Source organism: Haliotis rufescens, unplaced genomic scaffold (genome assembly GCF_023055435.1).
Source record: "Haliotis rufescens isolate VD_foot unplaced genomic scaffold, xgHalRufe1.0.p SCAF_15, whole genome shotgun sequence".
Lineage (NCBI taxonomy): Eukaryota > Metazoa > Mollusca > Gastropoda > Lepetellida > Haliotidae > Haliotis > Haliotis rufescens.
In genome coordinates, this window is record NW_025963835.1 from 16,149,787 (window position 1) to 16,221,875 (window position 72,089).

Below are 72,089 nucleotides of genomic sequence, written 5' to 3' on the forward strand. Positions count from 1 at the left end.
AAAATATGTAATCTAATCATTTGAAAGCAATGGATATTGGTTGTAGCCAGGCTGTATTTAGAAATATAAGCCTTTTTATGTAAATTGTGCCTGTCATCAATGTATCCATGCATGCACTGAAGTCAGAAGTTCCATGCTTCGAAAAAAGATGCTGACAGAAATGTTATACTTCAGCATGGAAGTATTACAAAGCATTGTGTGTTTTTGAATTGTCTCAAGTACAAAGGGTATCTGTAGAAATTTAGATTCTATCCTCAATAAAAATGTTAGTAAATCCTTTTGAAAACATGTAAGCTTCAGATTTTGTATATGTAAAGAATACGATTTCTTCTAATGAGTGGACAGAACATTTTAGGATTTACCTTAAGGGAACATGACAGTCGCAAGATTGTGATGATTGTTAAGCAACATTTAGAACGTTTATTGAATTCTTTTCATAACTTGAGCAATAAAACAACCAATATTTACCAGACAAAAGAAATTAGGAGTTGATGGGAGTGTCACATGCTGTCAACAGGCTCCAGGTTAAAGCAGTGTTTCTGTAGTTTTTTTAACCACGCTTCACATTTTTTTATTGACATGTTGTATTCTTTGTATAATCATATACCTGAGTGATAGTTCCGATCTACAAGAAGGGAACTGTAAATGATCCATCACATTTCAGACCTGTTACCTCATTAGCAGTGCCGAGAAAGAAGTCTTAAAAAGTAGTATGTAACAGACTTACTTTATGGGCTGTTGTTAAAGATGAAAATTGGTAAAAGAACAAGCAGTCTGTACGCATGGATTTCAACCTGTGGATAATATTTTCATTCTTAACAAAATTATAAATAAATATATAGCTTATCCGCCTGTTTTGTCTGAAATTATAAATAAATATATAGGTCTCCATAAGGGTAGATTATACTGTGGAATTTCTAGACTATTGACTGTAAATCAGCATTTTGTTACTAAAAAAATGCATAAGAAAATGGTAGGAAATGTTAGAGAAAAAACATTTTGCTTTGTTATGAATATTTTTGAAAATGTTAAAGCTTGTGTTAGGGTACAGGAGAAAACAACCGTACCTTTATTGTTTATGTGGGCATGGAGTCAATCGGGAATGTAAGATCTCGCCATTTTGCCCTCATTCTTCATAGTAATATTGTAGAATTTTCAGTGTGTGTGTGTGTGTGTGTGTGTCTCTGTGTCTGTGCGTGGCTGCTTGTACTAGCTCTGACTAATGCCGTGTGTGTGTGTGTGTGTGTGTGTGTGTGTGTGTTCGTGTGTGTGTCTCTGTGTCTGTGCGTGGCAGCTTGTACTAGCTCTGACTAATGCCGTGTGTGTGTGTGTGTGTGTGTGTGTGTGTGTGTGTGTGTCTGTGTCTGTGCGTTTTTGAATTTTCTGTCCTGAGCTTATGATGAGCATTTTGACAGCTTGAAGACGACGTAATCGCGTCCAGAATTGTCGCCCTTTTATTACAATTGGACATGCACTGTTAATTTCGCTAAACTGCTTTTGATAGGTTTTCAGATTCGAGACAACCTAATCATATCATTGTATTCGTATTGGTAACTAAAGACTTCGGCAATTCCCAGCGGGGCATATGCAAGTTGTACCTTATCTGTCAGCAATGTACATGGGAAAGAAGTGACCATGCAAGGTAAGATAACAAAGCAGGCCGACAATATACACATACCTATGGGAATTGATTCTTTGAATAGGCAGTACTTGAATAATTTAAGAACAATGAACATGAAGTCTAATACTTCTCTGGCAGATAGCCAGAGATTCATGATTGGCATTATGCACTCTGTACAGCTTGCAAAGTACCCTCATAGACTAATCCTCTGTGTAATTAAGATTTAAAATAAAGACGTTAGAAGGTGATGTGTAATATATGTGATCTACTGATTTAAATAGTTGGTACAATAGGATTACATATTGTTTTATTTTCTACCCGTATTGATTAATCTAATGAACAATTTGATCGTGGCAGGTTTGCAGAGGGTTAACGTTGTGACATTGCAGAGAGGTGGACCCCAGGTATCATCTCCACAGCAATGACAAGATTGGGTTATTCTCGCAAACATGGCAATATTGACACCTGCTTTCATCACATGTGTTTCTTTTCGGAAGATTATTGTAACATATGTTAATTAACGTTTATAAAAAAATATTTAGCGAGGTTTGCACGATATTAATTTATAAAAAAAATTGGGAAGAGGTTAAGAAATCAAGTTTAAATGCCATTACCACAGATCTTATTCTGGAAAATCAAATATAGCATGACAACGTCAGTATCCTGGATAATACTATAAAGTTTCATGGATAATATTTGAACATGATTATTGATATTTGATCCAGAAATGAACACCACAACCCTTCCGGTGTTTAAGTTACGCTCTGGTAATGAAAGTTACCTGTATTTGGGTTAAATCCAACCTGTTGCCAAGGAAACAGCAAAAGGCACCAGTTCAGCATGTGTTTGATACATATGCAAAGTTTCCTTATAAAATATTTAGCAGTTTCCGAGTTATGCGCTGGAAACGAATGCTACGGGTATTTGAGTTTAAGTCCAGTTTGTTGCCAAGGAAACACAATATATATATTAGAAATACCAAACATCAAATGGCACCAGTACAGCATGTGTGTTGATGCATATGCAAAGTTTCACAATGAAATATCAAACGACTCCGGAAACGAAACGCGAAGGTCGCACGGATAACACCCATTCCTATATGCCCCTTTCACTTCGCTGCGGGGGGTAAAAATGTCTTTTTATTATTTAATATACCCCACTGGTAATGTTGAAACACAGAAGAGAAAATTGATTTCATAAAAAAGACAAGAGAATAGCATGTTTGTTAGTTAGTTACAATATTTTACCATTTTCTGCTAAATAACCCGATTATGAGATTATGTGTTCACTGGGGATTAAGACGCACTATATATTACGTTTTATAAGTCTTATATTCTCATGAGGGGGCAAGGGTGGCCCAGTCGTCTAAGGCGCCGCCATTCGCTGTGAAGAGTTGCGTCCCTTGAGCACGCCAGAAACCTTTGTTTGTGGGCTCGAACCCCGGTTCGCCCCGATTATGTTTATACGTTTGTCAAAACCATACCGGTGCTCGTGGGTTTCACCGAACTGGTAAACGTCCGAGACCTGCATCACTTTGGGCTTTCCTCCCACAGTAAGCTGACACGCCGTGATATAACTGGAATACTGTTAAAAGCGGCGTTAAACCCAACTCACTCACTCACTATATTCTCATGAGGTGTCTGACGAATAGAATATGATAGGGACTAATCCATTTGGTAACAAGCATTGGATAGTTGGAGAACTCAACCGTGGCATATGTGAGTGAGTGAGTGAGTATGGTTTTACGCCGCTTTTAGCAATATTCCAGCCATATCACGGCGGGGGACACCAGAAATGGGCTTCACACATTGTACCCATGTCGGGAATCGAACCCGGGTCTTTGGCGTGACGAGCGAACGCTTGAACCACTAGGCTACCCGACCGCCCCCGTGGCATTTGTGACAAAGGTATCTGACAAATGGGGTATCTGACAAATGGGGTATCTGACAAATGGGGTGAGACTACTTCACAGAGGCATATTCTCCGATTCACACGGCATTAATTACAGTGTCTTCGGCGTCTAGGGTTGGAAATGACCATCAGGTCGTGGCCCACAATCTGTCTTTAAGTTCATACTCACTCTGGCACACACGTATACCCGTCTTCATGCATGATCTATATCATTTTCTCGTTCATTGCTTTACCTCGCCATGTGGCATCGCATTCAGTAATATTCCAGCTGTGCAGTGGCTCATCCCCGTCACAACAACGCCTTTGCCAGACACATGAACAACTACACAACATTCCTCTCAACGTTCTTGACCTCCTTCATAAGTTCAGACCGCCTCCGTGGTCTTGTGGTAGAGCGTCCGCCCGGAGAGCGGAAGGTCCAGGGTTCGATCCCGGGCCGCGTCATACAAAAAGACGTTAAAAGATTGTACTTGTTGTTACCCTGTCTGGCGCTCGGCATTAAGGGGCTAAAACAAGGACTGGTCGGCTCGGAGTCAGTATACTGTGTCTGAGTGGGGTATTCATGTTAAACTGCGGCATGGTATCTCAGTGAGCTAGCACTATAAATCGGCATCAGTCCGGACTAGTACAAGCAGCCACACACACACATACACGTGCATGCACGTCGCTATATAAGTGCAATAATCTTGGACGCGACGTTAAACCCAATTTCACCTCACCTCATAAGTTCAAATAACCCAGACAGCTCTATTATTCTTCTACCAGTTCGGGTGTCTGTCACGTGACACTGTCAACCATGAAGCATTCTGACCTTGACGTCTACGGTGATCTCGTCGATACACAAGATCTCGTCGATATAGACAAGCCTGTCTCTAGGTAAGATGTGAATATGTTCTTACCTTGGTGTATATTCAAACAAGTTACAATAATATATTTTTTACGTTTTGATACCTCATCTGAGTAAATAGTCCATATTTCCAAGTAACAGTCCAGTTGATTGATGTACCGATGTTGAATTAACATACATTTACAGGCAGCGGTATTGATACCGGCGGGAGTATTAATACCGGCCTGTGTGTTCGGTCTGATGGACGTGTTGGGTTACCGCTCTGATTGAGTGTCTCCGTTCTAAGTTATGAATGTGCACACACGTGTTATAGACATATGTGTTACACTATTATCCCTTGAATTCTTAATCGGTTATTTCTAGAAAAGTAGCCTTGTCTCGTAAGATCATTTGGAACCATCAGAACTTGTAACTTGACATTGTGAGTTGTGTGTTGAACTCACGACATTGCCAATGTCAATAGGGTCGGCCAACTGACAGCGGATATGTTGGGTCATAAACTTGGCTTCGTAGGCCCAGCATGACAACAAACTCCTGTCTGTCGACACATTAGGTGCCAAGCAACGTCATAACAAAAACAACTTAACTCGGCGTGTAGAAAAACTAACCAGATAATGTCAGGAGCAAATTATTTTTTTAACATACACATAATCATATTTAAGTATTTTGTTAACTGTTTGATTGGATTGGCAATCTAGAAGTTGGGAGTAAAGTAAGAAAACGTACAGCTTTATGGATAACGACTTCTGGTTTATTGCATTTAGCGACGTTTCGAGAGTGACATTATCTGTGTGCTATTTGCTAATCTGACTGTTCATCTGGCTTCCCTACCCGTGTGCTATTTGCTAATCCCACGGTACATTTTGCTTCATCCAATTATCTGTATGCTACTTGTTACCTATTACCTGTTGTTGTCAATGTTAATCTGCTTCTTGTCACAACGTATCATGCATATATACCATATATAAGGGTGGGCGAATTTACTCAAAACGTCACTATATGCAAGAAATCAGTGGTTATTATCCAGAAGTTGTACGTTTCAAGTATTTTGTTATCAAACTTGACAACACTCGATCACAGAAGCCATCCCGGTGGCTACCCAAGGTGTGCTACTGATATCGGCGAGTGTTGAAAGACACGCGGGGAGGGTATATTTTGTTTAATGTGATTCTGAATTCCTTATTAAAATAACAATGTATTTATTTGAAGATGACGTTGATTTTAAGACCATTTGGAATTTCTTTAGCTACGTCAGTTGCATAAATATATCAAAGTGGACAAAATCGAATGGAATATTTTCACTAAAACTATTGCCTGTATCATTGGGACATCTGTATGAAAGCACTGCCTAAATATTGTCATTATGAGTGTTCAATTCAAACAGCAATGGTGGACGCAATGTCTTTTTTTGTTTTGAAAAATATTTATATTGATCTTGAGTCTAATCGAGAATGTCGACAGTCTGAATAAGAGTGGAACGTCATTCCACATTTAAAGGTTACCATGCTAGCACTGATACGGAACGTCACTTAGCATTATCTCGTCTCAAAGTAAATATAATCAGAACGTTAAAGTAGAGTTAACATGCATTTAAAAGAATGACTGAGTTAAACGCTTAAGTCACTCAAACAACAGATGATCAGCAAAGCGGTTTCTTCAGGGATATCGTTTAAGCTCACACACGCGTAACCTCATTGACTTTTTATACTAACCAGGTGATCGTAGCAGGGTGAAATATGAGAGTTATGCCACCTAGAGATATGATCTTTTGTGTCCCGATTATTTGAAATATGTACAAAATGTGAGCAAATTGGTGTACTAGATATCAGTTCATATTGTAAAAGCAGTAGAACTACATATTAATAACACTATAGAATACGTCCTCATTGAATGTCTGTCACACACGCTTTGCTCTAATAAATCACCAGCCCGTGCCTGAACATTGCCGAATATACAAGGGATCAATGGCAATCAATGATAAATCAAGATCGATTCGCTGGTGTGCTTGATTTATGAGATAGTAATAAAACGTGTACACGCTGCGGGAGTCGTCAACTCAGAGTGGTGGGAAAACTCCCTCAGAGGTTATATTCTATTCTGATTTGAAAATGTGCCCCACTCAAAGCATATGCCAGTTGAGTGGGTACAAGAATGTGCAACTTTAATACTGATGGTACTTGGTGCGTATTTATCTAAATGTCTGTGGAGTGTTAGGTCACGATGTTCTTTTTTATTTATTGACTCGAAGGTTGAGTATACAAGCCAACGTTGACATAATTTCTGTTATTTTCTAGATCAGACATTGAAATGTACATTTGTTGGACGCAAAAGTGGTGAGTCATATAGCAGTGCGTGAATGACAATATGTCGTCACATCGGCAATATTTCAGCCTTATCGTGACTGAGTCAGAGTAACACACTTGAAACAGTTTAGTGGTGTCAGATTGAGGACAGTAGGGCCAACAGTCCGAAAATAGTGTGTGTTTTCAAATGTCCGTGTTGTTATTGAATATTTGATGGCCGAAAGTCCCTATAAATCCGACTGGAGTGAGTAAGTGAGTGAGTATGGTTTTACGCCGCTTTTAGCAATATTCCAACAATATCACGGCGGGGAACACCTGGAATGGGCTTCAGAAATTGCACGAATCCGAGTCTTTACGAAAGTCCTAATTCGACATTCTTATAAGTACAGAAAACATTATTTCACACGTGTCCGGCAAGTGCGGATCCAGGATTGAAAAAAGAGGGGTAGCTAGTGTTCATGTCATACTATATTAAGGCCACTCGTGTCGTACAAATAGAATAACATGAACACGAATATAATGTTCGATTTATTACCGAAGATGTCTACATACAGAGACGGATTTTAGTGTTTACTATTAAGGACAGCAAGTCGCAACAACATCTTCAGCTATGACGTTGTTTCTAGTGTGACGTCATTCCGATCTCAGGTCACACTATGATTCGAATTACGTCAACAATGACGCCCAGATGACGGAAACAATACATTGTTGTCTCGTGACGTGATATGACCCTAGGTCACATATGATTTTTATGAACCCCGATATGATTGCCCTCGTAGTTCACAAATAAGGCGGGGTATCAGTGTTAAACTGCGGCATGGTATCTCAGATGGCCCACGCTATGAAACCAGCATGAGTAAGGACTAATACAAGCAGTCATACACACATACTCGCACGCACACGCACACACACACACACACGTGCATGTACGTCGCTATATAAGTGCAATAATCTTAAACGCAACATTAAATCCCATTTCACCTCAACTCACCTGTGCGTTTCTTTTTTTGAAGAGTGTACATTCGTCCATGAATACCCAGTGTTGACATATTAGTTCAATATATACATTTTCGAAAGGTACTCTGGAGTACATTTTGTGTGGTGATGAACATAAAGGTGTTGTTGACAAAACACAAGTAACAACTCTATTTCCGTCGACAGTAATACTTACTGTAGTTTTGTCTTTTGTTATGGACCCAGGTCTACTTCTGTCCTTGTGTGTTTGCCTGTTTTTCCTAACAAAGACTGAGTAATATCGTTCTTCATTTTAAAGGCACTGAAGTGAGATGCACAGCATCAGGAGAGAAGTGCGAAACTGTCCCCCTAGTGAGTTGAGCACCATACCCGGAGAAAGCAGGTACTCTACATACATAATCTACATACCTTAATAGACGTACATAGAGGATATTATATGAGTGTTCATGTCATACTATATCAAGGCCACTCGTGTCGTACAAATAGTATTACATGAACACGAATATAATGTTCTATTACGTACCAATGATATCTACATACAGAGACGAATTTTAGTGTTTACCTATAATGACAGCAAGTCGCAACAACAGCGAAACCACAATTTGTCGAAGACGTCAACAATCTTCAGCTATGACGTCGTTTCTAGTGTGACGTCATTCCGATCTCACGTCACAGTAGGATTCGAATGACGTCAACAATGACGCCCGGATGACGGAAACAATACACTGTTGTCTCGTGACGTGATATGACCCTAGGGCACATATGATTTATGAATCCCGATATGTTTGCCCTCTTAGTTCATAAATAAGGCTAGGTATCAGTGTTAAACTGCCGCATGGCATCTCAGATGGCTCACGCTATGAAACCAGCATGAGTAAGGACTAATACAAGCAGTCACACACACATACTCGCACGCACACACACACACATACTCGCACGCACACGCACACACGTGCATGCACGTCGCTATATGAGCGCAATAATCTTAAACGCAACATTAAATCCCATTTCACCTCAACTCACCTCATCCTACCTCACCTCACCTCACCCTAGCCAACCTCACCCTATCCCAATCTCACCTCACCCTACCTCACCCTACCCATCATCACCCTACCCAACCTCACCTCACCCTACCTAACCACACTTCATTTCACCTCACCTCACCTCACCCTACCCAAACCTCACCTCACCCTACCCCAATCTTACCTCATCTCACCTCACCTCAACCTACCTCACCCTACCCAACCACACTTCACCTCACCTCACCCGAACTCAACCTAACCTCACCTCACCTCACCCTACCCCAATCTCACCTCACCTCACTCTACCCAACCTCACTTCACTTCACCTCACCTCACCATACCCAAACCTCATCTCACCCCAATTTCACCTCACCTCACCTCACCTCAACCTACCTCACCCTACCCAACCACACTTCACCTCACCTCACCTCACCCTACCCTAACCTCACCTCACCTGATGTAGTAGAAATTATTTCGGTTCACATTTTGTTTCAGTTTGGGGTCCAGTTGGAGAGATGACATTGGAGGAGACGCTGTTAAATATGAAGAGTAATTATCAATTCTTGTAACAGTTCCTGTTGTTCAGGTCGGTGGTTCCGACGTGCATGCGTGCGCATGTTCGCTATATGAGTGAAATAATCTTTAAAGCGGCGTTAATCCCCATTTCACCTTTTGCACTTTTTGTTCATGTTCTAAAACTATTGTTTTTAGCAAACATGTGGTTTATAAACAATGATTACGTGTTTCAATTATCTGTTGAAGAGGACGTATTAACATTTTCACAGGGAGGTTGATGATGATGATAGTGAGTATCAATACGACGACAGTTTTGAGGAATATACCAGCGAAGAAGAAAAAGAAGAAGAAGAAGAAGAAGAGGGGGGGAAAGAGGAAGAGTGTTTGGAGAGAGCAGAGGTCCAACCAGTGTATGTTTGTCGTTTTTAAAAATATATATAATTTTCAGTTACCTTATAACTGACATATTCTGTCCTTAAAGAAAAAGCGATAAAATACCTTTCTATAATCGTAAGAATTCTCTGCTAAAAGCAGTTCACTGTATGATTCCGACTATATCATGAGCATGTATTTATGAACAACTAACCAATAGTGATAATACCAGGCGTAGGTCAGCGTATCAAGCCCCCCGGGTGGCACCCGTCACAAACACACGCGAAGGCAAGTCAAATTGTTTGCCTAAAAAAACACAAAGGAAACATATAGTACAGGTAATATTAGGGACTTTTATCGAACATACTCTTTACAAGATATGCGTTAGATGCATATGTCACGTGCCCATACATTACGCGCCGTCGCATGGCAAGAGTACTATCGTGTGTTATTAAACAACAAAAACCTCCTCCTTATGCAAATTGTGTCAGTTGCGGGTGCTATCGGTAGAGCAGGACAGGTCTACCCTTTCCGCGAACACCCGGTGTCATCACAGAATTTCAGTGATCCATTCATATAATTTTCTCCGCTATTTTACCTATTACGCTCAATGGTATCTGTTTGGGCAGATAATCGTGACTGATTATCCATTCACGTTTTATATTTGTAGACAAGACTACATGTCAGCTGTTATTTGCGACAGGTTTATCACAAAATACACTCATGAAACCATTGATCTTTGGTGAGAAATTAGAAAACCTCAGATTTCCAGTTTTTACTGACATCCTTTTATCAGGATTATTTCCTGAAATTCCCAGTACAGAGTGGAAATTATTTCGTTGCCTATACGCGCCCAATACCAGAGTTCAAGAGAATTTGAAACGTTGCATGTTTTAACATTCACAGAACTGGATCCTTGTTTCTGGACGTCTCTGATATTTTAACAGTTATATATCATTTTTCAGTGAGTGGACAGCTATAGACCTCCAAAATGGTGTCAAGCTTCTTGTTCCCGAAGTCGTATCAGAATTCAAGTGCCAAGCCGTCCCACTATCAGCTGAATCACGCACGGAGATGCTGACACTGTTTCCACACTATCATGACGAGACCATGGTCAGCGATGTTTACAGCTTGGAAGGCGAGGAAATAAAATCTTTGAACTGCAATCCAAAGTTCCTACAGATCCCGCTCGTATTGCCAACCACGAGACTCGATGTTAATGTCCTCTTCCGGTTCCACGTCATGGTATGTGGGGATGATGGTTGGACGCCAGTGCCGGCACAGTACGAGGTACAAAACTATGATTTTTCTTACAATTTTTGTATAAGCCTAATACTGATGACATCCCTTAGGGAGCGTCTGTCCGTAGAACTGAAAGGTCGATGGTTCGATTCCCGGGCGCGTCACACGAAAAGACGTCAGATGGTACTGGATACCCTGTCTTGCTTGCTAGCCTTTAAAGGATTGGTCGGTTCCGAGTCAGTTTTGTGTGTGTGGGGTGGGTGGGGTGGGGGGTGGGGTGGGTGGGGGGTGGGGGGTTTGGGTGGGTGGGGGGTGGGGGGGTGGCTGGTGTGTGTGTGTGTGTGTGTGTGTGTGTGTGTGTGTGTGTGTGTGTGTGTGTGTGCTGTTTAACGCCACACTTAGCAATATTCCTGTTATCTAACGGCGGTCTGTAAATCATCGAGGCCAGACAATCAAGTGATTCACATCATGAGCATAGATCCACGCAAATGGGATACGATGACATGCATCAACCAAGTCAGCGATCCTGACCACCCGATCCCGTTAGTCGCCTCTTACGAGCCAGTAAACCGTGTCTGAGTTGGGTATCCATGTTAAACTGCGGCATGGTATCTTGGAGGGTTATCACTATCAAACCGGCATCAGTCCGCACTAGTACAGGCAGCCACACAAGCATGCACACACACACACGCACGCACGCACGCACGCACGCACATATGCACGGACACACACACGTCGCCAAATAAGTGCAATAATCTTTAACACGACGTTAAAAACCTATTTCTACTCACCTTAATACAAAATCATACTTCAAAATCTTATTACAAAATCATAATTCAAAATCTTAATACAAAATCAAATAGAAATTGCAACCTCGAGCCAGTGTTTCGGATATCAGGACAATCAAAACGGTGTTGAGGGAGGGAACAAAGAACTTAAAGGAAAATGTTATGTTGTACATCTCTGCATCAAATTTGGTGCAGCAGTTTCTTTGTAAGATGTCAAAATATTCAGCTGGGCAAAGTCCATTGTACGATAAACGTGTATACCATTGACATTTGTTGAGATATTAGAAACCTCAGATGTCCAGTTTTTCATGACATCCTTTTTTCAGGATTATCTTCTGAAATTCCCAGTACAGAGTGGAAAGTATTTCGTTGCCTATGCGCGCCCAATACCAGAGTTTAAGAGAATTTCTAGGAATGCGTTTACATTCGTCTCTGCCAAGGACAAATGCATCAAAGTGCACATCCCAGAAGGTGCTGTGGACACCGAGATGACTATCTCAGTTAAGGTAAATGCTGATAGGATGACAATGAATTATAATGGTGGTTGTAAATAAAAATACAATTGACGCTCACCTCAGATTGAGCTCAGTCATATCACGAATATTTTATGTAATTATTGCTATTCTAAATATTCACATTCAGTTAAATGCTATTCTTAGTATTCAGTTACATTCGTGTAAGAACCGCTGATTGGGTAGTATTTATACCGAAAAGCGCACATCCTTTGTATATCAAAGGGAATACAATGTTGTTTCCCTATATATCCTTGCAATCCCATAGATATAATTATATGCCCCAATTCACATCCCTGATGTGGACATCAGATATACCATGTTGAACTTCACCCGCTTTCAGGTACAGCCCGTGGACACAGACAGACTGAAATGGTACAGAGCTTATGACCCAACAGCATTTGAGGGGATCTATGCTCTGTCTGATATTCTGAGTGTACGACACAAAATGGAAAATGTATTCAGAATAGACACATCTGTCCAGCTACCAATTGCAGATTTGTCAGAAGAGGATTATGAATTAAAAGGCATAAGTATTGAAAATAATAATTACGTCATCAGAGACATTGAGAAAGAGAGTTCCTTCAAAGGATTTGCGGTGATGACTCACACCGTGAACAATACTACAAGGTGAGGTATACGAACATGAAACACTTACTTGATGTAATGTCAGTGTTGAATGTTTCATTCGTCATATTGAGTACCAGACAGCCATGAATATTTAACGTTAAAATAATATACACGTGACACTGATGTTAACATACACTTTACCAGCCACATAGAATCATATAAAGTTGTTTTTATTGCAACCATATAGCTTCAGGTTAAATTAGTTGATGCACTTTTCCAGGACTTATTATTGTCTTTCAGTTGCCAAGTGGCCTGTGTTCGGCAAGGCGTAGCTTCATCAGCCCTGAGAGAGGCAGCTATGTTCCAGGCCAGAAAGATGGACATGTGTACTGTTCTAATGTACATCTCAAAAGAGAACCGTGACAGATGGCTCACTGTTGAGCTTGTAGAATCCCCTTCTGCAAACCAGGTAGCTGAAGCCAGGCAGCAAAGGAACTATTTTGAGATCATTGGAAGTAGGTCAGGGAACTTTCCGATACATCTAAAGGACAGGATACGAGTGCATCTGTCAGGAAATATGAGGAGTGCAGACCAAGTAAAGAAAACTAAGTACACATTTGCATACAAATCTCAGTTGAGGAATAACTGCATACAGTTCAGGACACAGAAGGCATCAGCTGGAACTGTTTACAGTGTTGTGGAGGTTTCCATTGGTGCACAACGGGTTCACGAAGTCCACTTCAACTATCCTGAACCTGGATATAACATAAAGGAAATCAAAAACTTATGCCAATATAGAATTGAGTCAGTCCCGACCACAGAACAAACCAAGAACTCCCCTTCAAGGACACCTCAAGAACCACCTAGGATTAGTGACAGCGAGACAACGTCTTCATCCGGTGGGTCAAGCGATACTGGTTATAATACTGAAGGATCTGAGAGACACAGTGATGCACCACCACGAATGAGAAGGAGTGAATCATTAACTGTGCCAGAAGCAAATGAGGGAGTATCTGGTTCCACTGCATCAAGACTATCAAGGAGTGTGTCCGTGCCTGAGTCAGACACTGGTGCATCGTCTGCCCCTGAACACGGTAAACCTGAATACTTCTTTCTCAAGTAGGAGCGGTTTGGTAGCCTAGTGGTTAAAGCGTTCGCTCGTCATGCCGAAGCCCCGGGTTCGATACCCCACATGTGTGATTGCTGTATCACCGCCGTGATATTGCTGGAATATTGCTAAAAGCGGCGAAAAAACATTTCTCTCTCTCAGAAATCAAAGTACAGCCTGACTTGCTCGTGGCGGGGTATAAGAGATAATTCTGATTAATTCCCCCTCTGGGAAATTTATTTCCCTAAGGCTTAAAGGCGGGATACATAATATTTTATCAAGTTCAGGTGAACCGATCAGATCTCATCATTCTGACATGGAGGTATGATAATCTCTTCTATTTGCTGCTCTGAATATGTTATAATGTCATCCAAACAGCGTCTGGTTTGATCATAAGTTGACCTAATAAACATTCTAGTTTCAAACACCTAACATGTACACCAATAGCAAAGTATACAATCATGCCAAAAGTAGCTTCTTATCATTCATCTTTTATTAAGATAATGTGTTGGGGGTTTCTGTTCTAGAACATCAAATTCTGACCGAAAAGAGTTTCCTTGTGTTGGGAAGGCACGTGACTTTACGAGACTGCCAGAATGTCCTCATCACCCTCGGTATGAACTTTGACACAATATCCAAGATCAAGCAGGATGCAAGAGATGAGGATGTCAGTGCCGTGTTCCTCCTCTTGTTGAGGTGGTACCAGAGCATGAAAGCAACCAAGAAGAGTGTTGATCTTATCAAGGACCTGGAGCGTGCCCTTGTCAAGAATGGTCGTGCTGACCTATCAAGAAAACTTAAAAAAGTTAGGAAAAAGGGTAGAGGGCTCACCAATAAAGACTTTGAGTGAGACCACGTAACTCGCATGCACACGTGATATGGCAATGACCAAATGTGCAGTTAAGCCAAAGATCTGGTACTTTCAACATGCGGAGGCTGCACCAAGATGAGGCGGTAGTGAGTTTGGTTTTACGCCGCTTTTAGCATTTTCCAGCAACATCATGGCGGGGGACACCAGGAATGGGCTTCACACATTGTACCCATGTTGGGAATCGAACCGGGGTCTTCGACGTGACGAGCGAAAGCTTTAACTACTATGCTCAACGACAGCCCCCGATCAGGCAGTAATAAACTTTAGCCTTCAATAATACATTGGACTTAATTAGATCCCCTTCATTAAATTCAGTGACACCATTCTTACATTAGTACGATTACAACACTATGTATTGTAATCTCTCATTGGGGGCCGTGGGATAGCCTAGTGGTTAAAGCGTTCGCTCGTCACGCCGAAGACCCGGGTTCGATTCCCCATATGGCTCCAATATGTTAAGCCCATTTCTGGTGTCCCCCGCCGTGATATTGCTTGAATATTGCTAAAAGCGGTGTAAAACCATACTCACTCACTGTTCTGTCGTTAAAGCAAACATTCTTAAAAACAGCATGAGGAAATAAAGCTAGTTTATATTTCTCACCCCACTGCTATGATATGAAATAGCATAGTTATTACCGATCACTATGGGTGAATATAGTAAACCAGGTTTTTTACTCCGATACTCTCTGTGGACACTAAGGACACCTCCATAGACCGGTCAAATCAATCCATAAAACGTCAAACGAACCACGTATGTCTTCATAAGATATATACTCTGCAAAAATCAAAACACATAAGTGATATTAGATTATAGTTTATATATCATATAAATAATCCAGTGATGGTAATGGATTATTCAAAATTGGCACACATCATTGTCATTGGCCCAGGTTCCACATGGCACACATGGAACAGTTTTCAAAGTGAAGGTCATCTATTCTCAATATCTGGTATGGCCTCAATTAGAGTCCAAAACTGACTGGCATCGTCGTACCTTGGAGGCAATCAGATCCCGATTTTGTGGCCTGGGGAATGTTCACCCACTCTGCCTGCAATGCTTGTGCCAACTGTGGTTTGGCGGTTCTGTGGTGGTTGCTGACGTAAACGCAGTCGTTGATCCTGTGCATCCCACAAATGCTCGACTGGGGTCAAGTCTGGAGACCTGGTGGGCCATGGCAGTACCTGGATGTTGTGATTCCTGAGAGAAGACTGTTGTGAGTCTTGCCGTGTGAGGTCGGGCGTTGTCTTGTTGGAAAATGGCGTTCGCTTGTTGAAATGACCAATTCATTTTTGGTATTAACTTTATATGGATGTCGGCAACACTAAGATATTTACTACTTTTGAGGGGTTATTTTTGTAGAGCATATCAGAACTGCTTATTTCTAGATGCACTTTTGTAGGCGGACAGCTCTAGAAAACTACACTGTAGGCAATCTGCACTATCTTAATTCCTTCAGACGAAAACTTAAAATACCTTACATTTCACATGTCAAGCGAACTGGGTTTTCACCTGTATTTTCCATGACTTTTTAGTTGCAAAAATATGTGGATAACAATTTCTTTATTATACACTATACTTTGTCATCCGTCAGCTTCAAAGAAATGCCTCTCAAACTAACGACATTGTAGGCCAACTGCACTATCAGGCAATAAAAGGTGGAACCAGCCGAGGAAGTATTTTAAGATTAGGACATGTTTAAGTGTGGTCACTCCCTGGGGTAAACTAAGGAGAGACAGTACTTTATTGAACAGGCTGGCAATGTTATTTGAACACTGTAGTTGTTCAACCCGTGTTGACCCTTAAGTCACATGCTTTTCTCAGAAAACTGTCCAAGGAAAGCTTTAATAAAGGCATATTTCTCCATCACAAGAATTCATGCCAGAGGCCGCTAGCTATCATATTTATCACAGATCCTTCAAGTTTGAAGATTATTTAACATGTTCTATCATTGCTAAAATATTTGTTTCAACAGCGTGTCAAATATAAAAACTATATAAGTATGCTAAAAGATTGTCAATTTACAGTACATCTTGTCCTGTCTCTCTATTGTGGTGTGTGTCTAGTATATTCATTGTAACATATCACTATATATGCTATCATTTTCTTGCAAACTGACCCGTGAAGATCCGGGTTAGAACAGGTCTCCAGCAACCCATACTTGCTGTAACAGGCGACTATGCTTGTAAGAGGCGACTAACGGGATCGGGTGGTCAGGCTCGCTGACTTGTTCGGTGCATATCATCGTATCCCAATTGCGTAGATCGATGCTTGTGATCTGGTCCAGACTCGATTATTTACAAACTGCCGTCATATGGCTGAAATATTGCTGAGTGCGGCGTTAAACAACAAACGAACAAAACTTGCAACCCGGTTGGAATCTGGCCAACAATAGGTCCCCATGCAGCAATCATTGCTAGTTTTATGAAGGGACGGAAGAGAACAGAGTGGTAATATTGCTTGGATGTTGCTGACTGCGGTGTAAAACAACATGCACTTATATATTTGCAACTCAGTTCTTGAGCTGAATCATGTCATTTGCACTTTGTCAATGTTTCATTAAATACTTTCAACACTAGCACATATGTAGCTCGTTGTGTCCGGCTTTTACAGGCGAGGACAATAGACAAGTACGATCAGTTTGAAAACACGGGCGTTACTTGTTTTGAGTATTTATAAAATATTTACAAAGAGGAAATAAAACTTATCAACGTTCAGATATACATCTCATGGTGTTCATGTTTTCTCTGATTGCTTATCCCCCTTTGGTTGTGACATCATCGCGTCATGTTTCCGTTTGAATATCCGTTAGGTACCTCTTCCCACAGAAGTGAGTGAGTGAGTGAGTTGGGTTTACCTCCGCTTTTAACATTATTCCAGTAATATCACGGCGTGTCAGCCCAATGTGGGAGGAAAGCCCGAAGTGATGCAGGTGTCAGACGTTTACCACTTCGGTGAAACCTACGAGCACGGGTATGGTGCTGACAAACCTAGAAACATAATCGGGGTGAACCGGGATTCGAACCCACAATCAGGTTCTGGCGTGCCAAAGGGACTCAACTCTGCACAGCGAATCGCGGCGCCTTAGACGACTGGGCCACCCGTGCCCCCCTCTTCCCACAGTAATAGCAACGACGAGTGGCTTAAAAGTTCTGAGCCTATTAGTAATTAAGATTGAGTTGGCTGCTAATTATTTTTCAACAAAATCCTCTCCGAGGTCCACACACTTCTGCCGACGATGGTGGAGTGCCTAGAACCTACTGGTGTCCACTTCCTCCTGGTGGTTTAAAACGTCCTCTACAAAGGAAATGACGTCATCATCATTTGCCACAATCCTTTCCACATAGTTCTTTCTTCAAGTATGATGAGAAATCTGACAGTGTCAAATCTGGTGAACACGGAAGCTCTTCAATGAATTCATATCCACATGCATTGCAAAAATGACTTCAACACGCTTTTGCACAGGTATACATATTCTCACGCAGTTATTTGCGCAGGTTAGCACAATATTGGCTAGTAATGGCATGACCTTGTGGGAGGTAGGAATCCCTTTGCAATCTCAGAAAGCCGAAGCCATCACTTTGCCAGCTGATGGAACATACTTTGCCTTCTCCAGAGGAGGAGATGTTGGATGTTTCCACTGCCTTGACCGTTGAGTCAGAAGCCTTGGAACTCAGCGTCATGAAATCTGTGTCATGCTCAGGGCCCCGTTCCACAAAGCGATTGTAGCGCTAAGACGATCGTAACTCCAATACTTTAACATTGACTTACGACTGTCGTAGCGCTATGATTGCTTTGTGGAACGGGGCCCCATGTCATTCTTCAGAGTGTTCTCAACGTCTACGTGGTGAGCCGTCGATCATCCAGATATCATCGTGTATTTGATAAACATTTCCCTTTGTGCTGACAGTTGAAGGCCTGTCTGATCTTCTGGGCTCTCTCTTCCCCTTTTGAAATCCGGCGCCCACCTCTTTAGAGTGGCAAGGGAAGGAGCATCATCCCCGAAAGATGACACCATGTCCGCATGGATGGCTGTTGGAGATGACAGCGCGGAAACATTTTTTTTATCCGTTTACGTCAACAGAGAACATCTCATCACTTTCATGCCTGTGTTTTTGGTGCTAGCGCGTGTGTATTTCTTACACTTAAAAAGGTGGAACAATAGAACTCACTATTAATATTTCCAAGGTAAGATGAAATGGGGTTTAAATCGCGTTCAAGATTATAGCACAAAGCGTCTTATATAGCGACGTGCATGTGTAAACAAGTCGGGACAAATACCGATTTTATAGTATTTATAGTAACTGAGACTCGTACCATGCCGCAGTTTAACACGAATACCCCACTCAGACACAGTTTACTCCGAGCCGACCAGTCCTTGTTTTAGCATCTTCATGCCGAGGACCGGACAGGGAAACAACAAATACTATCTTTAACGTTTTTTGGTATGACGCAGCCAGGAATCAAGCCCCTTCTTCATCGGTGGCATCAAACTACTTGTTTGTTTGTTTGTCGTTTAACGCCGTACACAGCAATAGTCCAGCTATATGACGGCAGTCTGTAAAGAACTGAGTCTGGACCAGACAGTCCAGTGATTGACATCATGAGCACCGATCCACACAATAGGGATACGATGACAGGCATCAACTAAGTACGCAAGACTGACCACCAGATCGCAATGACAATGAATATGGACAGATATGGATGCCACCTCTCGAGATTTGTTGGCGTTGACACACTGCTCAGACATATTATTGTGCTTGGTGACATTTTTTATGTTATTGGTGTTTTGACATCCTCTTGAGAACATTTCCAAAGAATGGAATGCAGTTTGACGTCAGGTGTTAATCATAAACTAGCATCTGGCAAAAACCAAATGCCAACCCCTCTTAGAATTGGGAATAAACCCTAAATCAAACTACGCACTTGCCACTGTGGAATACTGGTTTCTTTCATAGGCCAAATCATACTAATATGAAATATGTTCACTCACTCATTTATATATCTTTTAAAAGTTTTCACTCAGTACAGTGTCTGTGAATACCGTTCACCTGCTGTGTTGTGATATTTTGTGAAATATTCACCAATGTTAATCCCCTAATTTCTTACCAATCACCAACGTGAAGATCCAGTTTAGAATAGGACTTCAGCAACCAATGTTTGCCCTAATAGGTGAATATGCTTGTCGTAAGAGGCGACAATCTTCCAGCTATATGATGACAGCCAGTAAAAAAAAAATAGAGTCTGAACCAGATAATACAGTGACTGACATGAGCAGCGATCCATACACGAGCAGCACATCAGCCAAGTCACCGAGACAGATTACACAGATCCAGATCCGGGGTAGAATAGGTCTTCAGCAACCCATGCTTGCCATAAAGGGCAACTATGCTTGTCGGGTGGTCAGGCTCACTGACTTGGTTGAGGCATTAAACAAACCTACAAACAAATCATAAAGTCGCCTCATACGACCAGCATTGGTTCCTGGCTACCTACACCAACACTGAAGTGCTAAATTATCTTGGGCCTTCTTCGCCAACACAATGACCATTACCATGTACCAAACTAGCTTCAATTCATGTGGTACTGACTGACGAGAGTGGATGTTATTTTACGCCACAGCCTGCAATGTACCAGCTGTATCAGAGTGGCATGGTAAAGGGCCAAGCAAACCAGTGACTGAAAGCATGAGCTCAATGTATGAAGCAACAATCAGCAAGGTCACCCACTGCAGCCATCCAATAAGCAAGGGGTATTGGCCATGTTGGGAACCCATTCTGCTCGGAAAACCCACACAGTGGTGTCAGAAAGTTAACATACTGAAGACATTCTGCTCGACATAACAAAGAAATTTTTCTCAACACAACTTTTAATCTCTATTCATACAGTATTTAGTCAACAGAAGATAAATATGTTTCTTGTTTCATTGAAATACAGTAGTGACGTTCAACTCCAAAACTCTCTTCAACACAAAGCTACTCCGTCCACAGGCAGCCATCTTGCTGTCAAGTCATAAGCCTCAACAGACCTCATAATGGAACTCATTACTCTTCAAATCCATCTGGCAAGGGGTTCATGTGCTTGTTGTGGAACAGGGTGTGGTTACCGTCACCCCAAGGGAAACGCTGAAACAAAAATCAATCAGAATCTTATATTAAGTCAGTGATTGTTTGATAGAAACAAAGTGAGTGACTGAATGTTGTTTGACACAGCAGGTGGCAAATTCCATCCGGATCACGGTGGTCTGGAACATAATCGTGTGAGTAGAAGCAAGAGCAATGATTTTAAGTGCATGAGCATGAAAGGTCAAGGACATATATACTACTCCACTTTTGATAGGGATAATTTAATCACACCATGATACACAAAACTGATTCTTAATATGTCAAGTGTATATTTCAAGAGATCTGACATATCTGATTATCTCTATCAAAAATGGAGTATTATATCATGAATCCAGAGAACTTTCCTGAAAATAAGACATTCAGTGTCTGAGATAGAGGCTTGTCTTACTCCAGTAACCTTTTTTCAAAGACTAGTGAAATGAATTAAATGAGGATCTGATGGTCTAGCATTATTTTGAGAGGTTAATTTCTTCAATTTTAAGTGGAAATCTGGTGCAAGCTCAAACATGCCAAAGCACAATAAGCCACCAAATCAACCCTCCACGGTAAAAATGGTGTAATATTTTCTTTCAATGCTGTTTAGCATTAACAGTATTATACCAGGACCACTAGAGATACAACAAGACCATAGCTTTGTTCTTTCTAAAGCCCAAAGTGGCTTGGTGGAACAAGTACCGGTAGTCATGCTTCTGACAAACCTTAACAAGGCCAAATCTGGGATTCAAACTCACAACCATGGACATCTGGCACCTCTAAGCAACACTACCCTGTAGAGCAGTTTAAGGGTCCTTAGTTGCCAGGTCCCTCCTCCCTTCAAACTTTTCTCATGTTCACTTTTCAGGTATTCATGGCATTTGTCCAGTTTTTCTGTCTGAAAGTACATTTATCAAAGGTTGCATATGATAAACAGTGCCACAAGGTGCTTTGGTCTTAAACATGATTTCAAAGTGTGCTCTTGGGCACTTTGAACTTTTTTTTATCATGCCATTACCATTTTATCTAAATCATGCCCATCTCACTCTGACAGAGGTAATTCTGAGCCCTGCATGCAGTCAGCAGGTATGCAAATGAACCTGAATTTCTACTATTGTTCAGTAGAATGTTAACATAAGACAAACTGGCTGGGGCTAGCTAGCTAGTGCCATGTTGCATCTCTGAACAGTAATATGTCAAAGTATCTGCACTGGTTGTCACCATCAATACTTTCTATAGTCATGAATGTGCCATTGTGACCATTCCACACACATTTTAGACACCTGTAGGGTTAGAAACATAATTATTTTCACAATCCTTCAAACGTGATCTGCTTCAAATTTGCTACCTACCTATAGTGGATGTTCATAACAAAATGTCACCAGTCCTTCCTGATTTGTACTTGTCTTGGACTAATGTTAACTTCAAACCCTGTTGTACCCCTACTATGAGAAGCAAGAGGTAATAGGATCTTTCTGTTGTGCAAGGATCCCAACAGGTTATTACAATGTGGAAAAGTCTTTGTATCTTCGTTGTTCAACGCCGCACTCCACAATCTTCCAGTAACATGACGGCGGCCTGTAAACAATTGTCTGGACAGACAATCCAGTGATTGACATGAGCAACGATCCATGACATCAACCAAGTCACCGAGTCTGACCACCCGATTCAGTAAATTGCCTCTAACGACCAGCATAGGTCACTGGGGACCTACACAAACCCAGATTCCCCACAGGCAACATGTAGCTGAAGGCACAGTGTGACACAACTGGGAGTAAGCAGTATGACTTACAGCACACATCAAACCTACAATACATTCCGATCATGCTTCCAAAACAGGGAACTTCTCCATATGACCAACAACACAGTGTTGACACATCCAAACACAGGATACATACCATGACAATGATGACATGTTGTGAAAAGCTTGCTTAACAAAGTCCACCAAAGTGGATGGTTAATCCGTGGAGTTCTGCAATATGTTCAACAAAGACAGGATTAGGCTGTCACATTACACCTCAGTCTGCAATATACCAGCTAAATCACAGCAGCATGGCAATGGGCCAGGTAAACCGATGACTGAAAGCATGAGCTCGATGTATGAAGCCACAATCAGCAAGGTCCCTCACTGCAGCCATCCAATCAGCATTTATGACAAGCAAAGGGTACTTGGGACCAATTCTACTCGAAAACCCACACAGTGGTGTCGGAAAGTCAACCATGCTTAAAAAATTCTGCTCTACAAAAATCAAACAAAGAAATGTTTTCTAACACAGCTTTTAATCTTCATTCACACAGTTTTCAGTTGACAGAAGATAAATATGTTTCTTGTTGAAATGAAATACAGTAATGACAATCAACTCCAATATTCTGTTCCAACCCGCAGCTATCCTGATGTAAAGTCATAAGCCTCAACAGATTTCATAATTCAACTAATTATTCTTCATATCCTTCCGGCAGGGGGTTCAGGTGCTTGTTGTGGAACAGGGTGTGGTTACCGTCACCCCAAGGGAAACCCTGAAACAAAAGTCAATCAGAATCTTACATCAAGTCAATAATTATCCTATGGAAGCATAAAGTGAGTGACTGAATGTTGTTTGACACAGCAGGTGGCAACTTCCATCCTTATCACGGTGGTCTGTAACATAATCAAGTGAGGTCCAGGCAAAGGGGGATAAGCATGAAGGGTCAAGGACAAATATTCTACCCCGCTTCTGATTGGGATATTTTTATCTTGCCATGATCTGATGATACACAAAACAGATTCTCATAATGCCAAGTGTATATTTACATAGATCTGACATATCTGATTATCCCTATCAAAAGTGGAGTAGTATATCATGAATCCAGAGAACTTTCCTGAAAATAAGACATTCAGTGTCTGAGATAGAGACTTGTCTATTGGGCAGAATGCAGTGAATTTTCTCAAAGACTTGTGGAATGAATTAAATGAGAGTCTAATGGTCTAGTGTCATTTTGAGGTGAAGATTATTTCTTTAATTGAAAGTGGAAATCTGGTGCAAGCTCAAACATGCCAAAGCAGAATAAGCCACCAAAACAACCCTCCACGGTAATTATACTTTATAGTGTAATGTCTTCTTTCATATTTATTAGTTCTAACATTATTATACCAGGACCAACAGCATCTTCCGGAGGCAAGGGTTGGTTGGTTGGCTGTTTTGTTGTTTTACTCCACTCAGCAATATTCCAGCTATATGACGGTGGTCTGTAAATAGTCTGGACCAGACAATCCAGTGATTGATATCATGAGCATCGATCTACGCAATTGGGATAGATGACATGCTTCAACCAAGTAACCGAGCCTGACCACCCGATCATGTTAGTCGCCTCTTACGACAAACATAGTCGCCTTTTACAACAAGCATTGGTAGCTGAAGACCTTTCTACCCCGAATCTTCACGGGTCCTGAGGCAAGGGAGTCAACTGACCATAAAAGTCCAGTTTCCACCCTTGTCGAACTGGGCTGGAATTTCTGGGCTTGATTGTTGCAACACTAGTGGACTTATGACTTATGACCGTTTTATGTCCCTCCTATTGACCAATCAGATTCCACCTCTCATATCACTTGCATTTGCTTCAAACAAAGTGGCGGTCCATAGTCAAGACAATCTTATCGATGATCTAGATCTTTATTATAATATAATGGGTCTTTCCTCGCGAAGTGCATCAAATCATTTGCGCATCTTGAATTAAAAGCATAAAAAGATTTGGAAAATATCTGTTGACGCCAAGCTGTCGGTACATATGCTTTGCAAAGCGAGGCAGTTATTAGTCATTTTAAGCATGCCATTATGATTTTATTCATTTTAACCATGCTATACAGTTTTATTCATTTAAACCATTCCATTATTTTTTATTCATTTAAACCATGCTATTGCAGTTTTATTCATTTTCACCATTTCATTACAGTTTTATTCATTTCAACCATGCTATTACAATCTTATTAATTTTAAGCATGCCATTATGATTTTATTCATTTTAACCATGCTATACAGTTTTATTCATTTAAACCATTCAATTATTTTTTTATTCATTTAAACCATGCTATTACAGTTTTATTCATTTTCACCATTTCATTACAGTTTTATTCACCTTAACCATGCCATTATGATTTTTTTCATTTTAACCAAACCCTTTACATTTTAATTAAAGGAAGTTAGAACCCTGTATGCAGTCAAAGGGGATGCAACTGTACCTGAAAATTTATGAGGGCATCCCCAATAGAGTCTGAAATTCTACTCGCCCTCAGTAGAACTTTAACATAAGAGGTTGGTGTGGTGAAATGGGGTCTAACATCGTGTTCAAGATTATTTCACTTACATACTGTGATATGCATGCACCTGTATATATGTGTGGCCATTGTACTTGTCCTAACTAAAGCTGGTTTTATAGTGCTAGCCCATTGAAATACCATGCCGCAGTTTAACATGGTTACCCCACTCAGATACGGTATGCAGACTCCCTTGTTTCACCCCTGTTATACTGAGCTCCAGACAGGGTAACAACAAGTACATCATTTAACATCTTTTGGTATGACACGGCCAGGTATCGGACCACAGACCTTCCATTCTCCAGGCAGATGTTCAATCCACTAGACCATTGAGATGGTCCTTAACATGACAAACTGACTGGGGCTAGTGAACTAGAAACATATCAAAGTATCTGCACTGGTTGTCACCCAAATACTTTCCATCGTCTTAAATCAGCCACTGTCACCATTCCATAAACATTTTAGACACCCAGAGGGTTAGAAATTTATTGTTGTTTTCAGTATTCTGTAAACATGATCTGCTTCAAATTTGCTACCTACCTAAAATGTTTGTTCAAAAGAAATCGCTGGTCATTATTGATTTGTACTAGTCATTTTATATTTGTACTTGTCCTGGCTAAATGGACAAAGGTTAATTTCTAACTCTGCTGGACCCCTCTTACCTGAGAAGCATGAGGTACTTAGATCTTTCTGTACCACAGGTTCTAGGGTCCCCACAGGTAATCAAGACTTTGAAACGTAGTTGCAATGTCCCAAAGACACCAAGTAGTGGTGTGGGGAGGCATGCAGCAGTCAAGATACAATTTGTTTGTTTGTTGTTTAACACTGCCCTCAGCAATATGCCAGCTATATGACAGCGGTCTGTAAATAATTGAGTCTGGACCAGACAATCCAGTGATTGATATCATGAGCATCGATCCACATAATTGGGATATGATGACATGCATCAACCAAGTCAGTGAGCCTGACCGACCGATCCTGTTAGACGTCTCTTACGACAAGCATAGTTGCCTCTTACGACAAGCATAGTTGCCTCTTACGACAAGCTTATTCTAACCTGGATCTTCAAGGATCATGTTTCATGTAATAAGTGATGCTATATTAATTGCTATTTCAGATATTGTCTACTGTACCCAATATACAAGACAGTAGCTTCAGTGAAGAATTTTCAAATTTAGGGTTATTCCCACATCAAGCCAGGGTATATCTTAGGGATAGATTTGCTGCGGATGTCATTGTATATCACTATACCCACGTACCGATAACATTGTAATATCAACGGTGTATCGATACAAATTTATGAATATCAATACTAAATTAATAATTCACTGCCACAGATATTTTTATACTGATTAAGATTACCATGATCAACATTGACAAAGAAAAGGCAAAAAATATAATTTTAAACATTGTAATTAATTGATCAGCCTAGTTCATATTCAGCACTGAACCTATTTATTGCAGGTCTATTAGATAATAGGTATTAGATAAATACATAATACAACTTTTTATCCATAAACATGATAAACAGAATAATTAATTTCATTTTTGACACCCAAAGTGTTTACATGTGTATGCCAACATAATTACCTTTGATCGGAGACGGAGATGTTCATATGGAACAAATTCATCTGGCTTCATATGGTGATCTTGCAAGAGGAACGCATTGGCGTAACAGACAAGAACACCGGGTACTGCCACAAGGAAAGACAGGATCTTCCACTTTTTTGCACCCCCTGAAAGAGTCAAATAAAAATCAATAGCATAATTGCACAATTGTATGCTACTCAAAAGAAAGTAAGGAGTCTGGACAACCTTAGTACAGTTAATCTGTCATGGTAAGATTACCATGAACTCAGTGCTTACATGCTAAGTGGCTAAACTGAATCATTTAAAACAAAATAAAACATATCAGGTAAGACTGCACAGTATTGGTACACCAGTATACACAACACACTTTTCCATCAATATTGCAATATTCTTTCTGTGTACTGGTATACTGGGTAAAAAATATGTAACAAGTTTCCTTATTACTTGTATCGTTTAACCTAAAATCAACACAGAAATTGTATCGTTTAACCTAAAATCAACACAGAAATTGTATCGTTTAACTTAAAATCAACACAGAAATTGTATCGTTTAACCTAAAATCAACACAGAAGTTCAAGCATAAATGTTTCCCTTTTGAAATTGGTTGACAAAATGGCTGAAATGATTCTTCTCTCACATTGGTATCTCCCGTCCTTGACTACAAAAAGGAAGCAACTGACGGTGACCATGCTGAGAAATATTTACTTTGGTATGTGGGAAAATAAGCTCCTTATCATTAAGTCACTAGTCATGATGCTTTATCTTTTGCCGTTTAGGACATTATTATTTATTCTATGGATCACAGATTTCATTTGTCAAAGTCAGAAGTTTGACATGTTGGAGAAGGGAATGTTTGCTAAAAAGCTGACATCAGGTTCTTTTATAAAACTGGAACAATGAAGGTTTTTTAGAAACACTACCTTAAGAAAGTAGAAAAAAGAAAAATTAAAATAAATGATTTCGTATTCTTAAGCACCATCGTCTCCTGGACAGATGAATTTTTGTTGTTTTTCTCAGAAGACAAAGGGAGTTAATTTCGGCAAAGTCCGCTTATCAAAGACAAGGGACATAAATAGAGAATACTCCACTCATTCTCCTTAGATACCATTTTTATGAAACGAGTAGACTTTCTAAAGCGAGGTCAGATAACATAGAAAGTTCACGAGTTTCGTAAAAATGGTATCTAACAAGAATGAGTGTGGTATTTCATTGATTACCCACGTTAAATATATATTTATAGAAAATACATTACAACTTTCTTTCATTGACAGACCAAACTGAAACCGGTTGCAAAATCTTATTGCGCATGAATTCTGATATATGCCCAAATATGGGCATTGTTGACATTTCTATGCATACACATTAACAACATGCGCCTGCAGTTGTGTTTGCAAACATAACAGCACCAACGCTCAAGGTCCTTGGAAGAATTGGAAGAATTGGAAGAATTTCTTTAACTTATGATAATTCAATTCATGTTATTAGTACGCAGGACACCTATAAGAAAATATGAAAACTCACATTAGCGCCGAGCTTTGAATAGCGGACTAAAAGCTGAATTAATATCATGTCCATACCATTTAGGAAGTGGGAAATCAGAGTGTTCGAAAAAGACATTCATGATAATTGTACCATCTTATACTGAAGACATGAAAATCAACAATTTCAAGTCTGCTTGCATGTCAGTGACAGCTTCGAAAGAGTGAGTGAGTGAGTTGGGTTTAACGCCGCTTTTAACAGTATTCCAGTTATATCGCGGCGTGTCAGCTTATGTGCCCTAATGTGGGAGGAAAGCCCGAAGTGATGCAGGTCTCAGACGTTTACCACTTCGGTGAAACCCACGAGCACGGGTATGGTGCTGACAAACCTAGAAACATAATCGGGGCCAACCGGGATTCGAACCCACAATCATAGGTTTCTGGCGTGCCCAAGGGATGCAACTCTGCACAGCGGATCGCGGCACCTATGGCGACCATGATCTATTCACAGCGTTTTACGCTAGAGATAGGGAATGTTATCGTTAATATTTGGGATATTCTCGGCCACATAATCAGAAGTCAGGCACACTTCTACAGAGTTTTCGAAAGGATTTGTATCGGAAATATTCACTTTGGGTGATCTGGTCCTGCAGTCATGAACAAACAACTCCTGAAATAGTGCAACAAAATACGCCTCGAAGTGGACACTGATGGCACAACCGGATCATCCCAAGTACGTCTAGATATCTGTCCACATAGTTCGAACTGACTTCATTTCACCACGCTTATTTATGTTTAACCAAAAAGAAAGTTTGTTAAGTGGTCGGGTGCGTCACGCTCATGGGGACCCTCGATCTATTGATCGGTAATTGTACATTGTAAATGAGGTGAAATGGGGTTTAACAGTGCATCCAAGATTATTACACTTATATAGCGACATGCATGCACGTGTGTGTGTTTGTGTGGCTGCTTGTACTAGTCCGGATTGATGCCGATTTATAGTGCTAGCCCACTGAGATACCATGCCGCAGTTTAACATGAATACCCCAATCAGACACAGTATACTGACTCCGAGCCGACCAGTCCCTGCTTCAGCCCCTTAATGCCGAGCGCCAGACAGGGTAACAACAAGTACCATCTTTTAACGTCTTTTGGTATGACGCTGATTGGGATCGAACACTGGACCTTCCGTTCTCCGGGCGGACGCTCTACCACTAGACCACGGAGGCAGTCAGTCGCACATTGTGAATGGATATGGCTCGATTGTAGGCTTGTAGAAGCTCCATGCATAACTTATATAGAATGCAAACCAAATTTGATGAGTGTGACTATCTTGTTTAGTTTAATAAAGTGTTTCTAAATATCTCTCGCTCTCATGAGACAGCTTCAGTTCGGCCTTGTAGTTGCAAAATGAATGACGTCTCGCGATTTTTTATGAATGAAAAAAGTAGTCCCGATGTAACAGAGGTCACGGTTATCCAATCAAAACGAATAAAACAAGGTCACGGTTATCCAATCAAAACGAATAAAACAAGGTCAACATTGTACAACACGTGTGTGACGTACGGATTTAGTATCTTACCACCTGTATCTTCACCGCGTGGGTAATAACTCTAGATATTATGCAAGGATATTACAAAAAGAATTTCAGTACTCATTATAGTCTTGGATACACCAGCCAGTGATTGAGTTTATTGGCAAAGTACAATAGCCATCATGGCCATAGTGACACAATCCATCACGTCTCTGTGACTGACCACCTGATCCATTAAAGTCATTTTGAAGACAAGCAGTCCCAGCTGAACTCTGCTGCATAATTATCAAAATCCGTTATTATGCTGCTAAAATTACAAAATTCTGCTGTAAAAACAAAATAAATTCCTCTCAAACATTAATACAAACCCATTTTGTTTCTTCAAGGGTTTTTTATCTATTTTATTTATGGTTAGATGTGTACATAGTTTATGTAGTCATAATACCAACAACAAAAAAGTTAAAAAGAGAGAATACTTATTTCAAACTTTGTTTTATTGTAAGATTCTTATCTTGTATATTTGAATCACATGTTAAATGTTTTGGCATCATTCGACCGCTAAATCCGATAGAAAAGCTTGAAATTAATGACCATTGGTGACAGATAAAAAACAGGCAAATTTTGCAATTTCCCTGCAATTCAGGGTTGTTACATTTTCTGCAAATTATTCCGCATTCACAGAACTGGACAAGCATGGTTGCTTGCAGAGCTGTATAGCCTAGATTGTTTTTTATATTGTGACACTATCGTGGCAGGTATTGCAAATATACCATTAACATTTTTCTGAGCAATGTCATCAGTGATGAACAATTGTGTTCTGAACTAAACACATGACAAATTCATTGAATTTTAGATTCTATGGCCTCAATCCTTTCACTATGAATCAAGCAACCTTGTCATTGAGTTGTTGAGTTATTTGGGCAGATTTATAGAAGACATTTAAACAAAGAGAGATTGTTGGTTGCTGGAGATAAGAACTGTGTTGATGAAACAGGGCTCCAGATAAAGGCTATATCAGCATATGTACAGATGAAAATATGCATGATACGGTGGGGGTTATTTTAGAAAACATCAGATATACATCACAGCATACGTGTCCGGTGTAACATTCATTTACAGACGTATTTCCCAAAATTGATATTCTGATTTCCAGCAGTGTATTTCCTTGAGTACAGTGCACACTTTTTTTCCAAAAAACACAGCCGTCTAAAGGGGGTGCCCATTATACACGCCATAATGAGTTTTCATGTTTTTTTACCCCCAGGCAAAGAATTGACGGTGAGCATGTAACACCAGCAATACCATGTCAACAAACATAAATAAAACATGTAATTACACTGTCTGGTTACAAAAAGTGTTCATTGTATATCTAGCCTTGTTTGTAACCTATTTTAATAATATTATTCAAAGTTTCATTCAATATCGTTTACATCAATTTTGGCAAAATCATGTGTGAAGTGATCGGTAGATCGCACAACTTACCATGATTTACAGCAACCACGGTCAGATTACCATTATTGACACCTTCATATGAAAAAATGTGCTAAAACGGGAATTCAGGGGTGCACACTGTACAACATGGTACAAGAGACATAAATGTACAACAACAAAAAGTATTATTTAAGGACCTGTTTACATGAGCATGATGAGAGTAGAAATGCTGTGGTGCATATCTAAATTGAAATACAAGATTAAATTCCATTCAGTACTCAAAGTGTACTCTTTAGTTTTGCCAGTACTCCTATAGGCCCTAATATTGAAATAATAAGGAGTACAAACTCCTGATGCTGAAAACTCATCCTTTGGATCATGTGGATCGAAGCGCTGTAGCCTAGAAATTTGCGGTCGGTATTGCATTGTTACCCAAATATTATTTTTATAACGTTTGTTACCTTCCGAAATCAAACCTATTCATTCGTATTGAACTCACAGACTTATCAACCACCCGATGCATTCTGCGGAAATTTGTGAAGGTCATATGAAGTTCATTGTCATACACCTAGTAAACCGATCAAAAGACTACAAGTATCCAAACTCTAATGGGGAAATTATTAATTAACCTGTTGTTTCACAGACGGTTGTTAAATACTGTCTAGCTTCTTTGCACTAGCTCTCCTTCGAACTTTCAAAACATGCTCAGCAGAGCAACCATTTACACACCACACCATTGCACGTACGTTATTTATCAACAAACTTCGACAAAAAAAAGTAACCGTTACTCCAGATTAAAAAAAGGGATATTGACAATTGCATTTGTACTCAATTTACCAGAATGTTCCCCTGCTACAGCAGAGGATCCCTGGACAGATGAAAGTCTCCTTGCAATCACACTCCCGAGTCTCGACGCCATTTTGACTGCTTTGATGTATGTAAAAGGTGGAATGGCTATGTATACAAATGAATCCGGAATTGCGTTGTTTCTCCTACTTTCTTTTAAATATCTTGTCTGTAAACGTGACCCAAGCAGTGGGTTGGTATATTTTCTGTAACTTTACATCTACATTTACATAATAATAAGAATCTGGTTGCATCGGATTCTAGAGGAGATGAAGACTGTTGATATTCATCTATTTCTGTAAAGAGGTGTCATTGTCACCATGGTGATTGATCAGATGTTGAATTAAACGAGTCCTTCTCTCCAAATGTTCAGTTTTTTTCATTAGAGAAGAAATTAAAAATTAAAATTCTGTGATCTTTCAAAGGATGAACTGGGCACGTCATGCGTGCATATGTTGTAAAACATCACCAGCATGATCATTATAACCACATCACAATCTGAATGTAAGTGATTGATATTATAGTTCTATGAAATGGAAAGAAAACGGTTTTGAAAAGTCTAACACGCATATAACCGAAATTGAAGCGGACAACACTTTTTTTCTAGTCTCCGTGTCCAGACCCTAGATCATCAATGTTTTGAAACCATCACACCATGCAGTCCCATCCTCATCCCCATCACGGCAGTAACATAATTAACATCCTCATCCCTTTTCCAACGGGTGTTTGCAAGTGACGATGTGAGGTTTATTACTTTTATTTCGTCAGGCAATAGTAACCGTTTTCGCTTTAGGCGAGGTGACGTTTTCGCCGAACGGTGCCGTTTTGTTGAATTGCCGTTTTAGCTATAACCCCTTTCCAACTATGGGTCTGAGATTATGAGTGTATCTTTTGACTCGGGGTGTTTCTATTTAGATCCGCGCGTAAGAAATATACAGGCGACAATAAGGATCGAGTGGTCCGGCTCGCTGACTGGGTTCATTGTGCATGTCATCACATCCCAAATGGCTGGATCGATTTGTTTGACGTCACTTGTTACTTAATTTTCTGGTCCAGTCTCAATTACATGCAGACCATCGGCAAGTATAGATGGAATATTGTCGAGTGAGTCGTAGTCTGTCATACAGACCCTGAAACACACATATCCTATACAGCCCAGGCACGTCTATAATGTTTGGAAAGTCTAGATTACTGCAGTGAAGAAAGTCTCTGGGCTCCTTTTTATTATATTTTATAACTATAATTTAACAACTGTTTTTTTCTGTACAATATGTTCATTTCAGAGACTAGATGTAAGTCTAAGTGTGTCGTAAAACAACAAACAATGAGTCACAATAGAATTATATTGTAAAACCTGATCAATACATAATTATATTTTTGGGACTATATGTTAATCTAAACGACTCCGTGACATTCCAGTAATTTACAACAATGTCACCACGCCAAAAACCTATGATTGTGGGTTCGAATCCCTGTTCGCCCTGATTATGTTTCTAGGTTTGTCAGCACTATACCCGTGCTTGTAGGTTTCACCGGTGGTAAGGTCTGAGACCTGAATCACTTCGGACTTTCCTTCCACATAAAGCTGACACGCCGCGTTAAGATGGAATACTGTTAAAAACGGCGTTACACCCAACTCACTACCTCGTTCGCCTCGCATTTTCCCGTGGCAAGGGAGTCTTTTACAGTCAGTTAACTCCCTTGCCTCGGGAGGATGCTCGACTCGCCGAGGACCCGAGTTCGATTCCTTCCGCATAAAGCTCATTTGTGGTGTCTCCAGCTGTGATGTAACTGGAATGTTGTGGTAACCGACATAAAACAGTATCCAAACTTGGTATTTACATCTGAGTTTTCAAATTCAGGAGCTGGAATATTAATTGAAGCGTTGTAAAATTCACTTAATTCTTTAAAGTCGTCATGTTAAATATAGCACCGTGTAACGAAAAGTTTGTCACACAATCAGCCTCGTTCCATAGTACATTGTTGCTGGGCCTTTTTTTAATCGAATGAACCATTTTGTAAGCATTTTGGCCTTTGTAGGGCTTGCATTTTGTGTTCATTTACATAGCCGGAACATATCTCATCCATCTTTTGCAAACACCCAATAACATGTTTCCGAGTGAAACATTCAGACCTTATCGGGCGTTTACGGAAATATACTTAAACGGGAACTTGCGATAACATTCGAGGCAAACTTGATCCCACAGGCATGTCCGACTTACAAAGTTACTGTACATTCACACCGATAACCACAATATGTTGAAATATTATTTTCTTTAAAAAAAGATATATACACCTAAATTAGGCACTTCTGGGTCATTCTGATAAGATGTATGTCTATATGAAACTAATTATCTAAATCCGTTCTGGATAAATATCTCAAGTTGATGTATTTTGTTTATCGAGTAGTATGACCTTCCGGAACAGGAAAAGCGGCAATATCAATGGATGACATGAAATTTGATCATAAAGACCTTTCATGTCAACAAAATGGATATTGTCATCTAAATCTCGTGTAGATGTTTACAAAGGCATTTTGTGAAAAATGCCACATTGGATATGGGAAACAGTCACGATAAAGCGCCGCTAAGGAAAGCTGTATCCGTACCGGACACCCAGGTAAATGTCAACATTTTCTGTCACCGGTTGATATTTGGGGGATTGTCACAATGTGTATCCTGTTATGTTTTAACAGAATATGTGTTTTTTGTTCTGTTTAATGTATCAAGAGATTATCACACTTTAACCTGGAAGGGTAACGTTTTGCACATTGTCTAATTCAGGGTAGAAATAGTTTGTATAAATTCACGGACCTACACCTACCCGTGGTCTCAACCACACCTTCGAGCTTTACAATGGAACATACACTTTGTAGAGTTAGGTTTTCCTACATACATGTATCATACTCTATAACAGTATGTGAAAATAAACTTGTGAATCCTGCAAGAAATCTTTGTTCTGGCATTAAGATGAAAATTTAGCAAAAACTGCTGTTGGCCATGCAATGAACAGGTCGTCTCGGAGTCAGTATACTTTGTCTGAGTGGGGTATTCATGTTAAACTGTGGCATGGCATCTCAGTGGGCTAGCACTATAAAATCACCATAAGTACAAGCACAAGCAGCCAGACACTTACACGTCCCTGAACTTTGGTGTATAAGTGCAACAATCTTGAACACTACGTTAAACCCCATTGTATCTTAGACAATGTGAGATTCAGGTTAGAATTTATCTTCAGCAATCCATAGAAATTAGCAAATGCTCGTCCTTCTGTGCGAGTAAATATTTCAGTTGTATAAATTCATCTCTAATCATTTTGAATAAGTTGTGCAGGATAATTGCAAACCTTATATACGATTTTTCATATCTTGTGTGTTATCAGTGATACAAACAATATACAAGTCACTCACATCATCATGATTATCAAGCATACGTTGCAACTGTCTGTAAAATAACAGAAAGTGTGCTTGTGCAGCACATCTCGAAACAAGAGTTTTAAAGGAAGGTAATAATATTTATTCTTTTTGTTGTGAGCAATGTAAGCAACTCATTACTGTTGCTCTAATGTCAAAGTTACTCAATATATAAGTCAGAAAATGATATATTTGTAAAAAAAAATATTTCACAAAATTTATTTACAGAAAATGGCAATAATAGCTGGGAACATAAAACTTTCTAAAATTTAAAAGGGCAAGTGAAAGTAATGCAGGATGAGTACAAAATGATATCTGCACAAATATAATGTACTTACAGGACAAGTTAGGTTAAAGATTTTTTTCAAGACCTTCCATGATCCATAGTCTATAGAATGTGGGGTGAAGAGATATGCTGACATCTGTCGTAAGATATAGACATATACTCCTTGTATTAGAGGGTAAGTCAACAGTATCCATACGTTTTTGTTGTCCATTTTGGTCCTCATTATTTTCTATTCTACAATTCTACAGAGCTTATCAGCCAATGCATCATTTGTGAGAGAGAAGTCCCGTAGTTCCAACCGCCTGTTTCGCATTGGTTCATCTCGAGACGTACGGCGGGTTCATGCACCACGCCGAGAAGAGCCCCCTCACCTGTGGGGGGTGCCCCTGACTGAAGCCCTTTTCTTGCCAGACTTCCCCGTCAGAAGAGACCTGGAAGAACAAGAATTTGAGGTAAAATTATTAAAAGAGAAACCATTAATTCATTGTCTGAGTGACGGTTGTTAGTTTGGTGTTTAATGCCCCAATCGGTAATATTCCAACTGTGTGATGACGGCCTGTAAATAATCAAGTGTGGACCAGACAATCCAGTGATTGACATCATCTATGCAATTGGCAACCATGTTGAAAATAATATTTATGAGCAGTACATGGCAAAATGTTTTCAAAATGGTGTGAAATTTGGTTTTTCGTTCATTAGTTTTGGGATTAACACATTTCCTTTTTGCACTATCTTACCTATTTTCAAGCCTCCCCTGAAGGTGCAAGATTGAGGAAACTGAACTTTGGCATATATATGTATATTTCTCCTTTTTGTGACATGTTTCGTTCAGATCTAGAGAATTTAGTGTTGTCCTTTGTATTATTTGGGGGCACGGGTGGCTCAGTCATCTAAGGCGCCGCGATTTGCTGTGCAGAGTTGTGTTCCTTGGGCACGCCAGAAACCTATCATATGATTGTGGTTTGGAATCCTGGTTCACCCCGATTATGTTTTTAGGTTTGTCAGCACCATGCTCGTGGGTTTCAGCGAAGTGGTAACGTCTAAGACCTGCATCACTTAGGGCTTTTCTCCCACATTAAGCTGACACGCTGTGATATAACTGGAATACTGTTAAAAGCGGCGTTAAACCCAACTCACTCGCTCCTTGGTATTATTTAATGTATTGTTGCAGAAAATATTTGAATATTAATGTGCTTGTTGACATTTGAAACCGTTGACTTCATGTCCAGGTAAGCTACAGTGCTTGTGCTTGTGTCTAGGTGATAGACATCATTGCGAGGGGAGCCTATGGCAATGTCCTCAAGGCACAGCGAGAAGATGAGAAGAAATTTTATGCAGTCAAGGTACGTAGATTTAAGGTTGACAAAGATGGCATGTGTCTGATTAAATCTTTCTCAAAATATATGAAACAATTGAGGCTTAAAAATTCTTCTTGCTTTGTGCTTTTTTGTGTATATTTTATAAATGTTGGTATGTTCAGGTACACAAGACTAATGTGATGGCCACATAGGTCTCTTTAATAGGATGAAATGTTAGCAAGTAAGCAGCTTCAGATGGCAAATTGACTCCAGTTGATGGTGCTGTGTAGCTCATGATGTGTAGCTCTTGATGTGATGTGTAGCTCATGATGTAGTGACGTGTAGCTCATGACGCAGTGACGTGTAGCTAATGTAGTGATGTGTAGCTCATGATGTAGTGATGTGTAGCTAATGTAGTGATGTGTAGCTCATGATGTAGTGATGTGTAGCTCATGACGCAGTGATGTGTAGCTCATGATGTATTGACGTGTAGCTCATGATGTAGTGACATGTAGCTCATGATGTAGTGACATGTAGCTCATGATGCAGTGATGTGTAGCTCGTGATGTAGTGACATGAAGCTCATGACGCAGTGATGTGTAGCTTATGATGTAGTGACATGTAGCTCATGATGTAGTGATGTGTAGCTCATGATGCAGTGATGTGTAGCTCATCATGTAGTGATGTGTAGCTCATGACGAAGTGACATGAAGCTCATGACGCAGTGATGTGTAGCTCATGATGTAGTGATGTGTAGCTCATGATGCACTGACATGAAGCTCATGACGCAGTGATGTGTAGCTCATGATGTAGTGATGTGTAGCTTATGATGTAGTGACATGTAGCTCATGATGTAGTGACGAGTAGCTCATGATGTAGTGACATGAAGCTCATGAGGCAGTGATGTGTAGCTCATGATGTAGTGATGTGTAGCTCATGATGCACTGACATGTAGCTCATGATGCAGTGAAGTGTAGCTCATGATGTAGTGATGTGTAGCTTATGATGTAGTGACATGTAGCTCATGACGCAGTGATGTGTAGCTCATGATGTAGTGATGTGTAGCTCATGATGTAGTGAAGTGTAGCTCATGATGATGTAGACGTGTAGCTCATGATGTAGTGACGTGTAGCTCATGATGCAGTGAAGTGTAGCTCATGATGTAGTGATGTGTAGCTCATGATGTAGTGACGTGTAGCTCATAATGCAGTGACATGTAGCTTATGATGGAACTTGGTGCTCCAGGTGCTAGAGAAGAAGCAGATCATCGGGGAGAGTGCAATACAGCAGTGTAAAGATGAGGCAGCAATACAGGTGGGCGATTTACAGCCACTGGTGGCAGCCAGGGTTTAAAAAAATATTGTTTGTACCCAAATAAAAAGAGATTGCTATGTTTTTGTAAAAAAGAAATCCGTTAAAGTTTTTGATATGATACTGACATTTAAGTTTGCATATTTACAGAAATGTTGTCAGTTTCTACCGGGGTCAATGTGTTTGTGACCTGTGAAGATCTGGTGTAGAATAGGTCTTCAGCAACCCATGTTTGCCGTAAGAGGCGACTTACAGGATCGGGTGGTCAGACTCGCTGATTTGATTGATGCATCCCAATTGTGTAGATTGATGCTCAAGATGTCAATCACTGGGTTGTCTGGTCCAGACTTGGTTATTTACAGACTGCTGTTGACAAGAAAAATAAAACAAAAAAAGTTATGGTGAGGAAGAATCATAAGTACCTTAAAGCCAAAATAACAAACCAATTCGAAACAAGAACCACTTATTTTTGAAGAACTAAAAAATGTTTCTCTTGCCGTAAGAGGCGACTAACGGGATCGGGTGGTCAGGCTCGCTAGTTGAACCATGTCATCGATCCCAATTGCGTGGATCGATGCTCATGATATCAATTACTGGATTGTCTGGTCTAGACTCGAATATTTACAGACTGCGTCATATAGCTGGAATATTGCTGAGTGCAACACAAAACCAACCAACCAACTTTTCTTTTCTGTGGCCAGGGTCCTTTGAACGTAGATATCTGCCGCAACACTGTTTGGATGTTGCCAGATATGCACAAAGGCATTAAAGAAAATCCTATTTTTCACTTGACTATAATTACTCGGTTGGTGGGTATTGCAGCACACAGAAGTCCAAATGCGGGTGTTCTTTGACTCGATTTGAGTAGTATATATAGCAGTAGAAGGGACAAGTGCAGTTATTCTTGAGATAACCATGTGTGACATTCTTGTTTCAGTCCATGCTCGGTGATCATCCATTCATCGTTAAACTTAATGAATACTGGCAATCCAAGAAATACTTGTATATAGGTAAGACAACATTCAGCCTTTAAATTTCATTTTTTAAAGACTAGTCCAGAGGAAATGTCATTTTACTAACCCTAAGTGTTTGTAGCTAGTCCTGCATGAACAAGACAAAACATTTGATACGTTTATATTTTCTGTCAGTTTTAGGTAGTTCCGAGTTGTTGATAAAGTGAAGCATTGAGAACAAGTTCAGAATTATAGCCCTCAATTGCTACAAATCTATGAGGACTACCGTCATTGGATGGGTTTTTTGTCCTCTGCGAAGTTTAGTTGTCGGAAGCCAGCAGACTCAGTGTTCCCGCTGGCGTTTGAAACTGCCAGTCCACCACGACTGGCAACTCTAAAAATTACCAGTCACCCCTAATTTTTGTCAGTTCCAACTTTCAACAAATGAAAAAACGCATGAAAATCACCTGGTTTTAATTCTTTCCACTCTCTTTTTGTATAATATTTCAAGACTAAATCACTGCAAATATATATTTAACCTTGAAGCAAAGCGAAATGCTATTTAATAGCACTAAAAACAGACAAGGGGAACCAAGAAGTCAACTGACAACTTGACTTTGTTCGAAATATATACTTATTTGAGTAACGTCAATGTTTTGTTCAACAACACAGATTTCTAAGATGCTATTTTGCCGGTCCACAGGGACGGGCAGTAACGTGAATTACCGGTCCAAGCTTAATTTTACCGGTAAAAAACTGGTAATTACCGGTAAATGGGAACACTGAGACTAGCATGAATTTTGAATATTGCATGAACATTGAAGATTCTTTAAGATGCATGTTCTATGGCCAAGAACAAGATTCTAGACGCCCAGCTTTTCCATACTAGGAAGATAGAGGGGCCCTGCCTACTTCTGTTTTCAGAATACTTAATGCCATTGTGGATTCGGGATTTTCAGAATTGGGCCTAAGTAACCTGTGATTACACTGAGAGCCAACTAACCTAGGGTTTAGGGGATCTTACAGGTGGTCTGTGACTTACATGGTTTGTAGCCAGACATCTTCCCTAGGCAAGGGAGTTGACTGACTCTAAAAGTCCAGTTTCCACCCTTGCTGAAATAGGCTGGAATTTCTGGGCTCGATTGTGACGCAGTCAGTGACTATTACGATATATGTCCCTCCTATTCCCCTCTTGTTAGCCAATCAGATTCCACCTCTCATATCACTTCATGTGTTTCAAACTAAATGGCGGCACCCAGTCAAGACAATCTGATCGATGATCAAGATCTGTATTGTAATAAAGTGTAAAGTGTTTCAAGTCACTTGAGCACCTTGATTAAAACATGAAAAGATTCGGAAAACATCTGTCGACACCCAGTTGATGGTACACATCTTTTTTAAATCCTTCGGTCGACTCTAATCTGCACTTTGAAATCCATGTTGTTTACGTACCGGATTACTCCAAAATTCCAGCCAAGGTCGGCAAGGGTGGAAACTGGACTTTTTAGTCAGTTAACACCCTTGCCTGGGAAGATGTCCTTAGATGGCTTAGACCCTCACCTATGTATTTAGTAGTTTTTTTTGTATTGTCTCACTTCTTTACAAGCCAGTGACAAGCCACAGACCGTCGTCATATAGCTGGAATATTGCTGATTGGTCTTCAAAAACACTCACTCACTCAACTTTTGTTTGTGTGTTGTTTAACACCGCACACAATATTCCAGCTATAGGACAGTAGTCTGAAAGTAATCATAAGTGTCAGTCTATGCAATTGGGATACGATGACATTCATCAACCATGTCAGCGACCCTGACCACCCGATCCCGTTTGTCACTGCTTATAACAAGCTTAAGCTTGTACCCCGATCATGCCGATGGCATGGATAGTTGCTCACAATATCGGTCACTGGATTGTCTGGTCCAGACTTGATTATTTACAGGTTGCCGTCATATTGTTGCGTGTGGCATTAAACAACAAACACACAATATTGAAGCAGGGAGGGTCTTATTCTCAAATCAATTTGACCAAGTGTTCTTGTAAATTGCAGAAAGAGAAATTAGTCCAGTACATTATCTCACCATTTATGTGATGACCAAACCCATTTGACCAACAAGCTCTCTTTCAGCCATGTCAACAGTGGGACTTTTTCACCAATTTTGTCATGTAATGTCTGTTACCAATACAAGACTAATATATATTGTTTCCTTTCCAGTGCTAGATTACGTCCCTCATGGTGACCTGTTCTCTCTGTGGACGTTCCACACCATGTTTCCAGAGAGGCTGGTCAGAGTGTACATTGCCGAGATGTCCATGGTACTGGGTGAGTACAGCTTTGGAATCCTTTCTGAAAATATGGATTGTTGATTTTATAAGAGATAGATATGTTGAAATTAAAAACAGTTGGTCTTATTGGCATTTTTCTCAAGCTTGTCATTCTAACATGTTCTTGTCTGTGCTGTCCTCAAGCTTGTTGTTCCAACATGTTCTTGTCTGTGCTGTCCTCAAGCTTGTTGTTCCAACATGTTCTTGTCCGTGCTGTCCTCAAGCTTGTCATTCTAACATATTCTTGTCCGTGCTGTCCTCAAGCTTGTCGTTCTAACATGTTCTTGTCTGTGCTGTCCTCAAGCTTGTCATTCTAACATGTTCTTGTCTGTGCTGTCCTCAACCTTGTTGTTCCAACATGTTCTTGTCTGTGCTGTCCTCAAGCTTGTCGTTCTAACAAATTCTTGTCTATACTGTCCTCAAGCTTGTCGTTATAACGTGTTCTTGTCTATTCTGTCCTCAAGCTTGTCGTTCTAACATGTTATTGTCTATACTGTCCTCAAGCTTGTCGTTCCAACATGTTCTTGTCCGTGCTGTCCTCAAGCTTGCAGTTCTAACATGTTATTGTCTATACTGTCCTAAGGCTTGCAGTTCTAACATGTTATTGTCTATACTGTCCTAAGGCTTGCAGTTCTAACATGTTCTTGTCTGTGCTGTCCTCAAGCTTGTCATTCTAACATGTTCTTGTCTATACTGTCCTCAAGCTTGTCATTCCAACATGTTCTTGTCTATACTGTCCTCAAGCTTGTCATTCTAACATGTTCTTGTCTATACTGTCTTCAAGCTTGTCATTCTAACATGTTCTTGTCTATACTGTCCTCAAGCTTGTCATTCCAACATGTTCTTGTCCGTGCTGTCCTCAAGCTTGTCATTCCAACATGTTCTTGTCCGTGCTGTCCTCAAGCTTGTCATTCCAACATTTTCTTGTCTATGCTGTCCTTAAGCTTGTCGTTATAACATGTTCTTGTCTGTGCTGTCCTCAAGCTTGTCGTTCCAACATGTTCTTGCCTGTGCTGTCCTCAAGCTTGTCGTTCCAACATGTTCTTGTCTATACTGTCCTCAAGCTTGTCGTTCCAACATGTTCTTGTCTATACTGTCTTCAAGCTTGTCGTTCCAACATGTTCTTGTCTGTGCTGTCATCAAGCTTGTGGTTATAACATGTTCTTGTCTATACTGTCCTCAAGCTTGTCATTCCAACATGTTCTTGTCCGTGCTGTCCTCAAGCTTGTCATTCCAACATGTTCTTGTCCGTGCTGTCCTCAAGCTTGTCGTTCCAACATTTTCTTGTCTATACTGTCCTCAAGCTTGTCGTTCCAACATGTTCTTGTCTGTGCTGTCCTCAAGCTTGTCGTTCCAACATGTTCTTGTCTGTGCTGTCCTCAAGCTTGTCGTTCCAAGCTGTTCTTGTCTATACTGTCTTCAAGCTTGTCGTTCCAACATGTTCTTGTCCGTGCTGTCCTCAAGCTTGTCATTCTAACATATTCTTGTCTGTGCTGTCCTCAAGCTTGTCGTTCCAACATGTTCTTGTCCGTGCTGTCCTTAAGCTTGTCATTCTAACATATTCTTGTCTGTGCTGTCCTCAAGCTTGTCGTTCCAACATGTTCTTGTCTGTGCTGTTCTCAAGCTTGTCATTCTAACATGTTCTTGTCTATACTGTCCTCAAGCTTGTCATTCCAACATGTTCTTGTCCGTGCTGTCCTCAAACTTGTCATTCCAACATATTCTTGTCCGTGCTGTCCTCAAGCTTGTCATTCCAACATGTTCTTGTCCGTGCTGTCCTCAAGCTTGTCGTTCCAACATTTTCTTGTCTATACTGTCCTCAAGCTTGTCGTTATAACATGTTCTTGTCTGTGCTGTCCTCAAGCTTGTCATTCTACCATATTCTTGTCTGTGCTGTCCTCAAGCTTGTCGTTCCAACATGTTCTTGTCTGTGCTGTTCTCAAGCTTGTCATTCTAACATGTTCTTATCTATACTGTCCTCAAGCTTGTCATTCCAACATGTTCTTGTCCGTGCTGTCCTCAAGCTTGTCGTTCCAACATGTTCTTGTCTATACTGTCCTCAAGCTTGTCGTTCCAACATGTTCTTGTCCGTGCTGTCCTCAAGCTTGTCATTCTAACATATTCTTGTCTGTGCTGTCCTCAAGCTTGTCGTTCCAACATGTTCTTGTCCGTGCTGTCCTCAAGCTTGTTGTTCCAACATGTTCTTGTCTGTGCTGTCCTCAAGCTTGTCATTCTAACATATTCTTGTCTGTGCTGTCCTCAAGCTTGTCGTTCCAACATGTTCTTGTCCGTGCTGTCCTCAAGCTTGTCGTTCCAACATATTCTTGTCTGTGCTGTCCTCAAGCTTGTCGTTCCAACATGTTCTTGTCCGTGCTGTCCTCAAGCTTGTCATTCTAACATATTCTTGTCTGTGCTGTCCTCAAGCTTGTCGTTCCAACATGTTCTTGTCTATACTGTCCTCAAGCTTGTCGTTCCAACATGTTCTTGTCCGTGCTGTCCTCAAGCTTGTCATTCTAACATATTCTTGTCTGTGCTGTCCTCAAGCTTGTCGTTCCAACATGTTCTTGTCCGTGCTGTCCTCAAGCTTGTCATTCCAACATGTTCTTGTCCGTGCTGTCCTCAAGCTTGTCGTTCCAACATGTTCTTATCTATACTGTCCTCAAGCTTGTCATTCCAACATGTTCTTGTCCGTGCTGTCCTCAAGCTTGTCGTTCCAACATGTTCTTGTCTATACTGTCCTCAAGCTTGTCGTTCCAACATGTTCTTGTCCGTGCTGTCCTCAAGCTTGTCGTTCCAACATGTTCTTGTCCGTGCTGTCCTCAAGCTTGTCGTTCCAACATGTTCTTGTCTGTGCTGTCCTCAAGCTTGTCATTCTAACATATTCTTGTCTGTGCTGTCCTCAAGCTTGTCGTTCCAACATGTTCTTGTCCGTGCTGTCCTCAAGCTTGTGGTTCTAACATGTTCTTGTCCGTGCTGTCCTCAAGCTTGTGGTTCTAACATGTTCCATAAGCATGTGCAATCTTACATCACTTGTGTTAGAATACTGTGTTCAATATTTCTTTACATTTCATTGACCCACACGTGGTAGCCGGGGACCTCCATTTTTTATCCCCTGATCCCCTGATGAATGAGTGAGTGAGTTGGGTTAACGTCACTTTGAACAATATTCCAGTTATATCACGGCATTTCAGTTTGATGTGGGAGGAAAGCCCGAAATGATGCAGGTCTTAGACGTTTACCACTTTGAAACCCACGAGCACGGGTATGGTGCTGAAAAACCTCAAAACATAATTGGGGCAAACAGGGTTTCGAATCCACAATCATAGGTTTCTGGCAACTCCACACAGCAAATTGCAGCGCATTAGACGACAGAGCCATCCATGCCCCCTGGCCAGACCGGAGTAATAGATTTTTATAAGATTGTATGAAAACTTATTGTCCTGATATGACTAAAACACTGTTCAATGTGATATTACCACCTAAAACAATATGACCACTTGACCATCCTCTTCATAACACTAAACAATCTTCTTTTTTCAGACTACCTTCATAATTCAGGTGTTATTTTTAGGGATTTAAAGGTGAGATCCTTTCTGTTTTATTACAGTATGTAAATAGTTCTTGAAAATATTTATGTTAATGACTTTATGGTCAGACATTTTGCCTAAAATATACTAGAAAAATATTTCCAAAATGATTTTTGTGAAATAACCATTATTCATCCAATAAATTATCTTATCTTTGTTGATGACCATGTGTTGATGGTATCACTTCAGTGCATTTTTTTATATCCAATACCATTTACAACTTGTATTTGTGTTATTTACAGATGGAAAATATCCTTTTTGATCCCAAAGGTAGGAATTAAGCTATCAGTCATTGAAGATTTATTTCTTGTTCAGGGCCCTGTTCCACAAAGCAATTGTAAAGCTAAGACGATCCTAACTCCCATACTTCTATATGGACTTACGATAGTTGTAGCACTAAGGTCGCTATGCTTGTTCAGGGCCCTGTTCCAAAACTGGAATTGTAGAGCTAAGACGATCATATCTCCCTTACTTCTATATAGACTTACACGTGTCGTAGCACTAAGGTCGCTATGCTTGTTCAGGGCCCTGTCCCACAGAGCAATTGTAGAGCTAAGACGATCATATCTCTCTTACTTCTATATAGACTTACGATAGTCGTAGCACTAAGGTCGCTATGTGGAACGGGGCCCTGACCATGTCTCTTGCATGTCATAGGACATAGTTGGCCACGAAGAGATGCTATCTTGAGTGACCTGTATGTTTTGTCCATATTTGGGTCCTTATCTTAATCATTTTCAAAAAAGAAATTAAGAAATAAGGAACGATTTCCTGATCGAGTACTAGTTTCCATTTCTGTATCTTAACAATCAGCAAAAAATAGCCTTCCTCTATGCTGCCACACGTATTACAAGCCCAGGAGCGAGCAGTGGCAGTGGACAAATAACTCATCTGTTGAGGGATTCTGTTTAAATAAAATCATTTTACTCTCCTGAATTGTGATTACACAGAATGACATTATTTGAATAGTTTGAATTCTACTAGTACTAGCCCCTGTATACCTTTAACTTAAGAAACATTGTCAATGCAATCTGTATGCTCTGTTTCAGGCCACATACAGCTCATAGATTTTGGGCTATCCAAATGGCTGCAGAAAGGTGACAGAACGAGAACGATATGTGGGACTCTGCAATATATGGGTGAGAATCTGTATACTGTATAGCCGAATAGGGGTCACTCTTGTACAGTCTGAGTCTGTGCAGAACATCATTGTCTTCCAGGGTCCAAACGGGGGCTCAGTTGGTCCAGTCATCTTAGGTGCCACAAACCGCTGTGCAGAGATGTGTTTCTTGTGCATGCCAGAAAAATATGATTGTGGGTTTGAATCCTGGTTAGCTCTGAAGATGTTTCTAGGTTTGTCAGCACCACGCCCGTGCTTGTGGGTTTCACCAAAGTGGTAAACATGGTTAGTGTCCAGTGTTAAAGCCTCATGACACTAAACATGTTTACAGTGTTGAAGTCTCATGACACTTAACATGCTTACAGTGTTGAAGTCTCATGACACTTAACATTTTTACAGTGTTGAAGTCTCCTGGCACTTAACATGTTTACAGTGTTGAAGTCTCATGACACTAAACATGTTTACAGTGTTGAAGTCTCATGACACTTAACAAGTTTACAGTGTTGAAGTCGCATGACACTAAACATGTTTACAGTGTTGAAGTCTCATGACACTTAACATGTTTATAGTGTTGAAGTCTCATGACACTAAACATGTTTACAGTGTTGAAGTCTCATGACACTAAACATGTTTACAGTGTTGAAGTCTCATGACACTAAACACGTTTATAGTGTTGAAGTCTCATGATACTTAACACATTTACAGTGTTGAAGTCTCATGACACTTAACATGTTTACAGTGTTGAAGTCTCATGACACTAAACATGTTTACAGTGTTGAAGTCTCATGACACTAAACATGTTTACAGTGTTGAAGTCTCATGACACTAAGCATGTTTATAGTGTTGAAGTCTTATGACACTAAACATGTTTATAGTGTTGAAGTCTCATGACATTTAACATGTTTATAGTGTTGAAGTCTCATGACACTAAACATGTTTACAGTGTTGAAGTCTCATGACACTAAACACGTTTACAGTGTTGAAGTCTCATGACACTAAACATGTTTACAGTGTTGAAGTCTCATGACACTAAACATGTTTATAGTGTTGAAGTCTTATGACACTAAACATGTTTATAGTGTTGAAGTCTAATGACACTAAACATGTTTATAGTGTTGAAGTCTCATGACACGTACTATGTTTACAGTGTTGAAGTCTCATGACACTGAACATGTTTATAGTGTTGAAGTCTCATGACACTTAACATGTTTACAGCTATAGAAACAGTTTAAGCCCTTGTAATGATAACATATAGCAAAACCCTTAAAAATGGCAGACTTCTACTAGTCCTTATGGTACCGTAACTATTGGGGTTTGGCAAGGACTATAGGACTAGTGCCAATTTTTAATGCTGGTTTACAGTGTCCAGTGTTGAAGTATCATGACACTATGGAAAACATTAATAATTTAAATACAGTGTATAAGATACATACTGACTTTCTGTTCTTATTGTTTCCCCAGCACCTGAAGTGTTGAGTGCCTACCCATACGGGCACCAGGCTGACTGGTGGTCTATGGGGATCCTCATGTACGTCATGATGACAGGCAAGGTAGGTAACTCTGTTTCTCTTGACTCGATGCTACTTGCCCAACAACACATTGGATGACATGGAGTCCATTGTTATTTTATGAAAGGTATCTTAGCTAGAAGGTTGCCTGGGGATCCTCATGTGTGTCATGATGACAGGCAAGGTAGGTAACTCTGTAGCTCCTGACTCGATGCTACTTGCCCAACAACACATTGGATGAAATAGAGTCCATTGTTATTTTATGAGAGGTTTCTCGGCTAGAAGGTTGCCTGGGGATCCTCATGTGCGTCATGATGACAGGCAAGGTAGGTAACTCTGTAGCTGTTGACTCGATGCTACTTTCCCAACAACAACTTGGATGAAATGGAGTCCATTGTTATTTTATGAGAGGTTTCTCGGCTAGAAGGTTGCCTGGGGATCCTCATGTGCGTCATGATGACAGGCAAGGTAGGTAACTCTTTAGCTCTTGAGTCGATGCTACTTGCCCATCAACACATTGGATGACATGGAGTCCATTGTTATTTTATGAAAGGTATCTTAGCTAGAAGGTTGCCTGGGGATCCTCATGTGTGTCATGATGACAGGCAAGGTAGGTAACTCTGTAGCTCCTGACTCGATGCTACTTGCCCAACAACACATTGGATGACATGGTTGTTATTTTATGAGAGGTTTCTCAGCTAGAAGGTTGCCTGGGGATCCTCATGTGCGTCATGATGACAGGCAAGGTAGGTAACTCTTTAGCTCTTGACTCGATGCTACTTGCCCAACAACACATTGGATGAAATGGAGTCCATTGTTATTTTATGAGAGGTTTCTCGGCTAGAAGGTTGCCTGGGGATCCTCATGTGCGTCATGATGACAGGCAAGGTAGGTAACTCTGTAGCTGTTGACTTGATGCTACTTTCCCAACAACAACTTGGATGACATGGAGTCCATTGTTATTTTATGAAAGGTATCTTAGCTAGAAGGTTGCCTGGGGATTCTCATGTGTGTCATGATGACAGGCAAGGTAGGTAACTCTTTAGCTCTTGACTCGATGCTACTTGCCCAACAGCACATTGGATGAAATGGAGTCCATTGTTATTTTATGAGAGGTTTCTCAGCTAGAAGGTTGCCTGGGGATCCTCATGTGCGTCATGATGACAGGCAAGGTAGGTAACTCTGTAGCTGTTGACTCGATGCTACTTTCCCAACAACAACTTGGATGACATGGAGTCCATTGTTATTTTATGAAAGGTATCTTACCTAGAAGGTTGCCTGGGGATTCTCATGTGTGTCATGATGACAGGCAAGGTAGGTAACTCTATAGCTCTTGACTCGATGCTACTTGCCCAACAACACATTGGATGACATGGAGTCCATTGTTATTTTATGAGAGGTTTCTCGGCTAGAAGGTTGCCTGGGGATCCTCATGTGTGTCATGATGACAGGCAAGGTAGGTAACTCTGTAGCTCTTGACTCTCTCATTGGATGTAGATATTTAGAGTGAAACACAAAAGTAGCTGGTGATGGCTTGGGCAGATTCACACCAGTGTTCACTTTTCACACTGACATGATGGATATCCTGTTGTTTAGGTAAGTGGTTCTATCCCCTGACCTCGTCATACCAAAAGACCCATAGAAGGTACTTGTTGTTACTGGAATTCGGCATTAAGGGGCTAAAACAAGGTCTGGTCAACAGCAATGTAATGGATCTGAGTGGGGTATCCATGTACAACTGTAGCTAGTATCTCACTGGGCTAGCACTATAAAGCCTACATAAGTCCTATACAAGCAGACATATGCACACGTGCATGCACGTCGCAATATAAGTGCAATCATCTTGACTTAAACCCCATTTCACCTAACCTCACCAACCTGTGATGATCTGGGGTAGAACAGGTCTTCAGCTACCCATCCTTGCCGTAAAAGGCAACTAACGGGATTGGGAGGTCAGACTCGCTGACTTGGTTGATGCATGTCATCGTATCCCAATTGCGTGGACCGATGCTCATGATGTCAATCACTGGATTATCTGGTCCAGATTCGCTTTTTTACAGTTTGCCATCATATAGCTGGAATATTGCTGAGTGTGGCGTTAAACAACAAATAAACAAAACAAACAACCTAGCCTCACCATTGTTGTCCATCTACATGAATGACTGCACTTTTGCCAGTATCCAGTGGAGGCGGCCAGGGACCACAGGAGGATGGCGGAGAAGGTCTACGAGTGTGACTTCCTCATGCCGGAGAGTATCGGGAATGATGCTCAGGACATCGTACATAGAGTAGGTTTACTTTGTAGCAGGGATGCAGATGGCCCAGTCTTCTTAGGCTCCGTAATTTGCTGTGCAGAGTTGCGCCCTTAGGCATGCCAGTAACCAATGATCTTGGGTTTGAATCCCGGTTCATTGTTTCTTGGTTTGGTACCCATACCCTGGTGTGTTGTTGGTTTCAAGGGGTCATTGTGGAATATGTGGCTCTGATCCATTAAAACAGGTGTTGACATCATAATCTATAATGGTTTTATGTAATAATATAGACACAAGGCAAATTGAACATGTCAAACTATGTTAGCTACAATAATGTTGGGAGGTTGATGCATGTCATCGATCTCAATTACGTGGATCGATGCCCATGATATTAATCACTGGATTGTCTGGTCCAGACTCGATTATTTTACAGACCGCCGTCATATAGCTGGAATATTGCTGAGTGCGGCGTTAAACAACAACCAACCAACCAACCATCCAACAAAAGGAGACATCTGATTAGGTTTGGATGAACCAATTCCGGGTTTTCCCATTCTATTTTTAGTAACTCAAGTCAATACTGTAACTTATCAGACCTGAGTCAATATTGGTTTCTGTCGAATGACATGTGACCGCTTGTCGGCCAATGGACATGGTAGAAATCTTTGCATGATATAATAATGGTGATTGTTGCAGCTGTTGACAAAGGCACCGCAGCGGAGAATAGTAGCTCTGTCAACTTTACAGGAGATGGACTTCTTTAAAAATATCAACTTTACTGATCTTATTGAGAAGAAAGTAAGTGAATGTGTTGGATTGTGACAGTGCTTGTGATGGAAATGTTTTTTCATGGGTTTCAGAAGTAGGCGTGGTTTATTGATTAACACTAAGTTAATTAGTTGAAGGTTGACATGGCACAACGGGGAGGGGTAGCCTTGTGGTTAAAGTGTTTGCTTGTCATGTCAAAGACCTAGGTTCAATTCCTGGATGCAATGTGTCAAGCCTATTTTGGGTCTACCCAGCCACAATGCATCTTCCCGAGGCAAGGGAGTTAACTGTAAAAGTCCAGTTTCCACCCTTGCTGAACCTGGCTGGAAATATGGAGTTATATTTTGGCTGGACTAACGAAAATGTTGTAACGAAATCGACATTCGGTACATTTATGAAAATTTCGGTCGATTGCAAGATTTGCAGAGCATGTGTTCCTTTAACTGGGCGTAAACAGATGTTTTCCAAATATTTTCATGTTTTTAATACATGCTCAATTGATTTGATGTCCTTCGCGAGGTAAGACCAGATTTTATTACAAAAAAACCTTGATTATCGATGAGATTGTCTTGACTGGGTGCTGCCATTTTGTTTGAAACAAATGCAAGTGTTAGAAGAGGTGGAATCTGATTGGTCAATAGGAGAAACATAGAAGGAACACAATATGGACATAACTTGTAATAACCACTGGTGGTGCTACGAATGAGCCACGAAATTCCAGCCTAGTTTGGCAAGGGTGGAAACTGGACTTTTACAGTCAGTTAACTCCCTTGCCTCAGGAAGATGGCCCAATGTGACTGGAATAATGATCTGCAGGGGTCTACCCACAAACGATTGATCTTTGTGACTATTTGTTTTGGCACACCAACCCTATTGCGTTTGACAGTACATTTAGTCGCATTCCATGTCACACATCTGCAAGAAACTTTCCCAAACCACTCTGTCCAAGTGGTGGATAAATCTGCTGGCTTTGTAATGTTGGCCATGTGTTATGATATGCATCAGTAGTCTAAGAAAGAGGGAAATATCTCCACGCCACAACCAAATCTATGATTTCATATATGTCGCAAGTCTTTCGTATTGTTTTATGGTATTAAAGTTTTCATTCTGAAACATTACAGACTACCTCCCTTAACAGAAATAGGATACCGTATTTGCCATGATAAGTGCCCTGTATGCAAATGGTATGATAAAAAATTGACAAACGGGGGCCCACCATGAGTTAAATCTGTTTTAAGAGATCGAACTATGGTATAATGGCAATTATATACTCCTTCTGTAAAAGATAATCTGCAATATATTGACTGTAACATCAATTTTCGGTTCTATATTTGGCGCTGTTACAGAATAGTCTAGACGTTGGTCAGGAGGCGCTTATTGGAGTAGGGCACTTAGTACAATGTGTGTTTTTCTATGTTACATTGGTTTGGTACAAGCATTGCCTGTTGCAGCTCTCCCCTATGGATGTAGTCCCGCCGGAGTTTTTCCCTATGACAGGGATGAGCTGGGCACCCCACTTAGCTGAGAAGGAGATGGAGGAGGAATTTACAGGGGTAAGTTTGGGAGGAGTTTGTTGGATATGTTGAAAGAGTTAGCTGGGATATGTGGGAGAAACAAGCTGGGATATGTGGGAGGAGTTGGCTGTGTATGTGGGAGGAGTTGGGTGGAGCAAGCTGGGATATGTGGGAGGAGTTTGCTGTGTATGTGGGAGGAGTTGGGTGGAGCAAGCTGGGGTATGTGGGAGGAGTTGGGTGGAGCAAGCTTGGATATGTGGGAGGAGTTGGTTGTGTATGTGGGAGGAGTTGGGTGGAGCAAGCTGGGATATGTGGGAGGAGTTGGATGTGTATGTGGGAGGAGTTGGGTGGTGCAAGCTGGGATATGTGGGAGGAGTTGGCTGTGTATGTGGGAGGAGTTAGACGGAGCAAGCTGGGATATGTGGGAGGAGTTGGTTGTGTATGTGGGAGGAGTTGGGTGGAGCAAGCTTGGGTATGTGGGAGGAGTTGGTTGGGCATGTGGGTTGAGCAAGCTGGGATATGTGGGAGGAGTTGGTAAGGTATGTGGGAGGAGTTAGTTGGGTATGTGGGAGGAGTTAGCAGGGCTGTGTGGGGTGAGCTGTCTTGGATATTCTGAAAGTTAGCTGGGATATGTGGGTGGAATGGGTTTTTGGGAGGATCAAGGTGGGCAAAGTGGCTTAGGATATGTGGGAGGAGCGAGCTTGGATATGTGGGAGGAGCTAGCTGGTATATGCAGGTTAAGCAGGATGAAATATGTGGGTGGTGTGGGCTTGGATATGTAGGAGGAGGTACCTTAGATGTGTGGGAGCTGGTTAGAATATGTGGGAGTAGCTTTCTGGGACATGTTGGATGAAGTATCTGAGGATATGTAGGAGGAGCTACCTTAGAGGTAGTTAGAGGAGTTAGCTTGGATATGTGGGAGGAGTTAGTATGGATATGTGGGAGGAGTGGGTTGGGCATGTGGAAGGAGCTAGCTAGTATATGTGGGTGGAGTTAGCTGGGAGGAGTGGGTTTGGGTATGTGGAAGGAGCTAGCTAGTATATGTGGGTGGAATTAGCTTGGATATGTGGGTGGAGTTAGCTGGGATATGTGGGTGGAGTTAGCTGGGATATGTGGGTGAGTTAGCTGGGATATGTGAGTGGAATTAGCTGGGATATGTGGGTGGAGTTAGCTGGGATATGTGGGAAGAGTTAGCTGGGATATGTGGGTGGAGTTAGCTGGGATATGTGGGAGGAGTTTGTTGGGTATGTGAGAGGAGTTAGCTGGGATATGTGGGTGGAGTTAGCTGGGATATGTGGGAGGAGTTTGTTGGGTTTGTGAGAGGAGTTAGCTAGGATATGTTGGAGGAGTGGGATAGATATGTGGAAGGGGCTAGCTAGTATATGTGGGTGGAGTGGGTTGTGTATTTGGGTGGAGTTACCTAGTATATGTGGAGTGTCTGAACAGCTTGACTGTCATGTCAACCATGTTGAAATAATTTTCTCTTCCAGTTTGATGGCCAGAATGTCCAATGGAATCTCCCAGAAGGAGCGACGCCAGTGTTTGTATGAGACAGTCAGTTTAGTCCAGATGTGTGTGAGTGAGTGAGTGTGTGGCTGTGTTTAATTCAACCCGGGACTTCTAAGTATTATTCATCTGTTACCTGTGTGCGAAACAATTCAACTGGGAAGGAAGCACACAGATGTAAATAAGTGTATTTACAGAAAGACAGCATTGTCAAGTCATATTGTGTGCTGCATGTTACAGTTTTCATGGGAATGCAGTTGTTTCATTTCTGCTGGAGATTCCATGGTAAGGATGGCGACTCATCATGTGTATGTCAGCACTTCTATTTCTGCCTGGACACCCAGAGAAACTGACCATACTGTAGATCCATGGTCAAGGTGGTCACCGACATTCTGAACTTCACCTGGCACATGGTGCCTCTGTGTACTGCTCATTTGTGACTTCTCTGACCTGGATGTGATCTTGGGGCAGCGTGGACGAAACACCAAGAGAAACTGACCTTGCTGTAGATCCATGGTCAAGGTGGTCACAGACAGTCTGAACTTTGCCTGGCACAAGGTGCCTCTGTGTACTGCTAATATGTGATCTGGATGTGATTTCTGGGAGGACAGACAACAGTGAACCCGACCAACTACAAAACACTGCAGAGGACACTCAGTCTGACAAGGAAGCTTTAACACTGATCGATAAATCTCATCCGTAATCTTCATCAATCCCCTATATGTAGAGTAAGATGGTGACTTCAACAGGGAGCCCACATGGGTCAGAGTCGGAGTCATACCAACTCGTGCATGTTGAGGGAATTATGATTCCATTGTCATTCAAATACAAATCTACATGTATATTTTTATCCTCTTCCAGAGTCACCTGGCATTACCATTCAACCAAAATGTATATAAAGTTGACCTTGTATCACCAGATTAATCTGCCTCAATGACTTACTGTTACGGTTGTTATCTACAGCACCTGGCATTATCTGCTTCTTGGTTAGTTAGTGTGTTCATGACATGTATAATGGTTGCAGCTGATTGGTGTAAAAGGCTTGTTAATGACTATCGTAAATAATCGCATAAAATTGAGATCCTTTATTCTAATATGATACCTCTCTGCATGAAGATCTGAAGACGCCTCCATTGAAGGTGAACTTTCTTATCAACCCATCAGCATCAAGGCTTATAAATTCTTGGTTACAAATGTGTAAAGCATTTAGACAAGCGTATCAATTTTCAGTACCGGTATCTAAAACTTACACATATTCTTGGGTCGCCTAGTAATTAAAGGGTTCCCTCATCACCCGAACTCCCAGGTTCGATTCTCTACATGGGTACAGTGTGTGAAGCCCATTTTGGGTGTCACCCACCATGATATTGGCGGAATATTGCTAAATGCGGCATAAAATCATACTCACTCTCTCACTCACATATCAAGGGACTTCCGATTGCCAAGAAACAAACAAATGTTATACACTGGCACCAGGGCATCCACATCCTAAAGGCAGAGCGAACAAAGGAATATATGTAGTCTCTTTTCATTTGTAACAGCTGACATTTCCAAATTGAGGTGGTAGAGAATTGAAGACAAATTGTTTTGAAAAGCTGACATCTGACTGACTCAAGAACCCACACATCCTTCATTTGGTTGGACGGTCAAAGTTAAGGGTTGATCTGATGCTTGGTGTAAACAGATCTTGCTGCAGACAGGTATCATAATGTAAGAGCCCTGACACGTTTAACAATTATATATACTGATGGAAACAAGAAAGGGACCCATTTGTTGGACATGATTTCTGTGTTAGACCAAAGATGACCAAAGAATTTTTGACAGCTCTGTGACACACCAGGGCCCACTTGCACAAAGCGATCTTAGCGCTAAGACTAGCGTAAGCCTATGTTAAAGTATGGGAGTTACAATCATCTTAGCACTAAGATCGCTTTGTGCAAGTGGGCCCTGATACACACATTCCATTGTGTGTCATGTTGATATTGTGCTGTGTTTATTCACAACAGTAAACTCTGCCAAAATTATATATGTAACTTTATTTCTTTCCTTCAGTTTAATTTCAATTAATGACTAATGATAATGTTTCATTTATTCCTCGTATTGTCCGTAATTGTAACGTTTTTTACCTCAAATATATCAAGCTTGGATGTTATGTCATTGTATAAAAGAAGGAACACATTTGAACTGACACAGCTTGAGTGTCTTGTTACGAGGAGAAATCTTGGATACCGTATAGCATCAATGGTAATACGACCCCTGCCTACAAGGCTTAAGAAAATAAAAGAATTGGTTCACAGGCTATGACTTTTGAAAATATAGTGCGGGTGGGCAGTGTTTTTTTGCTTGTTCAAACTAGTATGTAACCAAATAAACAGTTGTGTACCATCAACCTGGGAAAGGGCCTCTCTACATAAACAAGCATGCAAACTCCTATTGCTGCCATGACCCTCACACAAGATGTGCAGTAAAGCAGTGCGCATGTGAAGGGAAGTAACTGCATGCCCCATTGGATCACCTTGTTTTTGAGAATTAGAAATTTGATTTATTTTTTAAAATTGAAATAAAACAAAACGCGCACCAGACTTCATGATGATGCAGGCGGTGCCTGAGAACCAAGACTATTATTTTTTTCAGCCTAGTGCGACCCCCCTGTAGATTATTTTACACCTCTTCATCCTTGGTACCAAAAAGTACATTGCAGGCAGAGATATTAGGTACCTACCTGTCTTCTGATATGTTTGGGGGCATGGGTACCTCGGTCATCTATGGCAATGGGGACACAATTTGCTGTGCAGAGTTGCCTCCCTTAGATTTGCAAGGATCCTAATGTGTTTGAATTCCAGACTTGCCCAAATTATATTCTTGGAATGGTCAGACCAGTAAGTCAATACTTGGCTCCGTGATGTAACCAACTGCATTGAATGGCACAGTTCAACATCCTTTTTGTCAGAATGGAGCGTTGTTTGTAATGGTGGGATGTCAGGTGTTATGTTTTGTTGATTCTTCATTGGATGAGCTCAGGCATGTGTAGTTTGTTTGTTCATGGAGGTAAAATACCCAGGGATAATTGAAATACCTAGGCAGCATTATACATATCCTGCTCGGATTGAAACATGGGGCATTGTGTTGTCAGTTGATTCATCATTCACATGTGGGGCAGTCGGGTAGCCTAGTGGTTAAAGCGTTCGCTCATCATGCCAAAGACCTGGGTTCGATTCCCCTAAAGGGTGCAATGTGTGAAGCTCATTTCTGGTGTCCCCGCCATGATATTGCTGGAATACTGCTAAAAGCGGCGTAAAACCATACACACTCACTCACTCATTCACATGTAAAATAATTATGTTTAGTCAGTTCCTAGTCTCTGAATGTGACGAGTACAAGTTTTTGTTTTTAAGCTTTTCGAAGAAAATGAACAGCCGCAAGATGATTAGTTGACATTTGTGAATGACTTTGAAAATCTTCAGACAAGAAGATTAGAAATCAACACGATATTAATTATGGAGTTATTTAATTACGTGGTTAAATTGGTACATTACAAGGGTAATAACCAGTATATCATGTGTGGGTTCAGTAGGGCAGGGGATAGTGTGGTGGCTTGCCATGGATGCGATCTGAGTTCCATTCTGACCTTCGTTTGTGACGTCCTTGTCAATCTCATTAAAATCAGATCTTAGTTCTCGCTACCGCTAAACAAAGATCTGAGGACATCCCATGAGGGGTCACGTCAGAATGACCTTTCATCCGACCAATCAGAGCATCGCTTACCAGATTATGAAAGTGACAGTCGGAATGTGATGCAACCTCGAAAACTTTAACTCAGAACGATAGTTACGGGTTTAACGACTGAATCCATACAATCTAGACCATCTATTAGCCATTCCAGAATGTTCTTTTGTTCAGGTTTCAAATTTGTAATCGAGAATTTGTCAAAATATGTTTCTAAGCGTAGTCGCCAATTTGAAATTAGTGCCGTAAAGCACGAGAAAGCTGCCTTCTGATTGGTTATTCCATTGGTCGGTCAAAGTTCGCGCAAGGTCGGTCTGACGTGACCCATAATGGGATGTCCTCAGATCTTTGTTTAGTGGTAGAGAGAACTGAGGTCTGATTTTAATGAGATTGCGTCCTTGTTTACTTCTGATCTCACAGACAACAGTTAGTCCTCAGTTACACAGACAATACAATCACATGATGAATTTCTTCACCTGTCTCATACAGTTATTTTTCAAACTGGTTAATGCTGTTATATTCAAGCCAGAAGTTATATTTTGAAGAAAAATGTCAAAAGACATCTCTTACAATGCTTTGTTGATAGCTTAAAAGGTTTTGCTAATTGAAAGTAAATCATCTTACCTGTATCCAGATATAATCTCCAGTCTTATTATGGCAATTGTTCCGAACCACATATTTCCCACGAGTTGATTTTTTCAGAATTATTTTTTCATAGTCTATTACAAACGTGTCTTTCCTCTCAGGGACACAAGTTGTCTCAGCTGCCACAATTTGCTTAGCGGAGTTACATCACTTTAAACCTGTTATCATTGGCTTAAATCCCACAAAAACCTATAATGCCAGATTTATGCTCATAATGTTCACAGTTGATAATGACAGATCATGTAACAAGTTTGGATTATTGCTCACATTCCTGACGGCTGGTTGATCTGACCTAGGCTTCTTCAGTGGGAATCTCACAGAGTTATTTTCAAATCACCGTTCTCCATGATAATGTTTCCAGGTTTGTCAACACCATACCCATGCTTGTGGGTTTCACCAAAGTGGTGAACATCTACCACCTGCATCACTTCGGTCTTTTCTCCCACATAAAGCTGATACACCATGATCCAACGAAACTGCTGTTCTATGCAGCATTGGTCGAAAATCAATCAAAGTTTGTGACATAGACAGTAGGGCTGGGTCGGGTAGCCTAGTGGTTAAAGCTTTCGCTCGTCCCGCAGAAGACCTGGGTTCGATTCCCGACATGGGTACAATGTGTGAAGCGCATTTCTGTTGTCCCCTGCCATGATATTGCTGGAATATTGCTAAAAGCGGCGTAAAACCATACTCACTCACTCACTATTACCTGACCCTACCCCCTGTAGAAATTAAGAGATAGGTACAAACTGTCCGATTGGGAAAAGTTTGATCGTAGCCCTGGCAAAATGTATTTAGATACACGTGTAAAACAATCTGGTCATGCACACAAAGAAGTTTACCTCATGAAGTTTTATCTTTATTCAAATATTTCAAAGTCAGAAGGAATGGGTGCAGTGTAACCATGACTTGTTGTGTAACCATAGAGTTTATCAATATATCATGTGACTAACCACGGGTCCGGGTAGTCCTGTGGGCCCTTGGATCCTACTCAGTACCTATCCGAGTACCCGAGTTACCCGTCCCAGCCCTAATAGACAGTTAACACACATTAGGACTTTTATTTTTTATTAGTTTGTTTTAAGTTGACCCAAAATTCAATGTAGGTGGTTGGCAAAAGAATTGTTAATAATTTTTCAAATTCCAGATTAGTACTGCTACTAATGGGTCACACCATTATGGAAATGTGATTGTGAAATGATACAGAAAAATTATTATAGTTTTTTTTGGGGGGGGGGGGTTCAGAATGATGATTTTTATAATATTATTTACCATTTCCATGAACAGCGGTGATAAAATCTCATGGGTTTCTTTTCATTTCACCTAACTACAACAGTCTGACAAAAACAAAATTGTCAAAAGTAATTTTTCTTCTAATTTCAGGTTTCTTTGGTTGGTGGATCTTGTAAACCAACTTTAAAAATATGAGGCCTTATAAGCAGTGCAACCAACAATTTAGTAAGAACAATTATCAGGGTCACAGATTTTGTCAGATTAAACAACCGATCAGTTGATTCAACTACTTTTATGGTCAAATCGTTGAAGTCAGTTTCCTGTATTGGGTGCTCAGCCATGATGTGACCGCTGTTTCTGATAGCAATAGAATGTGTGAAGTGTGTAGATGCAGCGTGTAATCTGTAGCAAGTAGAATGTAGAGAAGTCTTTCATAGGCATTTAGTTGGCAGGACATGAATACAAGACACTTTTCATGGATAACAACTTCTTTATTCTTTGTCATGATGTTTATGACCTACTTCTTGCCCCTTCAGGTAAATATTGCATCAGCTCATTAAGTAAATATATATACAGTCATACACCACGTCGAGCTTCGACGTGTCGAATTCCCAGTTATCTTGAACTCATTTGAGAGACCCAAGTGTCCAAATTAAGCATAAAATTCCCCTGATGTCTCGAAGCCCTGATAACTTGAATTTGTCTTGGTCCCTACGAGTTCAAAACGAGGATCGACTGCATATATATACATGATGTTTACAAAAGGTAGGATTAATGTTCAAAGATAACAATATACTGACCACGCCAATTGTACATTCTGAAGATTAGAACATGCGCTCGCATCTTAATGACATCCTTTATTGGATGACGTTATGTTTTAGAGGGATGTTTCTGGTGAGTTGCTCCCCATAGATTTAGCTGGGCAATGCAGATAAACGCAGTGACCGAACGATCGCATCCAAAAGTGGGAGAGATCTGACAATAGCCATCTGGAGCAAAGTACAGATAATTGATGTGAGAATATGCGGGAAATGCCAAACTTGACCCACCTGTTCATGAAATGGACTTGTCCGACGCTACCAAGGTCGGATTCTATTCAGGGAATCATCATTATTAAAACACGGGTAGATATTTTTAAAGCTGGTATGTTTTATCATCATCCTTAAAGAGGCTGTACATTATGTTGATATCTCAAGAAATATATGACTCGTGGTCATTGTTTATCGTACAATTAAACACTGTTTATTCTCTCTACAGTGTTTAATTGTACAATAAACAACTCCCGCTCGTCATTTATTTCTAAATAAACTTCATTCACTTATTTAGTATTCACCTGATGAAGGGTCAAGCATTAGATCTGAAACATCGTGACAAAGAATAGAAGAAGTTGTTATCCATAAAAAAGTGTCATAGAATCTAGAGCATGTAGAGATTGGAAACATCTGTTTGACAAATATCTCTTGTGTTGAATATAATACTGTGCATATGACCAATGACATTGATTATGTAATGAAACTGACAAACCTCAATAACTGATATTATGATTCATCTGTTACATAGATGACACTGATTGATATTAACACCTATGTATATATTCCATGATCACCTATTTAACATTCATAGTTTGTCTATACATAGTGTCTGTGTCATTGTGTTCCTGCTTTGTTTTCTTCAGTTGTCATGGAAACTCGGTCTGTGACTAAGTTTGAATCATGATGTCAGCTGTGTTAAATTCACAATGATTAGAAGGGTAATTCTTTATGTGTCAAAGCTGCAGTCCATTTCATTGAGAAAGTTACCCGGACATGCCTCAAATTAAAAAATAGGTCCCCTCATTTGGATTATGGGGCACGGATGGCCCCGTCGTCTAAGGCGCCGTGATTCGCTGTGCAGAGTTGCGTCCCTTGGGCACGCCAGAAACCTATGATTGTGGGTTCGAATCCCAGAACGTCCCGGTTATGTTTTAGATTTGTCAGCATCATACCCGTGCTCGTGGGTTTCACCGAAGTGGTAAACGTCTGAGACCTGCATCTCTTCGGGCTTTTTCTTCCACATTTAGCTGACACGCCGCGATATAACTGGAATAGTGTTAAAAGCGGTGTTAAACCCAAATCACTCACTCACTCCAGTTTTATGTTCATGAATCTGTAACTTCAAGGGGTATGTCTGTTGAAATGTGCAATTTGTCGCATTGTTTGGAATGGATCTTTGTGTTTATCACCCAGTGATTTGTAACATACTTGTATGGCTTGTATATATGGCTTCAGTATACAGCCGTGTGGGGGGTGTTGTCATTGACTTGTCCATATCACCTGTATGTCCTTATCTAGCTAGATTGTACATTTGGCTTTGCTATACAGATCAGTGTGGGTTGTGTGTCTTTGACTTGTCCATATCACATTATGTCGAGTTAGAATCTGTATACATTTTACTATATACATTGAGTGTGGAGTGCTTGTGTGTCGTCATTGACTTGTCCATATGTTTATTTCAGGGGATTTGATGCAATCAACATGTCCAATTGTGTATGATAAAATAATGGCAGTTTAGATGTTATTGATTTTTAATTTCTATCGTATGTGACCTGATAATCCAGTGAGTTGCACACCATATTCATTGTGAATTATCAAATTCATTAAAACATTCCTTATTATGGAATATTTTTAACTTTTAACATTTTTAACATTTAACAAGTTTAATTCATTATAAATCTCTCTTTTTTATTTAGACTTTGGAAATAGATCTGTGAATATTATCTATTGTTCAGATATAAATTACATTGCTCTTTTTATGATACAAGTACAATGTATCTATTTTAATCATAGATTAAGCACTGATTGATTTAACAATACTAGAAATATTTAGTGATTGTTTAAGTCCTAATGTGACTTTGAGTATAATGTAAAATCATCCTGTCCATAATTCACCCTATAGAAGCCAATGACAAAATTATTTCAACATGACCACTTTTTCATTTTTATTCTCAGATAAGTTTTGAATTCATGCTGAAAATAACAAAATGCTGTATTGTTGAAACTGTTTGCATGAAGGAGTGTTTTAGGATTGAGAATTCCATTTTATCAATACTTTCAACAGATGAAGTCTTTTACATGTTTTTTGAGGAGATTATGAAATGATCTTGAATCAGATGGATGATTTAGCTGTCTATCAAATTGGAACTATCTAATAGTAATGTCAGATTGTATTGGGTGACATTTGTGGTCCCCGTGACATTAGGACATTGCGGGCAACCAGATGCATAGGTGACGTTAATGTCCGTATCCCTCATCAGACCACGCCCTGATAGTGTTTGGTCTATGAAATAGACTCTTATTTACTAGGGGGCCGGGTGGCCCAGTTGTCTAAGGCGCCGCGATTCTCTGTGAAGAGTTGCGTCCCTTGGGCACGCCAGAAACCTAAGGTTGTGGCTTCGAATCCCGGTTCACCCCAATTATGTTGCTAGGTTTGTCAGCACCATACCCATGCTTGTGGTTTCACCGAAGTGGTAAACGTCTGAGACCTGCATCACTTCGGGCTTTCAGACTCAGGTGCAGATTGTAGTGCTTTGAGCATGTCACTGTGTGCTGTGGAAAGTTAGAGCAATATAAATGACATTATTATTATTATTACAAGTACCTTGTGTGATGAAGGTTACAGATGCTCTTGGATGCTGTTTTGTAATGTATTGTTTGTGTCCAGTTTTGTGAAGAATAGGTATTACTTTTTTTTATTTTGTAAAAAATGCTATAAATTTGTTGGCAATCTTAAGAAAAAGAGTTTACAAGTTACCTGTTCCTTATTCAAGCCGATTTTGTGTCATACTCTACAGAACATGTAAAGTAATTATATTTTTGGTTGTGAAATTGAATCGATACAACACGACGGAAGATGATGTTATCATTAAAATCAAACATTTAATGTTTGGATTCAATTTTAGAAATAAAGTTAAGGTTTGGCACCTTTATATACGTCGGTTGGAAGATCTTCACAGCAATTAGTAATATTTCTGATTTCTACCGTCAAGAGTATAGTATCATGTCCTGCGTTCTTTGGGGCCAACCATTGGTGGAGGGAAGGGACTGGCAGTGTTGTTTGAGACAGGATATTTTTTCTGTCAGCATTCTAAGAGATACACAATTTTACACTGAAGAGAACCATCAGACAATATCTTTTGCTCAAAACACAATGTTTTTAAGAACATTCAGCATGTTCAGTGACCAATCTGAAGACAAAGTATGTTATGCCAGGGTTTTCACGAACTGTTGTAACATTTTAAATAAATCCAGTCGTCCCACCAGTATATAAAATTGTCAGCCCCTTCCCAGTGACCAGCCCGTATCATGTACTAGAGCTGCATCACGACCCAGTGACCAGCCCGTATCTCGTGTACTAGAGCTGCAGCACGACCCAGTGACAAGCCCGTATCATGTGTACTAGAGCTGCATCACGACCCAGTGACAAGGCCGTATCTTGTGTACTAGAGCTGCATCACGACCCAGTGACCAGCCCGTATCATGTGTACTAGAGCTGCATCACGACCCAGTGACAAGGCCGTATCTTGTGTACTAGAGCTGCATCACGACCCAGTGACCAGCCCGTATCATGTGTACTAGAGCTGCATCACGACCCAGTGACAAGCCCGTATCATGTGTACTAGAGCTGCATCACGACCCAGTGACAAGGCCGTATCATGTACTAGAGCTGCATCACGACCCAGTGACAAGGCCGTATCATGTACTAGAGCTGCATCACGACCCAGTGACAAGCCCGTATCATGTGTACTAGAGCTGCATCACGACCCAGTGACCAGCCCGTATCATGTGTACTAGAGCTGCATCACGACCCAGTGACAAGCCTGTATCTTGTGTACTAGAGCTGCATCACGACCCAGTGACAAGCCCGTATCATGTGTACTAGAGCTGCATCACGACCCAGTGACAAGCCCGTATCATGTGTACTAGAGCTGCATCACGACCCAGTGACCAGCCCATATCATGTGTACTAGAGCTGCATCACGACCCAGTGACAAGCCCGTATCATGTGTACTAGAGCTGCATCACGACCCTGTGACCAGCCCGTATCATGTGTACTAGAGCTGCATCACGACCCAGTGACAAGCCCGTATCATGTGTACTAGAGCTGCATCACGACCCAGTGACAAGCCCGTATCATGTGTACTAGAGCTGCATCACGACCCAGTGACAAGCCCGTATCATGTGTACTAGAGCTGCATCACGACCCAGTGACAAGGCCGTATCATGTACTAGAGCTGCATCACGACCCAGTGACAAGGCTGTATCATGTGTACTAGAGCTGCATCACGACCCAGTGACAAGCCCGTATCATGTGTACTAGAGCTGCATCACGACCCAGTGACAAGCCCGTATCATGTGTACTAGAGCTGCATCACGACCCTGTGACCAGCCCGTATCATGTGTACTAGAGCTGCATCACGACCCAGTGACAAGCCCGTATCATGTGTACTAGAGCTGCATCACGACCCAGTGACAAGGCCGTATCATGTACTAGAGCTGCATCACGACCCAGTGACCAGCCCGTATCATGTGTACTAGAGCTGCATCACGACCCAGTGCTGCACTGGAGGGGAGTTCAGTGTTTTATTGTCTGCATAATAGAGCGCTATGTGATACATGTTATGACTTTTGTCCACATATTCTATACATTTGTATCATAGTTTCATCAAATAGAATACCAAAGGAGTACACATGAACTGTAATTTCAGTGTTGCATGTATGTTGTATCAATCTTATTAAAATCAGATCTTAATTCTCGCTACTGCTAAACAAGATCTAGTTCTCACTACCGCTAAACAAAGATCTGAAGACATCTCATTAGGGGTCACGTCAGAATGACCTTTCATCCAACCAATCAGAGCGTCGCTTACCAGATCATGAAAGTGACAGTCGGAATATGATTTCTAATCATGCAGCCTCGAAAACTTTAAAACGGGGTATTCCGAATGATAGTTACGGACTTAACGACTGAATCTATACAATCTAGACCATATATTAGCCATTCAAGAATGTTCCTTTGTTCAGGTTTCAATTTTTTTAGCGAGAATATGTCAAAATATGTTTCCAAGCGTAATCACCAATTTGAAATTAGTGCCGTAAAGCATGAGAAAGCTGCCTTCTGATCGGCTAAGGTCGACTTCTTGTCAGTAATTCCATTGGTCGGTCAGAGTTAGGGAAAGGTCGGTCTGACGTGACCCGTTATGGGATGTCCTGAGATCTTTGTTTAGCGCCAACGAGAACTAAGATCTGATTTTAATAAGATTGATGTTGTATTGGTTTGCAAGTTCACAAGGACACATTGTATGTCAGTGTAAACAGATTGTAGACTTCTGTTAGGTTTGCTAGGGCACATGATTTGTCCTTATTACTCCACAAGTTTTATCAATTTTCTTTATTTTTAAATATTTTATTTTTACAGACAGTATTTTTGTTCATAAGTACTTGTTAATTATCACAAATGTCATTTATGTTAAAGTGTTTGTACTCTTAAGGAAGCTATACAGACTTATTAAAACTTGTTCTTAAACATTGGGTTATTTAGCAACCTTATGATTAATCAAAGACTTTTTTATCTCAATCGTCATCTGTTAACGAGAATTATGATGATTATATAGTAGCACTTGAATGTATTATGCGAGAACTGGGGGATTATAATGAAAGAGGACAAAGTAACACGTTAGTAGGACCATACAGGGGGCACAGGTGGCCCAGTCTAAGGCGCTGCGATTCGCTGTGCAGAGTAACGTCCCTTGGGCACTCCAGAAACCTATGATTGTGGGTTCGAATCCCGGAACACCCCGATTATGTTTCTAGGTTTGTCAGCACCATACCCGTGCTCATGGGTTTCACAGAAGTGGTAAACATTTGAGACCTGCATCACTTCGGGCTTTCCTCCCACATTAAGCTGACTCGCCGTGATATAACTGGAATACTGTTAAAAGCGGCGTTAAACCTAACTCACTCACTCACTAGAAGGACCATACAACTAGATTTAAGCCTACAAGGAAATGCTTTGGAGACAACAGAAGCAGCAGGGTGTGAAAGGTGCAAGATCAGACTTGATCAGACAGAGGACAAATGAGTCACATAATGAAACAAATCCCCTTTGTATTTCTGGCTGTTGTTGAACCTTTTGATTTGCAATGAAATGAAATCATCCAATCCATAAATCTATTTTTGGATGACAGCATGTTGGGTTTCCCTTTTTTACTCCAGTGCAATTTGCAGAAAATGTTCCTTGTCAGGAAGGATCTTGTTTTGTAATAAAACTGTCAGCAGGTTAGTAAGGTGTTAAGGTGTCGGCAGACAACACAAGCTTCCTCACCTATTGCAAAGCTTAATCTTCACATAGTTTCTGCAAGTTTAATGGGAGTATTTTGCTAAACACAATATCTTTGTAAAATGCAGAATTAATTTTCTATTTGAGCCAATATCAGTGGGGGCCCACTGAGTTATGAGATTTTGAAATCTGATCTTGCACCTTTAAATGGTTATTATCTGCCCATTGAAAACACACCATCTGTGGTAACAACCTGAGCCCATGCTGTCGAACCTGCCTTGAAGGATGGATGCCAGACTAACATCTAGTGTCTGACATGAACCATTTACAGAAAAAACAGTTGCTAAATTAGTAGTGAAATATAATAAAAAGGAGCCCAGATACTTTCTTCATGATATTGCTGTAATCTAGCCGTGCCAAATATTATAGACTTGCAGGGGCTGTATTAGATATATTTGTTTCAGGGTCTGTGTGGCAAACTAGTTGTATACCTATCAGGACATGTATCTAAGATTCAGACTAAGTTCAGAAAACTGGGGAAAAAGTACTTTGTGCAAAATTGGGTATTCCTTATTTTCTTAAATTCGGAGGTATTATGACATTGCATCTGATGCAATAATGCCTTTCCTATTTTATGAGTCCTGTTATTAGTGAGATACAAGTCACCTATATAAAACCATAATATGAGTTATTAACTATATCCACATGATCAACATGAATAATGAAAATATTAATTCCAAATTTGGAATGATTATTGACATTTTCTGCAGACTTGGAGCCAACTATCGGCCTTGGAGCAGGTCTGGATATATTCCTTCTATCATAAACGTATACTTCTTAAAATAAGTGGAGGACCACCCGATTCTTTCATGTTACTACAGTCTAGTCACGGCATTAACTGTAGTAATATGAAAGAATCTGTTGGTCCTTATCTTTTTTTAAGTAGTATATTTCAACTCAATTCATGCAAATTAGGGTGTATGTTTCATAATGAGGAGACTGTAACTCATACCAGATACTGTAATGTTTTTCATGTGATTATGACGTGGTATTTACTGCAGTTTTTCTTAAGGAAACAAAATTCATGTGATTATGACTTGGTATTCACTGCAGTTTTTCTTAAAGAAACAAAATTCATGTGATTATGACTTGGTATTCACTGCAGTTTTTCTTAAGGAAACAAAATTCATGTGATTATGACTTGGTATTCACTGCAGTTTTTCTTAAAGAAACAAAATTCATGTGATTATGACTTGGTATTTACTGCAGTTTTTCTTAAGGAAACAAAATTCATGTGATGATGACATGGTATTCACTGCAGTTTTTCTTAAGGAAACATCATTTGTGTGATTATAACATGGTATTCACTGCAGTTTTTCTTAAGGAAACATCATTTGTGTGATTATTACATGGTATTCACTGCAGTTTTTCTTAAGGAAACATCATTTTTGTGATTATGACATGGTATTTACTGCTTTTATTCTTATGCCTGCCAAAATATTTGTTGATTTGTACATACTCCAACACTGTCCATGGGGACGCGTGTTCCTTGTTTTCAGCATGACTTACTCAATAAACCAATCATCTTATTTATGACACTGGATGTGTTGTTATCTTTTAACCGCCTCCATGGCCATGAATGTCCGCCTGAAGAGCGGAAGGTCCAGGGTTCAATCCCCGTCCGCGCCATACCAAAAGATGTTAAAAGGTGGTACTTGTTGTTACCCTGTCTGGCACTTGGCATTAAGGAGCTGAAACAAGGACTGTTTGGCTGGGAGTCAATATACTGTGTCTGATTGGGGTGTTCATGTTAAACTGTGGCGTGGTATCTCAGTGAGCTAGTATTATTAAATCGGCATCGATCCGGACTATTACAAGCATCCACACACCCCATCTTCCCGAGGCAAGAGAGTTAACTGACTATAAAGTCCAGTTTCCACCCTTGCCGAACTAGGCTGGTATTATGGAGTTATATTTTGGCTGGACTAACGAGTCTATGCATAGTCCAATCAAAATCGCGCAGCGAAATAGAAATCCGGTTCGTTAACTGTCCTGCAGATTTCGGTCGATTGCAGGATTTGCAAAGCACGTGCACCACCAACTCGTCAGCAGATATTTTCCAAATCTTTTCATGTTTATAATCAAGGTGCTCACGTGATTTAATGCATTTCGCGATGTAAGACACGTTTTATCACAATATATATCTTGATTATTGATCAGATCGTCCTGACCGGGCGCCACCATTTTGTGTGAAGCAAACGCAAGTGATACGAGAGGTGGATCTGATTGGTCCATAGGCGAGGCTTAGAGGGGACATAACTGGTAATAGCCACTGGTGGCGCTACGATCGAGCCCAGTAATTCCAGCCTAGTTCGGCAAGGATGGAAACTGGACTTTTAAAGTCAGTTAACTCTCGTCTCGGGAAGATGCACACACACTCACACACGTCCATGAACGTTGCCATATACCGATAAGTGCAATAATCTTGGACGCGATGTTAAACCGAATTTCACCTCACCTCACCTGTTTACATCTTTCAGCATCTATTTGGAGTGATGACCTGAAATAAAATTGATGTTCTGAAGCCCCCCTTCAGAAGGTTGGGTTTGATATTTCATTCATTTCATTGTGTAACCTCAACATGGGAGATGATCACCAACATAGCCTATGTGGATAGAGCATGTTACCCTGTGAGTGGAAGGTCGATGGTTCAATCCCATCCACGTCATACCAAAATACATTAAAGGATGGCACTTGTTGTTACCCAGTCTAGCGCTTGGCATTAAGTGGATAAAACAAAGACCGGTTGGTCGTCTCGGAGTCAGTATACTAACTCTGAGTGTGGTATCCATGTTAAACTGTGGTATGGTATCTCAGGTGCCTAGGACTATTAAACTGGCATTAGTCTGGACTTGTTCAAGCATACACAGTAGGGAATTGTATGCACGTTCCTGTGCAAGTGCAATAATTTTGAATGTGAAGTTAAAACACATTTCACCTCATCCCCCTCATGTCACAGAACCCACATCAGGCTATGTTTGGGACAACCCAAGGATCATAATCAGGGCGAATTTGGGATTTGAATATATGATCTGCAAATCCTGGCACATCCAAGGAATGCAACCCTGCACAGCGAATTGAACAAATTCAGTCAGACGTTCTCCTGAACTACTGTTAGGAAGGAAATACAACAGAAATACACCCACTGACCAGGGCAGGACAGTTGATAGTTTATGTCATACAGACCCTTAGTGAGTGAGTGAATATGGTTTTACGCTGCTTTTAGCAATATTCTAGCAATATCACGGCGGGGGACACCAGAAATGGGTTTCACACATTGTACCCATCTCGGAGTCGAACCCGGGTCTTCGGCGTGACGAGCGAAGAACAGACCTTGAAACAAATGTATCCAGTTCATGCACGTCTATAATAGTGGGCAAGTCTACATTACTGCAGTGTAATGAAGAGATTAATTTAAGAGATGGGCTCCTTTTTATTAAATTTTATTAAGATAAAAAAAAATTCTCTGTAAAATATGTTCATTACAGAGACAAGATGTTGGTCTAGGCAATTGAAGTCTCAAGTCCGGCAGCGATATACCAGCTATATCACGGAGGCCGATTAAAAACGACCCCCGACCAGGCTTACATATGGTTGACACCATGAGCAAAGATAAATGCAGATGTGATGACACGCTATGTCGAAGTCAAACATTGTTACCACCAAATTCTCAATATTCGGCTCTTACGACAACATGAATATTTGGGATCCATCTATCACAAATACTGCCCGGAGGCAAAGCTACAGTCATGTTGGCCCCGTGAAGATCCGGGTCAGAATAAGTCTTCAGCTACCCATGCTTGCCGTGCGGGGCGGCTATGCTTGTCGTAAGAGGCGACAAACGGGATCGGGTGGTCAGGCTCGGTGACTTGGTTGATGCACGTTATCGTATGCCAATTGCGTAGATTGATGCTCATGGCATCAATCATTGGATTGTCTGATTCAGACTCGATTATTCACAGACCGCCGTCATACAGCTGGAATATTGCTGAGTGCCGTGTAAAACAACAACAAACAGTCACGTCGAGTTTTACAACCCACCCAGTTCAGGGGTCCGTTCCACAAAGCGATCGTAGCGCTTAGGTGATCGTAACACAAAAACTTGTAAGGGCTCAGTCACACATTCAGGATTTTTACTGCCGTCCTTGATAGGACCATTCCCGATTATAATTTGTCAAAAGTCTTATCAAGATCATGCGATTTGTGGCGGGAAATTTACGAATTTGTAAAAACATTTATTTTATCACGACAACAATCAGATATTGTTCAGGAAGCGTCCCGATTCAGTCGTTTCTAGCTGAATTCGTCCCGATCCTCCCGTTCTCAATCCGAATCTGATTCGATTTGTATCTTCCGCATGGTATAAAAAGACCGAATCTGTCCCGACAGCGTTCCGATTCTCCAGAATCTGTCACGACATAGTTGCGATTGTAATCCGACTAGACAAAATCGGCTGAGTTTCCCGAATGTTTTGCGGGACGCACAATACTGTCGGGAGTGCTTGGCCGACCTCTCTGGACCTTTCCCGATCCGTAGGACTGTGTTACGAATGTATACGACTGCGTTCAGACAATGATATGACATTCCAGATCATTGAGGATAGTAATACGACTTTTTCACTCTTCGTGACGTAGCACTGTCTGATCTCAGACGGGAGCCATAATCGGCACTGTGTGAACGCAGCCTACCACAGACTAACGACGTCGTTGCGCTAAGATCACTTTGTGAAGCGGTGAACAGTTGAGAGCTTGTTAATACTGTGCAGCTTGTTAATTAATACTGTGCACAGACATGAGGAAGTGGTAATGCCAGGGAAGATATTTTGGTTCCTTTGTGTGAATGGGATTGACCGAGTTTAGTTTGCAGCACACGATATTGTCCTTGACATATTTCCTCAACGTTTAAATGGGTCTGCTTACGCGTGCACAGGCAGACTTTTCTGCTCTGACTTGATGCATACGTACCAAACAACCTTGTTGCCAGGCAACAACATGGCACGTAAATCGTATTTAAGAACTAACTACAGTAGTATTCGCCTTTATTGGCGTATAAATGTAAAACCGGTTTTCAAACTGCGTAAATATCTCCATATGAGGAAAAATATAATGAAGTCAATTCTTCTAAATAAATAAATCAACGGTAATAACTTCAAAGACTGTTTATTTAATCATTATAACACGCGCGCGCACACACACACACACACACACACACACACACAAATGGGGTCGATCCCCGGCCGCGTAAAACCAAAAGACGTTAAAAACTGGTACTTGTTGTTTCCCTGTCTGGCGCTTCACATTAAGGGGCTAAAACAAGGACTGGTAACCAAAGTCATCAGAGTCTAAGACTTCCG

The 72,089-nt window shown here is 40.7% G+C and overlaps 3 protein-coding genes across 7 annotated transcripts; 2 read left to right on the plus strand and 1 right to left on the minus strand.

Moving 5' to 3' along the window:
* The first annotated feature begins 4,314 nt into the window (after nt 1-4,314).
* Nucleotides 4,315-14,808, plus strand: LOC124138710. 4 transcript variants are annotated; one of them, XM_046505526.2, is made up of 10 exons: nt 4,326-4,408; nt 6,674-6,712; nt 7,956-8,039; nt 9,175-9,228; nt 9,465-9,605; nt 10,533-10,857; nt 11,924-12,103; nt 12,453-12,739; nt 12,980-13,773; nt 14,315-14,808. In XM_046505526.2, exons 3-10 carry the CDS (start codon nt 7,969-7,971, stop codon nt 14,635-14,637), a joined length of 2,175 nt encoding a protein of 724 aa, XP_046361482.2. In that variant the 5' UTR covers nt 4,326-4,408; nt 6,674-6,712; nt 7,956-7,968; the 3' UTR covers nt 14,638-14,808. The 4 variants fall into 4 exon arrangements, with proteins under 4 accessions (XP_046361483.2, XP_046361482.2, XP_048252161.1 ...); XM_046505527.2 differs by lacking the exon at nt 6,674-6,712 and having other exon boundaries at nt 4,315-4,408; XM_048396204.1 differs by lacking the exon at nt 9,175-9,228 and having other exon boundaries at nt 4,327-4,408.
* Nucleotides 14,809-20,507: 5,699 nt separating this feature from the next.
* LOC124138709 (cytochrome c oxidase subunit 6A, mitochondrial-like) lies at nt 20,508-32,053 on the minus strand. Of its 2 annotated transcripts, none has more exons than XM_046505524.2 (3): nt 31,916-32,053; nt 26,636-26,781; nt 20,508-20,781 (listed from the first exon to the last, which is right to left on the minus strand). In XM_046505524.2, exons 1-3 carry the CDS (start codon nt 31,995-31,997, stop codon nt 20,701-20,703), a joined length of 309 nt encoding a protein of 102 aa, XP_046361480.1. In that variant the 5' UTR covers nt 31,998-32,053; the 3' UTR covers nt 20,508-20,700. The 2 variants fall into 2 exon arrangements, with proteins under 2 accessions (XP_046361480.1, XP_046361481.2); XM_046505525.2 differs by lacking the exon at nt 20,508-20,781 and adding an exon at nt 23,018-23,271.
* A 2,298-nt stretch (nt 32,054-34,351) lies between these two features.
* On the plus strand, nt 34,352-57,516 carry LOC124138708 (ribosomal protein S6 kinase-related protein-like). The gene is made up of 14 exons (XM_046505522.2): nt 34,352-34,543; nt 35,871-36,074; nt 36,882-36,965; nt 38,166-38,234; nt 39,169-39,241; nt 41,397-41,504; nt 45,047-45,087; nt 45,336-45,363; nt 46,143-46,232; nt 47,675-47,763; nt 49,899-50,009; nt 50,670-50,771; nt 52,193-52,294; nt 53,746-57,516. Exons 1-14 carry the CDS (start codon nt 34,484-34,486, stop codon nt 53,803-53,805), a joined length of 1,221 nt encoding a protein of 406 aa, XP_046361478.2. The 5' UTR covers nt 34,352-34,483; the 3' UTR covers nt 53,806-57,516.
* Nucleotides 57,517-72,089: the final 14,573 nt, after the last annotated feature.

Bases quoted from the DNA above. Each gene is read 5' to 3' on its own strand.
- LOC124138710 (XM_046505527.2), top strand. From the start codon at position 7,969: ATGCACAGCATCAGGAGAGAAGTGCGAAACTGTCCCCCTAGTGAGTTG. The intron at 12,104-12,452 runs GTAAATGCTGAT...ACCCGCTTTCAG, and splicing joins AGATGACTATCTCAGTTAAG to GTACAGCCCGTGGACACAGA. The intron at 12,740-12,979 runs GTGAGGTATACG...ATTGTCTTTCAG, and splicing joins ACCGTGAACAATACTACAAG to TTGCCAAGTGGCCTGTGTTC.
- LOC124138709 (XM_046505524.2), bottom strand. From the start codon at position 31,997: ATGGCGTCGAGACTCGGGAGTGTGATTGCAAGGAGACTTTCATCTGTC. The intron at 26,782-31,915 runs GTAAATTGAGTA...TGACTCTTTCAG, and splicing joins TGTAGCAGGGGAACATTCTG to GGGGTGCAAAAAAGTGGAAG. The intron at 20,782-26,635 runs GTAATTATGTTG...TTTTTGTTTCAG, and splicing joins ATCTCCGTCTCCGATCAAAG to CGTTTCCCTTGGGGTGACGG.
- LOC124138708 (XM_046505522.2), top strand. From the start codon at position 34,484: ATGGGAAACAGTCACGATAAAGCGCCGCTAAGGAAAGCTGTATCCGTA. The intron at 36,966-38,165 runs GTACGTAGATTT...TTGGTGCTCCAG, and splicing joins AGAAATTTTATGCAGTCAAG to GTGCTAGAGAAGAAGCAGAT. The intron at 38,235-39,168 runs GTGGGCGATTTA...TTCTTGTTTCAG, and splicing joins AAGATGAGGCAGCAATACAG to TCCATGCTCGGTGATCATCC.